The sequence below is a fragment of the Apteryx mantelli genome, chromosome 5 (genome assembly GCF_036417845.1).
Source record: "Apteryx mantelli isolate bAptMan1 chromosome 5, bAptMan1.hap1, whole genome shotgun sequence".
Taxonomy (NCBI): Eukaryota; Metazoa; Chordata; class Aves; order Apterygiformes; family Apterygidae; genus Apteryx; species Apteryx mantelli.
Genome location: NC_089982.1, coordinates 71,350,885 through 71,422,973, shown reverse-complemented (window position 1 = coordinate 71,422,973; position 72,089 = coordinate 71,350,885).

Here is a 72,089-nt window from a genome sequence, read left to right as displayed (position 1 = left end):
CACAGCCCACACGCTGACGCAGAATCTCCTCCTGTTCTGATCCTCAACCTGTTAGAGCCTGAGCCCAAATACCTCTCTAATGCTGAATGAGCAAACACCAAGTCAATGTGAAAGCCAACCAGGTATAACTTGCTTCAGAGTACTTCTGTGCGTATTTTCCCTTTGCATCTCAAATATAATATAGCCTAACATTATGGCCTGAAGAATGTTGGAATTCAATAGCTGCTGACACATAGATACTTTCTAAAAGCAAATACTTTTGCTGTTTATTAAAATATCCATGTTTAAACTGCTGCACTGATTTATCAACAATGTAAATGAAATTTTGAGTTTAGATGCTTAGAAGAAGGAATCAGAAGCAGGTGTCAGAATGTGTGTTTTTCCTTTCAGGGGTGCTGACACCTGCATCTTCCATGCTGCAATCCACCAATACTATTGAAAATTAACTATTTTATTGAACTGTTGAACTGTAAGGTTAGGGTTGCTGAGATCTGAGTTAGGGGCTGGCATACCCACTTACGCCAAGACTGGGGCGATTCTACGTGTGCACTGCAAACGCAGCTTTAGGCACCTGGAGAATTTAGGATAAAAAGGTAAAGTATCTCTGGACCTTAGGTATCTCTAGAGTTGGAATATAGCTGAGTAGGAACATTTTGCACCTGTTTGGCAGCAGTTTTGTATTCAGGTACCTGAATTCCATCTAAGGTCCACTTTGGGTACCTCATCACTTGTTTAGATATGGCCTTCCTGCTTAATTTTAGGCCTCCAAGAATTTTGGCTTAATGCCAGTATTTCAAAGCAACAGAGGAATTTATGCACCTAAGCCAGAAGATAAGGTTGCTCTGCATGCCCGTGGAATTTACAGAGACGTGCCCAGTGCAAGTGTGAGGCAGCTGTGCAGCTTTCTGGGAAGACACATATCTTCCAGGCACTGTGGGAATGAGCATGAGGCTAGACACCTTTCTGGGACTTAGAAACTGTGTGGGAGTTAGTGTAACAGGAGATCAGTAAAAATCATTTTGGTACGCATCTGTGCAAAACTGAAGCAATGCAGAGGGAAATCAGGCTGTTGTGTTTACCGCACGTGTACTTTAAACTCGTCTGAACAAGCTGCATCCTATTGTCTTGCTACAGAATGTGTTATTTCTCCTGGAAAAGGGTAACTACTGTATTTCCACACAGGGAAGCAATAGTTTGCTGGATTGGAAGGGACAGCTGGCATGTGTCTGTTGTGGCACTTTCCCTCTGTGCAGTTGTCAGAATGCAGCACAATGCTGGCTGCTAGAGTAAAACAGAATTTTAATGAACAAGCTGCAGGGAGAGAAATAAAACAAATTTGTCTCTATCCAAGTGATCACCCACCAAACATGCACATAAAATTCAGATATGGCAGAATAGCAAGTGAGTGTCTATGATCAGGTTGGATTTTTCTTTTCATTGACTTTCTCATATAAAATCTATCCCTGTGCATCTATGTGAATACAAATTTACCTTGAAACTATGCCTAAATCCCAGTCCATTAGTAGCTAGCTTGTTATTGCTGCTGGTACTGTCTGTTGCTGTTGCACACCTTACATTTTTAGCTGTTACCTTAAAAACCCTGCTCTATGTAAATAATGAATCTGGTATGATGCATTTTTGCCTCAAACTCAGGATGTTTTTATAGATAGTGTAATACAATGCAGTCCCTACCTCTCTCCTGGAAAACCGGCCCATAGAGTTTCCTCAGAGAAAGTGGTGCAGCCTAAGGTCATATTGCCTTTTCTATACCTTCCATCTGTGTCAAGGAACAATTCCTTCAGAGGGCTTTTGGGGAAAGCTGCATCCAGCAGCGTGTCAGTGGGAGGTGGGGATCCCCAGATCCAAAGTTGAGGCAGAATTTTGCTGCTATACAGATCATTTCCACTTTTGAATCCCCTGACATTAAATCAAACAATGAAAATTTCAAAGAAATGAAGCCTTGCATACAGGTTTTTAAAAAATATTTTTGCAATATGCAACAAGGAGTGTCAGAGTAGGGGTTACCGTACATGGTATGTTGCTATCAGCACTGCCTTATTCCCACTGCAGCTGTAGGACTGTAGAGACAATGTCTTGTGTACAGCTTATGGCCACACTGATGAGAGGACAAGTTTGGACATAGAAAAGCTCAAACAGTGCATTTCAGTACTTTATTCTGCTGCTTTGGTGTGAATTCAAAATGCTAGGTATCACGCATGCCAAATGAGAACATAGCCTAGTGACAGTAAAAGCATGGGAGTGAAACTCAGACCCACTGAAATTAATGGCAAAGTTTTCACAGACTAAGGGCAGTCAGGATTTTACCACAGATATATCTGTTTTCCTAGGTGATAACCGTGATAATCGGCCATGAAAAGGGGAAACCTGTGTAGGAAATTTGTAAATTTTCCCTCGATAGGGACAGTAGAACTCACTAAACTAAGCTTAGCTTAGAAGCCAAAATGCAGGACTGTGGAAGTGAAAATCTCCTGCCATTTTCAGTATAGATAACAGGACTTTAGTTAGTTTTCCTAACTTCAATAGATTTCATAACACTCAATGGGAACTGGGCACCAAACTTGTATTCTGACTTTCAAAATCACAACAGCCGCCATACAAAAATAAGTAAATAGCAGTTGTTTGTCCTTTTGCTCAGGTTCCTGCCTTTACCTCAGGACTTTTCCTATGAGCACCTATCTCAGCACTTTGGATCTCATGACTTTCATTTCCTGCACTCAGTATGTACTTTCCTAGGAACACTCAAAGGCAATGAGAAAGTATTGACATTTTGATAAGAAAAGAACAGAGATATAACATGCCCTACAGAGCAATATGCTTTCAGCAGACCACCTGGCATAAGGGGCCAAACTGCCTCCTACAGGAGTGACTCATTTTTCCTTTCACTACTTCTTGCTCATATAGAGTGAACAAGGAGGCCTGATCCAAAGTTTATTGATGAAACACAGAATCTCCCTGCCGGATTTGGCTTCATCATAGATTTTGGCAGCAGTTCAGCCTTTAATGTATTCTACCCTTGGAGATTCACTAGCTGCCATTAGCCCTGGTGACAGATTTTTCTTTTTTCTCTTTAACCTGTAATTCTTTTTCAGTTGGAGTTGTCTGTAGGGCAACTAAGCTAAAACTCAGCTCCGGGCTGACATTTTCATTTTCAATGTAGAATCTTGTAATGAAAGTATCTTACAGCAACTTCACCCTCCCATGTCTCTGACTTTGATGGAGACTCTATAACTTCTCGGTAATATCTTGTGGGCCTGGACTCTACCTCAGGATTTCCATGCTCTTCTCTTGCTTTCCAGTCTCTTCTCAAATCTTCTTTGTTTTGTTATTTATTGTGTGTGTATAGATAGGTAGATAGATAGGAACACTTCAAAGCCTCAGTCAGGAATGAACCCCATTGCTCCTAGCAGATACAGTTTCTGCTTTGATGGGAGCTCTGATAGAGAGGCCTCTAAAAACAACCACGACTGTATCTTGTGATGCAGGTTACACCAGCTGGTGTTAGCATGGGGGGATCAAGACCTCTTCGCATGGCTTTACTTCTTCCTGTAAACTTGCATCTGGGGAGAATAGTCCTAGCTAAGACAAGATCTAAGAGATGGTAACAAAACAGAGAGAAAAAAGGGAAACAGTTTTCATGGCTGTATAGGCTAATTAACAGACCTAGTCCAAAGCCTAGTAGGAATCTCTCTTCTAATTTCAATGGCCTTTGTATCAGGATCTAATTAACTCCCTCTGCTGATCAGGTGATGACACTTATACCTCATATGCCAGTTCTGCCTTGGAATGCGACATCCTTTGGATCCAAGGAGATACACTGATTCTCTGTACAGCTGTCCACAAGAGGGCAAGTGAGTAATTATAAGCTTTATGGACAAGATATTCTGGTTTGCTTTCAAGAGGTGTCACTTTTTCAGGGACAGTGTTACTCAAACAGCCAACTGGCTGACATTTGCAAAGACAGCTGTGTTCCTTGCACCATCCACCCTCCACCCACCCGGATTTTCTATATGCCTTGGCCTAAACTTCAGCCAAGTGGATTTCACTCAGTGTTTAGAGAATGCAAAAGCTGTACACGCAATGGGAGTTAAGGCTCTGGGAAAGCAACAAGAAAATAAATAGGAAGAAAAGAACAAGGTAAAGAAAAGCCATTGCTTTATATCTCTATGAAAGGCATTGAATTCCAGTGTTTCCTCTCTGTTGTTCACGTCTTGCTGTGCTATCTCTAACGTCGATTATAAACTCCTCAGTGCAGACACATGCTTTCTTTAATTGTACACATAAGATGTTCTTTGAATAAATTACTAACAACTACAACAATAATAATATTGTGCAACAGTGGCATTTATTGTTGTTAAAACAGACAATAGGGAGTTTCTAACCCAGAGCAAACAAGTAGGAAGGCACTTACAAGTACAGCACAATTAAAAGGTGTTAATAACATTAATTATTATTAACACTTGTATTTCTGTAGCAGAAGGAGCCACAAGCAGATTCAGATCCCAGTGCTTCATAGTGCTGTTCAAAATCATAAGAAGACCATTCCTGCCCTGAAAAAGAATATGTTTGAAGGCTTTGCTCTTGCAAAGTGTTTGCAGATGAGGGACTATAGCACCTCTGAAGAGCAGCTTACAAGACTCTTAGGCAATGTAGATGGGAAAATAGCTATTCCCATTTTACAGATGGAGAACATGGAGATGTGCATGAGCTTGCAAAGAAAACCTGCAGTAGAGCAGTGAATCCAGATCTCTTGAAGCTTAGTTCTGTACCTTAGCTATAAGGCTGTCCTGAAGTTACTGTTTAATGATATCAATCATTTCTAAAAATTTCTTTAGTAATGAATCTTTTAGCCATTCAAAACCGAGCAATCTAAATTTAATTCTCTTGAACTGATGCTAGATTCAATTTCCTAAAAGTTTAAGATATAAAACATAATACTATGTCTATAGGGAGAATAAAAGAAGACTCTTAAAGATAAAATTAACGAGACACAGATAGAAAATGATAGTATGAACTTTCTAACTGGTGTCTTAATAAAGAATAATGTTCTGGTACACTGAAAACTGAAAATAATGAAAAATTTTATTACATCAAATACTGTGTGACTGTAGGGCATATCTGACTCTTCAGGTGACAACAGTTCTTGGTTTTTTTTGGAGCTCTTTTCCTGAACTATTTCACCTGTCATATACATTTTTATTTTGTATATGTTTATAACTCTTCAAATGTAAAACTTCATTCTATTTCTTCTTCATTTCTCTAAACCTTAACTTTTGCCTAACATTTATCACAAGTGATATTAAAATAATGCTTTATTCGGATTATAAATCAAGTACTCCAAAGTTAGGAAGTGCTAATATTAATGTAGATTTTTTTTCAGCTGGTGTCAATACCCACAAAAGCATCCGTTATGATAGTTTTTAATTACCTGATCACCAATTATTTTTCTCACAGGACCTTTGTGCACACAGTGCTTAGAGCTATGTTTTCTGCACTACTTTCTAAGTAACAACACAAAAGCTGAAGCATGTAAAGCTAAACTGTCTCTTTCTGGAGTGAATAATTTCTCTATGAAGGAATGCAACTAGGGTTCTAGATACCTGCACATAAATGGACTTCTGCATGCTTCCACCAATTATTTTTCTTCTGTCATTTATTCTCCTCCCTCAAACTCTATCAGGTTGCTACCTGTTTCCTTAAAATATATTTATTTTTATTTAGTGTTTTGTATATGCATTTAATGATGAACTGTTGAAGCTGGAGCACACACAACCTCTGTTGGAGTATGTCTTTACCATTAGGTCACTACAAGTAGGAAGCCTCTCAGACTTTCAAGCTGTCTAATCCAATCTCCTGTTCCTGTTTGAGTTTTTGCCATTGGTTCCTCCTAATTGCTGACTTCATTCTGAGACATGGAGTTTTGTTGGTCCTCTGTATTATTGATGAGGTTTTTTTCTTCCAATTCTATGTCAGACCAGATGATAGATGAGATCATAAGTCATGCCATGGCCTCTATCTGGAGGTGGCAACTGTCTGCTGCTCTTTTGCAGTTGTCCAATTTCCTGTCACTGCTATTCTGACTCTGTAGTGACTCTGTATGATCTATGTTTCTCGGCAGTATGTACATTGTCTTTCCTCTTGCTTTTCATGCTTCGGCCAATAGGAATGGGAAATCTGCTTAACTTTATGATCTCTTGACTTCCGTTCTGTCCTCTCAGGGGCTGCAGCTAACTGCACCTTGCAGGGTACAGAGTCGTGTCCTCTGATCTGTGAGAGGAAACTCTTCCTACCCTTTGGCAGGCTGCGTTGCAGGGAACCCACACATGCAATTAGGGATACCTTCTTGAATCCTTAAGGTGTGCCATGTGTCTTGGTTCTCTTTAGTGTTGCCTCTGCCTGTTACCTTGTCTGAACCTTGAGGGGAGATATTTTGCGCTCACATCCCCATTTGGTGTCAAAGCATTTGAGTTCTACTTCAGCACACTGTGGCTCATTATCTGAACATGATGTAGTAGGTATGCTCTACTTCTACATGATGGACCTGCAGTTTCTTTGTGATGCTTTCTAATGACTTGTGATTATCCCACACTTTGTCTGACTCCAAAGTTAAATGGATTAATCCATTTTTCTTTAAAGAATACAGCCAATAACTTCTTTTCTAAGATAACAAAGCTTATTTCTGTTTCTGTGGAATCTACCAGCAAATGGTACAGTGTTTTGGCTACCGTATAGCCTCAGCTGGGACCATCCCTTCTTCTGAAGCTGAGTTCTCTTTGCAGAAGAAATGCAAGATTTCTGTGGCCAGAGTGATAATAAGCAGTTAGATGGTGGTAGTTACACTGAAATATCACCACTTTTTCATTAAAAGGAATCATTTCTGCCCTTAACTTGCTGAGTCATACTCTCACCTATGGAGGGTCAAAGGCTTGCTTGATCCTTATAATTGTAAAGGTGAAATTCCCAAGTTCTGGGTCTGCCTTTAAGGTCCTGAGCAGGTGAACAGTCCTTAAGTACTGCAGCAGGACTTAAATGGTGCACAGGCCTTGGATTAATCTTTTGTACTCATGTATCTTCCTCTTTACAGACATCGGATCGATCAATTTTTTTCTTCTTTGAGGTTGGGAAGAAAATTGTTTAGCGCCCACTTCTCTTTCCTCTTCTGACTTTCAGCAATGCAATACCTCAGACCTCCAAATGTCTTTGAAATATCCTCTGCTAATCCTGACATTTTTTTCAGTTTACAGCTATCTGACTGATTTATAACAGTTTCAAAGGGAAGTGAGCACCCCATCTATTATCAATCAAACCTCACCTCTTTCTAAACTGTGGAAAGACTATTCCAGCTGTAAGGCTGTGAATCACCAGGCACCACGTACCAACAGAGAGATCAGAGGTCTTGAACTTTATGGAGTACGTTCTCATCAGCGCTTACTGAGTTATGTGCTGTGGTCGCAAATTCCCATGCATCACAATGAGAACATGCTGCATTTAGGCAGGACAGTGGGTACTAGTACTATTTTTCAATCAAATTTGTGGAGGGCAGGGATCTGATGATATATTTTCATGCTGGTCTGCTACTCGCAACACCAAGTGTATTAAGCAGCTGGAGGAAGCTTGGGAAACTCGGGACTTCCAGACTAGTTGGATTCAGTTGGATCACTGAGGGTGGGATTCATCTTATCTGGCTTTAATCTAAAAATCAGACCTCCAGATAGCTGAAATCAGGTGAGGTGAATCCCATCCTCATCATTTGGTGTGGAAGTAAAGAAATGGCAGTGTAAACTGCTGTTATTCTCTAGGGTAAATGAGTGGTTTAGCAAGCCCATATTTCTATCTTTGACAGTGACCAGTATCACACCAATTTACAGTCTTCAAAAAAATGCAGTATCATTTTTAGTTTTGTAAGGCCAGTTTGCTTTCTGCCTTGATTGTGCTAAACAAATCTATAAGGAAGAATTTCTTCCAAGCACAAGGGAAGTAATGTAACATAGCATAAAATCCATGATGGGTGTAGCTTCAATAGATAGTGCCCAATTGCCCTATTTTCACACCAGCTGATGTGATACAGATGCCACAATTCAGCCTTTTTTCTAGTACATTTAATTGATCTGGTATCAGTCAATGTTAGAAAGCTGCAGAGAATTTGCAGTGCTGCACAACAGCTGGGAAGCAGAAGATGGCAAATAATGCTTTCTTAGTCCCTCCCTTGCAAACCCATATGTGATAAACGTCACAGAGCACAGTGCTGAAATGATACCATGGCTGCGGCAGAATTATGCATCTCCTGTAAGTGAGCCTCTTCGACCTTTCTGAAACAAAGCATCTGACTGTACTGAAACAAAAAAGTGTGATTAGGTCATTCTGATATTTGCAAATCCACTTTTTTTTTTCCATAGAAAGTGTTATTTCATCAGAAAAGACAGAAGCTTAACCTGACATTCCAGTTTAGAGAAAATAAATTTATTTTAAAATGTTAGAATTTTTTGTGAAATAAAAATTCTAACTTCAAGCAGTCTTGATCCAGATATTTCATCCTGAAATCTTGTAGGATGAGAAAGTACTGAAGTGACTCATTTCAAACACAAATTGTATGGGAATAATTGTTCACCATTTTATTCATATGCTTAACCTTGAGCCTCTGCATCAGCCTATGCAGAATCAAGGCTCCACAGCAGTGAATTAAGGATACAGACTCACAGTCCTGTTTCTAAGAGCTCACAAGTTACTGCACAGTGGCGGAGCTCCTGCTCAGGTTTTCTGCATGCCTTTCACCTGTGACAGATGGAATTTATCCTAAATTTGTTACGTTTAAACATAATGTGGAAACTTCTTTTTGCTATGGGCCAAATTCCGCTCACTTACTTCCGTGGTGAATTTCACTGACTTTGATAGGACTTGTCATCTGGAAAATGCCACAGTAGAAAGATAGCAATACTGGCCAGAGTGCAAACTGTTACCCTCTTCTCACCACTAGAAGACTAGGTTTTGCAAGAGATCAAAACAGATTTCTATGACATTTGACTCTAAATCTTGTTTGGCAAAACAAACCTATAAAACTCCACTTGTCCCCCCTTCTTCCCTTTTGATTTACAAAGGTGGAAACTTTCAGGATGCCTTAGCTGGAGACAATAAAACATTTTTCAAAAACACATTAAGAATGTCTAAAACCACCTTTGAGATGAGTAACATCTTTTAAAGTAATGGGCTAAATCAAACCAAAACCTTTGCTGACATTTTGATTGCATTTGTGTTAGTAGGTATAATGAAAAATTAACTTTACACATAAAAAATTTATTGTAGATTCTTTTATTGCCTGGGAAGGAAAGTTTAGTGTAGCCAACTGAACCATGCTTCTTCATGGGTTGTCACTTTATTATTGTAACTTATGGGGATGTTTGTAAGCAAAGGAGTGTTATTTATTCTGCAGTACTCTCATTTGCTCACTCGTTACACTCATCATGGCTCTATGTAATAAACTTCATAATACCACACATTAATGGGGTTATTTAAACTATAACTACTGTAAGTTAATGTGCAAATGCCTTACAGTTTTCCCATGTTTACTTGCAATCTTGAAGTTATGTTCAGGACGTGCCCTGAGTCTGGGAAGGATCATGCACTTTAGTGCAATAATGTATGGGGAAAAGTACAATTATTTAATAAATATAGAAAATGTGACATTAGTGTTTGTGTATCAGTGGGTGTGTCTATTCCTTAAAATGATTGCTTGCTACTTATTTGTGCAGATAAAACATACTTAGTGCCATTCCATATACATTGATCTGACAAATACTTGCCCAAATCTGTGCAAACTTTGGAAATAGTTATAATGTTGTTAAAATCTCCCTTGTTTTCCCCCAAATTAACAGAAATGGGAAGCAGATAAGCTTCACTTAGATAAAAGCTACAACTCTGGTGATTAACTTTAGTATTGATTATTATGTATTGTCTTTTGCATGCCAATCAGATCTATAGATCTATAATTATCCTGCATGCTCTCTGCCTGAAGGGTCCTTTGAAACAAAGACCTGAGAACCTAGAAAATAATTCCTAGAAAGGTAATTTTTATAAAATACAAGGTTTTTCTGGTCAACATGGAAGTACATGGAATATTTTTTCTTTCTTGAGACCTGAATTTGTATGTGTGATTAGTAACGTAGGAAGTATCTGAGTATTGAAAATACGCAGATAGACTTTTTATTGTTAAAAGAAATAATCAAACTTCCCAGTATGCCATGACAGCATTTTGTGCTGAGTTTAATAAACTTTAACCTGAACTTTCAGTTGATGGTTATTTTAATTCGTGAGTTTCACATATTTGAACTGTTCTTGTAATACATTTTTAGACATTTAACAGAGTACAAACAGTGTGTATTAAAAACTTGATGTAATGAAATTACATCACTTTCAATAGCAGATATTCCCGTTATTCAAAAGAAACCATTGATTTTTTTTTTCCCGAAGTACTTCCGGATCCTCCTGAGAATAACAACTAGTGATGAGGAAACCTCTTGGTAAAAGTCAGCAGTGTAAATTTAAAACACCATTTTACATGACAGATGATACCTATTAATTTGCAGAGATGTGTGGGCTTTAGTGGATATGCCTATAAGTGAAAAGTCAAACATCGGAACAGCTTGAGCTTAAGTAAAGAAATGAATGGGTGGGGGGGTATACAGCATGTCTTGAAGGTCAATTCCTCTAAATTTTTAAGCGAGCTATCCCTGGCTTGCCTGGTACTGCACTGCTTCAGATTTGATTCCCCCCTTTCTTTATAATAGATAAAAGGACAGGCTCTTCTGTTTCAAAATGACCCTGAAAATTTCAGACCAAAGCCCTTTTAAATTCCATTATCTGAAATGCAGAAATCCTCTATGAAATGCTGCCAAACATTACCATGGTAACGTTATGTCACTGAGTGACAGAACAAGTACTGTAGCATTTAACTGAAATGGTGTTGCTTCCTCCATAAGCAAAAAGGTTATTGGAAAAGCTGGGGCCCAGGTGGGTGGGGGAACATCTGTAATCTAAACACTTCATCTCACCTCCAGAGGGGGCGGAAATCGCCCTCATTGCTTCTCCTCTCCGGAGGCTGGGCTGGTTTATGTTACACAGGCAAGAGACATTCAGCATCAGGAAGGGAGAATGCTCTGAGGATAAATCCTCATCAGCCAGGATGGGTGTTAAAGGCAGCTAAGGAGCAGGGTACCTGGCAGTCTTACTTTGCAGATAGCCCGGCTGCGTGATTCGGAGATAAGGTGCTCAGCAGCTGTCCCGGCCTCAGCTCAGGGAATGTGAGCAGGACTGAGCTGTCACACTGCAGACCGCAGATGATATTTCACTATATTCAGTTATTCATATACAATTCCAGCATTCTTTAAATGCCAGCTTGTGCTTTTCGTTTGGGTGTCCAGTGGATTGTAGACTGTTCTTTAAACTTCTGGGGATGGATCCCCAGTATGTAAGTGCACTGCTTTGCTACTGTGGGCATCAGGTGAGAAAAATCTCCCAGTCAACATGCTTTCCCTCCAAGCTGTTAATAATCTTCAGAGCGAGGGAAAAAGTACAGAAATTACCTACACAATCTGCTACAGGATGAGCAGGAATAAGATATTTTGGGGTGGAATGGAGTTGAAGGAAATGTGGAAGGAGCTGCTGGAAGGATTTGTAAGCAGAAGTCCCACATATGGGCAATTGCAGCATTCTCTAGAGAAGTTTGACTGCAGTGCACATACATATACTTTTTTTCTTTTTTTGAACATGCTTCCGGTTTCTTTAATGTCTCCAAATGCTAGAACCTAAAGTGGTTGCTAAGAAGTGCATGTCAGAATCAAAGCTGTGAGATGCTTCACTGAGGATATTTTGCAAATGTGCATGTCAAAGTTCTCACTAGTTTTAATCTGAGTGCACAGTCCTTGAGGAATCAATGAAACTAACACCTCCTAATGAAAACCGGACAAAACTGCAAGGCAAATGTGATTTCAATATTTACAGCAAATTTCAAGCACATTTAAAAACTGTGAGCCAGTCCAGCTTTGCTGGATTTTTTGAGGGATTTACACTGAGGACACTTGGAAAAGTTTTAACTGGAATATTCATTTTTTCCATTCTCTTAAAAAAAAAATAGGCTAAATTGCTTCTTGTCATTTGTAGTATAAATGAGAAAAAATGTTTGAATGGAAGGGAACTGTAAAATCATATTTAGGAACATTTGAAATCATGCAAGATTTTAAAGTACTCTTGTGCTGATATCCTTAAGGCTTTATAGAGAGACTGTAAAAGATTAAATTAAAATTCTGACCTTTGATCGACCTTGCAGATATGATATAGATGGTCCAATCTCTTTACCTCTCCCATTGCTCTTCTCTTGTTGATTTAAAAATAATACAATTTATTGTACATCTCTCTTTTCCTCAAACTGGATGAAAAGTGCATCCTAGGTCCTGAGTCTGATTCCTCACCATGTCGTTCCACAGCATGTCATTTGTTTTTTAGACCTACTGAGCTCCATTTTAGTGTCTATTACACTGATTAGGAGACCTTCCCAGAATATGATTTTTCTTGCAATTAGGAATCTCCTCCTAATTTCCAGTCTATGTGCATTCATGCTTTTCCTAGATAAGTCCCATTGAGTTTTTTCATGAAGGAGGATGGAAGTCAAAACCTGCTCTACACCACTATTTACTATTTTTTTGTTATTATTCTATTTTATGTTTTTACTTTATTTTATGTTTATGTATTTACTATGTTATTAATCTATTTTGCCTATCTGTATGATTATCTTTTGATATGTAAATTTGCTGCTCTGTGTTTTAATGAGGACATCACCCTTAGGTGGCTAATTCTGTCAGTACCTCAGTGGCAATTCATTTTTGCAGTAAAACTGAGCTATTTTCCAGAGCATGCCATAATTCCACACCACAACCATCTGGACTGAAGTCAATGAACAGTAACTTGGGTTATCTCAGTTTTTTGCTTTGGAGGACACTTGTTTTCCATGAAAACAGTGATGATTACTCTTTATATTGTCTGGATTTTGTTGAGATCAACTGCTGTGCAGCAGCTCTCAAGTGCAGATTTTCTGTGAAGATACAGAAACTTAGATCCAGGTACCCATATTTGTGGGGTGGCTTCCACCCTCATGTGGAAACGCTTGTGATGGGAGTCTGGTCCTGCAGAAGTACCTCAGATGGTATATGGAGTACCAACTGCAGCAACAGTGGAAAATGTGGAAGAATCAGTCAGCCATGGTAAGGGGTTCTTGCCCTGTCCGGTTTGTGCTAATGGTCCATTGCAAGTCCTTGTTCACTGGGCATGTGTTAACTGTTTAACTGAAGTAATATTTCACGAGACTGTTGAGTTAACATTACATGAATTATACACGGTTTATAAAATGATTATTTAATCAGTGGAAAATTAAGTTCATAGATGTTTTCCAAATCTGAACTAGGACATTCATCAGCAGAACTGCTAAATTTTTAATCAGCTCTGCTGTGCTTGATGTAGCTATCATTCTAAATTGCCCTCTCTCTGCCGGTCCTCTTGTTGCAATATATATCTTAGAGTTATCCGTTCTCATTCCTAATTGATTTTTTTTCAGCTCAGATTTAAGGCAGAATGACATGTCATTTGGTATTTTCATCAAAGGACAGTCTTACTTTTAACAGAGGAAGTGCTTTAAATATTAGGATGAATGATTTCAAAAATTCCGCACAATACTCTTCAGTTCCTTCAAACTGCCAAATACTTAGGGACATCTTTTAAAGGCAAACTTGCAGCAGAGGCATAAAGAGGAAGCGACCCAAGGATTTCTGCTTGTCTTGAAGATGAGGAACAGTTTGAAGCACTGTGGCCTGGATTTGTTTTATACTTTGGTTGTCTAAGTTGTTTCTGGAAAAGATATAGATGAGAAGCAACAAGCAATACAGTCTCTCCAGGCATTTTCCATCTCCTACCCAGTGTTTGAATTCAGTTGCAAAACCAACTCTTCTCAGTTCTGTAAAAAACCTTTGGGACCTCTCCTTCACAGTGCTGATTCAATCATGCAAAAAATGCATTTCCAAAGACGAGGAAAAACTCCACGGAATTTTCACTGGGAATTCCTTGAAGATCTAGATGCTGTGGCTTGTTAGAGCCATGTCAGGTAAGGGACAGTCAGTAACAGGCACTGCCCTTACGGCCCTCAGTGTTTTTTCATCTCCGGTTGAACAAGCTTTCCAGGAGGGCTGAATTTCTTAGCAGAAAATAGGAACTCTCTTCTGGTAGGCAGAGAATCATTTTTTCCCCTCAGTTGTGTGTGTTTCCTAGTCTGTTCCTAAAGGAATTTGGGATGCAAGTACAGATCCAAGAATTCTCATCTTTACTTATCTGAACAAGCTCTTGGTTAGATTTCCTGGGACTCCTGTTGTAAGGACTTGTTCCTGGCAGTGACTATTTGGCTGCGCAAGAGCATTATAAAGCTCTCCAGCTCACTATTCATTTTTAAGCATCCTAAATTTGCCCATCGTCAGAACAGGGCATGCTGCTGCTCAGCATTTGAGCCTGTTACTTATTACTTCTGAATGGACTACATTTTCTTAAAGAAGACCAGAGCTTGACACTGGCAGTCAAGTTTAATGCAAACTAGAGATTTTTACATATGGTCACAATGTAAATTAAAGAGTAAAACTGTCCATGTGGCAAAATTTTTTTGAAGGTTAGGCTGCAAAATATATTAAAGGTTATTTACAAGCTTGAGCACATCCAGAGCCCCGAATGGTGGGAGAGGTTGGATCTAAACTGCAGTATAAGGTTAACAGACCTAATCTCATTATCTTGTATGCCTCCAGTCATCTCCTGCATTGAGATGAAAAGATCACTATAAATATATGCATACTTACAGATATATAGTATATATATATCTAAGACTTTTATGGTTTCTTAATATTCACTATTACAAAAGAGACATTCAGAGAGACCTGGACAGGCTGGAGAGGTGGGCGGAGAGGAACCTCATGAAGTTCAACAAAGGCAAGTGCAGGGTCCTGCACCTGGGGAGGAATAACGCCATGCACCAGTACAGGCTGGGGGCTGACCTTCTGGAAAGCAGCTCTGCCGAGAAGGACCTGGGAGTCCTGGTGGACAAGCTGACCATGGGCCAGCAATGTGCCCCTGTGGCCAAGAAGGCCTGCATTAGTATTGCATTAGGCAGAGCATGGCCAGCAGGTCGAGGGAGGTGATTCTCCCCCTCTACTCAGCCCTGGTGAGGCCCCATCTGGAGTACTGTGTCCAGTTCTGGGTTCCCCAATACAAGAGAGACATGGAGCTACTGGAGCAAGTCCAGTGGAGGGCTACAAAGATGATTAGGGGACTGGAGCATCTCTCTTATGAGGAAAGACTGAGAGAGCTGGGCCTGTTTAGCTTGGAGAAGAGAAGGCTGAGAGGAGATCTTATCAACGTGTACAAGTATCTGAAGGGAGGATGTCAAGAGGATGGAGCCAGACTCTTTTCAGTGGTGCCCAGCGACAGGACGAGAGGCAATGGGCACAAACTGAAACACAGGAAGTTTTGTTTGAACATGAGGAAAAACTTCTTTACTGTGAGGGTAACTGAGCACTGGAACAGGTTGCCCAGAGAGGTTGTGGAGTCTCCTTCTCTGGAGATATTCAAAAGCTGCCTGGACACAATCCTGGGCAACATGCTGTAGGTGGTCCTGCTTGAGCAGGAGGGTTGGACTAGATGATCTCTAGAGGTCCCTTCCAACCTCAACCATTCTGTGATTCTGTGATTCAAGAGCTGTGTGTGTATTCAGTCTCGTGTTCTGCAAAATCACAGGAAACAATTAATGACCATACTGATGAATGTATTTATACACTTTGTTGATCCATTCCTGCCAGACCTTTACAGTCCAAGTGCTTGTGACTTTCTCTAATAGCAATGTTGTTAGGGGTGTGGGTGCTCTCCAGCACACCCTGAAGGCCCAGGTGCAGATGCAAGCTCAGGCACATCTCCACTGGAGAGAAGGTATGTCCTGGAGATGTCACTGGAGCATGTTGTGGCTCTGTCTCTGCCCACAAACATAGTTTCCTTCAGAGGGAAACCTGGATGCCTGGGGGAATGGTGAGTGACAGGGAGAGAGCAGGGGCATGACCAGGGTGCACACACAAACCAGGACTTCAGAGCTCCTCGAGGAGCAAACTGAATTCACACAGACTTTGTGGATCACACTTAAGATCAGATCTGAATAGAATGTAGATGATTCAGATAAGATTTATGTGCAATTTAATCATCTCATTCCTGAATTATAATCCCTTAAAACGTTCCTAAAATCCATCGTAAACTGGATGCCTTTTCACAGGCACCTTCAGCCCTCAGGACACTTCCTCCCATACCCAGAACCTCCCTAATCTTGAGAGAAACAAGCAGAGGGGCTGTGCCTAGTCTGCAGATAACAACAGCTGAGGTACAAGAAGTCTCTGTATTCCCTAGAGGTTATTAAGCAGGTCCTGTGTTTTATCCAGTGGGTCATCCTTGTGCCTTCCCGGAGCAGAGTGACCCCAGAGCAGCCTTATGGCAGGCATTTTGCCTTTTGAAGGGGTGCTGCAGATTTTGAATGAACAGAGGCAGTTCCCTGCCACCCAGTGTGAGCTGCCTGGTGAGCAGGGTCCCGCCTTCCTGTCCACAAGGGGCTGCACAGGGCTCAGTAAGCTGCCTCTTTTGAGTAACATCTCTCCTTATGCTGAGTTGTACTTCAGGAGCCAGGCATATAAGAGATGCCTGAGTCCTCTGTTGCATCTGGCCCTTAGCAATCTGGGCTGCTTTTCATCTAAATGTTGACAGTGCAAGCTCAATTATGTGTCTCATTCTAACACTGTGTGAAGTTGTCGCTCTGATGATGCAGTGTGTGTACATGTGCACTTAGAGAGACCCTGGGTAAAAATATATCATGATTTAGATTTCCCAGAAACAGCTGCTGCCACTTCAGTGTCATGGTAAAAAAAAAAAAAGAAAAAGAAAAAAAAGCACTAACTGCTTACAAAGACAGGTACATTCATCTCCACCACTTCTTTGGTTCTGCATTTCAGATGTCTTCACCCTATGCCAAGGTACATTATATTGTGAAGTTAGCTTTTTAGCCAAATGTTTTGCAGCTCTTTGATAGCTTGTTTCTCAAGTTTAAGCATGGTTCACCTGCCATTACCCTGTACCCTAGAAATGTATAGTAATAAAAAAAAGCACAGACCAAAAGTCAGTCTTTCTGTAATATAACATCTCATGCTTCTTCAGTTTGGACCATAACACACATGGAAAGCGTTGCGTCCCGTTTGTTCTGTGTATGGTTAACATGAGGAGGCAACAGAAAGTACACCAGTATTTTAAGAGTTTCTGAGCTGCACAACATACTTGAGTAGAAACGAGTGATATTCTGGAGGATAGAGTTGATGTGATGCATGTAAATTTATTCTCTGTTTCCATCCAGATGATTTGTACCCCTTGAGTTCTTACTTCTTCTCTTAAATTGAGTTTTGAGTTTGTCCCTCTTTTAAATTTTTGAGTTTCTCTCTCTTCTCTTACATTTTTGTGTGTCTAATGTAGCAGTATGAAGAAGAGATTCAATAGGACAAGTGGTACCCTCCCATATGTATAATCCAGCATCTGCTTTGAAACAATTCTTCTTGTGCAATATATTTGAATACCGTGTTCATTTTATGAACATATTTCTTCACAGTTTTATATTCATTCAGCTAATATAAAACCAGTGAAAATAAGGACCAGATGCTCAGCTGGACTAAAATTTATGCCAGCTGAAGATCTATCCAAAGTTACAAAAACCTCCTATGGTGAAACACAGATGAAAGTGTCAAGCCACAAAATGTTATTTCATATCGCTCTGAAACCATGCAGAAGAATAAAGATCTGCATGGGTTCAGTGGAGGGTTATAAATAAACCTTCATTTATTCAAGACATTTCATGAACCATTTTGCATCTCCTGACAAATCTGAGCTGAGTTTTAAGTCTGTAACAAAATCATAATGGTTTGAGGTTTTGTAACAAAAGTTTTGCATTGGATTTTTTTGCAATAATGGTCTGAGATTAATTTCACTGATTCTCATCCACTTCCCTACACTTGGAGTTTATTCTGCATGCAGACACAAAATATATATATATATATGACAAATACTGGTTATTCACACTGCACATCTAAGATCAGATGGGCCTAAAGTATGAAAAGGTTCTTAAATGAAATAGCTTAATCACTGCCATATTCTGCAGGTCTATTTTTGGCAATAATACTAGCCTCTGGTTTGCACATGTATTTATTTAATGACAGTCTCTGTTCCTTAAATTGCCAATTGTATTGCTGATTTTCTTTTCATGGTAATAACCCAGTTCCTTCAGACTCTTTGTATTAGCTTGTCTTCAGGGTTGTTTTGTGTGTCGGGGGGCGGGGGGGGGGATGTTCTTCCTTTTTTCCAGAAGGTTGCATTCATCAAGCTGGAGAGCAGGCAGATATTATAGAGATTTGGAATTTTTATGATTAAGCCCCACTCCTGCAAAGACTTATCTACCTTGCTAACTTTAAACACGTGAGCCATCCCACTGGGCCCAGAGCATTAGCATTAAGCATGTGTGCAAGTCTTGGCAGTTTCAGGATCTAAACAGCATTTGTTCTTTATGTTTCTGAATCTAACGGAGTTGATTTGGTGATAATTAGACAGTAAACAGTTAGTTTCAGAATGTACTTTAGATTAAAGGCAGATTCATCCTCATGCAAAGTTCTGAGTTGGGACTTACAAAATCTAGCTTAAAGACCTAGCTCTGCCAGTCTCATGGAATAGCTTTGAATAAATCACAGAGGTCTGAATCCTCAAAGTCTTTCTGCTTCCTAAATTCCATGATTTGAAATTTCTTGACTTAGGTGCCTAAATCTTCTTGTTCACAGAGACAAAAGTCTTGCATCTGATAGCAGTGAGTCAAAATTTTGCTCCCATAAAGAATGGAAGTGTAAATGCACCAGTCTATCCATGGTGCTAGCAACTGTATTTCCCCATGCCTCACTTCCTTAGCTGTCAAAAATAATCATATTTCCTTTCTCTCTCCCTTTTCCTCCTATTATTTCTAAATTCTTAGTGGCACCAACTCTTCAGTTCTTACCTGCCAACTCCAGGACTGGACTATAGGTTACAGCATTTGGTGGTCATCTACTGTGCTGCCACATTTAGTGGTGATCTAAAGAATTTTCAGATCCTAAGTCTATCACAGTGAGGCTTGCTGCCCTTGTATTTAAAGATTTTTGCAGTCATGGTCTTTTTATGGATAGTCCTAATTACAGTTTAATACGGCTACTAGGTGCTCCAGTTATGCAAATTAATTATAAAAATGTGGATGAATAATGGCGAAATCAGTATTAAGCTATGCTTTAAACATGCACTTGTAAGTACATGGAAGCTGTACCATGTATATGACTACATTCATATACATTCAGCAGTACTAATTATATCATTTGTATTCCGGAGAATTATTGTAGGCTAAAGCAAAATTTCCTGAGTTCTCTCCACATACTGCTGTTGCACTGCTTATTACAATATTATTAGCATAAGTTGTTTTAGTAAACTAGTAAATAATTCATAAGGAAATCTGCAAAAGCAAATATGTTTGTCTTTTCCTCCACTTTCATTGGGTTTGAAGGGAATTGTTCACTTTCTTCAAATATTTGGTTTAAAAATGCGGTAACAGGTCATTGTTTTTCACTCCAGCTGGCCCATGCTTTTTTCATTTCTGAGTGAAACGTTTGAAAATTCTGTGCAATAGTGAAAGTAAGGAACACATACAGAAAACTGAGGTTCTTTATCTGTTCTTAAAAGACAGCAAGACACTGAAAATAATGGGTCTCAGCTTGCAAGTGCTTGGGTACTGGGATCTGCAAGATGTTTAAACAGCTAATTCCCACTGAAGTTTCATCATATGTTTGCACGCTGGTTTAAATAGAAACAGCACTATGACACTTACATGGCAGTCACACAAAGCAATGAAAGTCAAAGAGCAAAACCCCTTTGTAGTGGATACTATACAAATTAAAGGGAGACACTGTTCACCTTGGGACATTTACAGTCTTAATCTGTTTTTTTAAAATCTAATTTATGTCAGTAGCTAGCATTCCAGGCAGGTACGCAGTTATGGAATAAAGCCCAAAATGTCAATTCAGATGAGACCGAGATCCTCTAATGGAAGAATAGCTGTTCTCGCTGTTATAGAGTTTCAAAAGGTTATAGTATTTCCAAAGAGCAGGGGTGCCTCCAGACCACCGAGTTTGACAACCTAACATATGTCCGAATCAACTGCAAGCCTCACGCAGCATGTCATTATTCTGGGAAGGAAGATGCAAGAGGCAGAAGTAAACCTTGAGCAAGCACAGTGTGAGCAGATGGCCTTAATTCCAAAGTCAACTCATGCACCTAAATTCAGTTTCATGTCAGGAGGGACAAACACAAGATGGTTGTGTGAGTGTGAACTGTCATTTCCTAGAGCTGGTTCATCCAAACATGGATGGACCTTTCACTTTTTGTCTGAAATGTAAGGTTCAACTAAACCAGGGCTAAAGTCTGCCACAGCTGAATTCAGGTCGCAACTGGAAGATGAATTTGTTCTGCCAATGATACACTCAGCTTCAGATTGACTTTTATGTACCAAATTCTTACAGACAAGAGAAACATCAAGAATTTGGGAGGAGAAGGAAAAAGTAGTTAGTGTCTTAAAAGCCTCGTGTTTAAGTTCCACCTGAGAGGAGAAAGAGCTTTTAAATGGTACTAAAGAAAAAATATTTCATGGGAGAGCATTTCTTAAGCAATGTATATAAATACACACACACACACACACACACACACACACACACACACACACACACACACGTTTATATATTTTGGGGGTTTAAAAGTAGTCAGGGAGGATAGTAGTCAAGGGAGGACTCACCTCATCTGATTTTAGTAGTTCAGAAGGTAAGCCTCCAATCTAGGATGGGTGTCCAAACTCCCATGATAATTAACGGAGAAAAGAAAGCACCTCCAGAGGCAATTCAGCTCACCTGAGACACGTCTTTGTATGGAACTACTCTTCTTCATAAACTTTCTGTCTTTCTACTGATGATGGGAGGGGACCAGAGAATTGTCTTGCTCTAGAACTTAGTTTTTAGATGGCTAAAACCAAAGTAAAGTATATATTTGAGCCTCAGTGGAAACTTTATATTAGAATTAATAAACCTGGCTTTTTAAAGTACAATTTTCCTTTAGCTGTACTCTCAGCCTGAGCCTCATGTGTGTCTGAGCAGAACTGCACAGCTTGAAATCTTTGACAGCTTCTCTTCCATTGTAACTTTGTACAGCACCAAGCACACTGCCATCAGACAAATAAAAAGAATAATGAAACTCAATCATGCTTGTATATATAGAAGGCCAATCAATGTAAACACAGGGTTTCTCTAAACAGGAGAATAGCAGAAGCCAGATGGCATGAAATCATTGATAGCTGTTTCATAAACTTTTCCTGCAATCAAATCTAATTGAAATAACATTAGATTGTAGGCTTTAGCAGGTGGGCAGCACACACAGCTGTTTCTGCTAGATGATTTCCAAAGAATACATACATAAAACATTTCACAGGGACTGACATATGGGAAAAAAGGTTAGCCCAGATGGAATGCTCTCTTTCAGGCTTTATTTTACCAGCAGATTTCTGAAGCCTGCCTCTTTAAAAATATGGGCAGAAGTGTTTTTCTGATAATGTTGAACCAATTACAGTCATATACAATGTGGATGGGAGCTATGGTTTGTTCATGCAGTATCTTCAGTTCTAATTCGTATTTCTAGGAAAGGTAGAACAGAGAGGGACCTCCTAGTGTCCAGTTTATTGCTTTGCACTGAGATAGGATAAATATAACTGAATCATCTCTGAGAGATGCATGTGCATAGAAAATCTCCATGGAAAGTTTCCACCAATTTTCAAGGTAGCTTATTCCAGTCTTTCCCTGCACTAATAGTTCAGAGTTTTTTCCTAACCTCTAATCCAGTTTTCAATACAATTAGGCCAATGTCCACATGTGGTCAAGGAGAGGAAACAATTTATGTCCTTTTTGTTATAATCTTTTACATGTTGAAGGATTTATCAGGCCCTCTTTCTTCCTTCTGTTCTTTGCTGCAGACAGATATCCCATGGCAAAATTCCTGAACACTCACAGATGAGCCAGGAGAACGAGGTGGGTCTTCCCAGAGAGGTCCAGCATCCAGGATGTACTTGGCAGGGTTTCACAAGGCTGATCAGAAAGCTGGCTGTTTGGGCTGAATTTTACTTTGTACTTTTGTTTGTGCTGGAAATTGAGACTCAAAAGAAAACACGGAGAAAGCAGGGAGAGATACCAAAGACCAACTTATGTGGATCAAATGAGAGCTTCTGTGAAGGACAGTGACCTGAAACACACTATATAGGTCCACTAACTAGTACAGTCTAGCTAGATTACAGAGCAAGACTCCTACTCTTCATAGATTATTATTCATGCAACTCATGATCTTTATATAAATATACACATAAAGCTCTACAGCACCTTTTCCATTACTATTTGCATCAGAAATGGTATTTTTAACACTTCAGTCTAAAGACTCAGAAGCTGCCACTGACTCAGTAAGAGCAACTGAGAGAGAGAGCGAGCATGAGGGGACAAAAAAATTACATGCAGACTATGCTATTTAATAACTCTGATCTCTTGGATTGCAGGAGTCTTTGTGGATTCTCCTTTGACAATGTTAGTTCTGGGGTTAATGGCAGTCAAAAATGCCAGTATATTAGAAATTGTCAGGCCAGGAATAGAGAGGGGAAAAGAAAACATCATTATATCACTAGACAAAATCATAGTTTTAAATGCTAAGCATGACTGTGGTCACCCCAACTCAGAAAGGAAAAGTACAATGAAGGGCAGCAAGGAAGATCAGAGGTTTGAAATGGGTTCTGTCGAAGAGATATTAAACAGAATAGCACTCTTCAGCAGAGAAAAAAAGAGCTTGTGGTTTATAAAATGATGAAAGGCAAGGAGAGAAGAAGGGAATGTTTGGTTATTATATCTCATAAGACAAGAACACGGAGGTACCAAATGAAGCGATCAGATGTAGGTTTAACACAAGTACTTCTTCACATAATGCATAATTAACCTGCAACCCCATTGCCACAGGATGCTTTAGAAGCCAAAATTATAAATGAGTTCAAGAAACAGTTAGAGAAACTCATGAAATAAATGCCTATTAAGGGTTGGTAAATACAATAATGTGGATGCATCCTCCAGCTCTGCAAGTCCTGAATTGCAGAAGCATCCCAGTGGAGGTACCACCCCATGCTCACCCCGCTCTCAGGCTCTTTACTGCCTGCTGCTGTCAGGGACAGGGTATGGTGCCACAGGAGCCCTTGCTCCTTCCTGTGCTGTTATAAATACTGCCTTCGGATTACTTCAGAAAGTATCATTCCCAAAGAAAAAAATATTCTCTGCAGAGAGCAGAGTAGAAGTAAATGACAGTAGCACCATGTAGTGGGAGCAACTGTTTGAAAAAGGCAGGAGAATCAGCCCTGGGGTGATATGACTTTGCAAGAAATAAATGAGCATGAAGCTAATGCTTTCAAAAGCACCCATCTCAGCTTTGTGACAGAGAAATCAGGAACACTTAGAAAGAATCAGTGACAAAAGATCCAAAACAGGCAGTTGATTCCCTGAGGGGGAGAAAACAAAGTGTTTACAAAGATGCAGAACAGTAAATCATCAAAGTGTTCTTTTGAAGATATTTCAAATGTAATGTTCATTCCTACATTTATATGGGAGGCACAATAAAGAAAAGAAAAAGATACAGACCTTGCCTTTAAAAGCATTTGGACTAAAGTAGATACAGCATGTCACATAAGAACAATAGCAAAACAACAAGGAGGGAAAGAGGAAGGACTGCAGGAGGACCAGGGGCACAAGGATTGTATGTAAGTTTGTATGATCATTTTGGATAACTAGGCAAAATTTTCATCAGATTGCTTATTGACTTATTCTCTATCTCTTTACTTGCATTAAACTGAAGTAGTTATTTCAGGCTACTGGAGGGGTTTATTTTGAGTGCAGTCTCATGAAGGTTGATTTTGGGAGTGGGTTTGTGGGAGGCAAAGGAGTGAAGACAAAAGGAGAGCTGAAGATAAAGAACAATAGATGCAGAAACAGGGGGGACCTAGTACAGATTGTAACACCACATTTAATAATAGCTGGCTCTCATATAGAGCTTTTCAAGCATAGATTTTGAAGTGTTTTAAATTGAAGTCTGAATCATTTTCCTCATATTATAGCTGGAGAAATGATTTGCTCAAGGTCACTCAGCAGAAAAAAATGCACTACAGTCAGGCAGCGCATTCAAAGCCCCTGAATCCTAGTGCCATGCTACCCACGAGGCACACTGCCCCTCTGGTCAGCGGTGGCTGGAGGTAGGGTGTTAGAAATGCACTTATCAACTGTTCTCGCTAAAAATGACATGCTGAAATACCATACCAGCTGGCTTATAGGGAGAACTGAGGGCATTTTCATGAGACAGGGATTTACTAGGGGAATTAAGAGGATTTAAGCTCTCTTCTCCTCCTCATTATGAGTAGCTGATGTAAAATGGGTACCCGTGCCAGGTAACTTGGTTTCAGCTACACCATAACACAGAACTCCCCAGACATATTAGGACATGCATGCATCTGATTTACACTGCCTCTTCATATGCACTGTCTGTTTAGACGATGATTTGGCAATATAGCCCTGGAGGACAGAGGATCTCCGAAGTCCAGAGGCTTAGTAGATTATCAGCTTGCTTGAACAGGACACCTAGATGTAAGGGAGAAGAGAAAGTGCCATGCTCTCAGTCTGTCTGCAAAGTGCCCTTTCAGGGTGTCACAGATGTAGTAAATGTACCAGCCGGTTGATATGCAGGAATATTTTTGGCATTTGAAATGCACACATTCTGATGACTCCAAAACCATGCAGAATGGCTCCAGACCTACAACTGTTGTCTGAATTAGATGAAAATCTTTAGCCACTAACAACAGTATGGACTTCAGCTTCCAAGTGTTAGTGTTATAATTATATGTTATCTTGTATAACGAATGGTGAAGCAGTTAAATATCAGTTAGCGTTAGTTAGTTAAGTGCACACAATACAGAGTAGTTTTTTTTTTCCTTTCACAATACAGGTTAAGTTTAAGAGGCCTTTTCAGACAATGGTACCAAAGCCGTAATGACAATGTTTAATTGTCATCACAAACAAAATTGTTATTTATTTCACCAGCTAGCTAATATTACTGTTCTTTTATTTGTCCTCCCTTACATCTAACACAATTCTATTTCATCTTAAAATGTAATCCTCAGGGCAGAAAGCATGGCTTTATCTGGCTGGACCATGCACATTTATGGTAATAATATTACCTTAATTCATTGCCATACTGCAGTGGAATTTCTACTTGCCTGGTTCATTACAAACTCTACCCAACAGCTGTGCTGCAGATGTGGTCACACATGCACCTACAGCTGCTGTTTTGCAGCACTGGCTGGCCTTCCAGACCATAGAAGATGTCCCTGTTTGTTTTTCAGAATGAATCTTGCCTATATTACATCCATACCAATTCAAAATGAGCTCAACATCATTCACATTAATAGATCTAAAACTAGTAGCAAGAATTATCAAGGTATATTGTTTATATGAAAAAAAAGATTTAATGGCCTAAGGGCTACAGTAAGAATTTTAACGTTTTTAATATCTTTTTGGCAGCTGTTGTTAGCCTTATTCATGTGGCAGTTTACAGCGGATCTTTCTATAAAGGTGAAATTTTTATGGCTTGAAAGACTTTGGATTACATTTGCTTTAACAACTTGAACTAGCAGCAGGAACTTCCTTCACTGAGCTGAGTATCACATAAAATTGTTTTGATCAACTATGTATCATCACCATCACAATGATTCACTGCTAATCAGAAAAAAAGTGGCTACAGCACCATACTGCAGAAGTGAGATGCACAGGCTCTAGAACACCTCTTGTATGGAGCAACAATGATTTTTCCTCTTTGTGCTTATCGAAAGGTAATTCTGATGTGTTATCTAATGAATTCCACACTAGCTATATATGATCTTATAATTACATGGTTCAGACTCCACATCAGCTACTCAAACAGTTTCCTTGGTTCAATTTTATAATGATTCAGACCCCAACTCACCAAAGTATTTGCCTAACATCAGGCGTATTGGGTAGCCAATGGAACCATCTTCATTTGTTTAAATGGATGGCTGAATATATCCGATCATTCACATACTTACATTTAGGCAGATTCTTCGCTACTTTGATGAGTCAGGAACCTATTGTGGAAACCGACTGACATATCTGGAGTCAATGTATTGACTTCTGTTAGAAACAATTGTCTAACACAGAGTGTCAGTAGCACAAGACCATATTTTAACACAAGCAATATATAGTCGAAGAGGAAAGAAATCAAAAGAATCAAGCCCCTAGAACTAATAGTCAGTAAACTAACATACAAAAATATTTTCAGTCAGTAACCATTTTTTGTTTAAAAGCTATGGGTTATCATATCCTTCTAGTTTTTTGTTTTAATGTTTTGTTTCCAGCAAAAGTTCTCTCTCTGCAAGAAAACACAGGAATAATACATATCCACGCATCAGCCATTTAGCTGTTAACAAACAGAGATAATGACCATTGGGAATGTGAAAGCTAGACTACTTGGCTGCTTTGACAAATGAAATCCAGGAGTAATGAGTCACACTAGATGCGATCCTTTAAAAAGAAACATTGGCAAACTCTCAGATTTTAAAATAACTTTGCTGAGATCAAGTGGAACTGTCTTCAGCCATGATGAAAAAGCTAAAAATGAGTATCTGACTGTGCAGATAATTCCAGCAGCCTGGCAGCATTCGTTTGTGAAGCAGCCTAGACTGATAAGATTCTCATACTGATGCTAATATGAACTGGACTGTGTGGATACATATTACATAATCACTGCATACATAGCACCTTCATTTGTACACTACAGTATGCAATTATCAGCTTAGAGAGATGATAAGGTGAATGCCTGTGAGAGAGAATCTGCACTGATTTTTGTTTTGCTTTACGTTGTTGAGCAGACTGCAGAATGGTGTGCAGAATACCCTCCTGAGCAAGGAAGGCCAAACAGCTCTTCCCCTGCAACCTTAGCTACACCTGTGTCGGAGTGGGAGACGGACCCGGAGTAACGATGAGTCTCAATGTGAGTATGATCGTTCTCCCTTTATTAGAGCTTACACAGAGTATATATAGACAGGCGATAGAGCATGTGCTAGCAATAGCTGTATGATTGGTTTACAGTCTCTGTTCACGCGCCTAAAGCGAATACATGATTGGTGCAAAGTTGCTGTTCATGTGGAGGGGCTTGTCGGCCCCCTCCTTGACTTGTTTACCACTACTTGCCTTCCCCTTTTGTAATGGTCTAGGAATGTTCAAGGACAGTTCACATAGCCGTGGGATCCTCCCTCCATCGTGAAGACAGGATTGCTCACTTCTAAGAGATCATGCCCCTTTTCACTTAACCATTCTTCCACAATTCCCCCTTCTTGTTTTTGAGCAATCCAGGCTTGGTTCACTACTTTCAGCAGAGCTTTCTTAATACAGCTTAATACTACACATAAACACAAACCTATAACTACAAGGATCATTAAGATGCGTGAGCCTTCAGTAAGCAACCCTATTAGCCACTGTGGTAGATTTCCAAACAGGTTAGTTAGCCATCCGTCTAAGCATTAATAAGCGCGGCACTACAATTACTAGCAGGCATACTGCTGTTGCACCTCCCCCTGCTATATTCAGAAAATTCGCTTTTATCATAGCCGGGGATTCCTACTAGGCAGGTTCTAAAGGGTTGCGTAGCAGAAGCTAGCGACAGACAAAAGGCTTGTGGCCCTGTTTTGTTCGCCCAGGTAACCCACATATTTCGTCTGTGCTCAATCTTGTGGAGAGTCATTACCACTGGGAACAGTATTCCCAGAATCAGGATCTCTGTCTTCTTGTTCGCTAGATGAGTCATGGTGAGTCAAGACAGGCTTCACATTCTTGCTGGGTACCCACACTGGACCACGATCTGTGGAGACACACATATAACCTCGACCATTAAAGACAACAGGGGCGGGCCCAATCCATATTCCGGAGACTGGGTCCCTATACATTACTTTAAACTGTGGTAATGTTGTTGTATTATTAAACTTAAGATTTTGGTGGTGAATGATCACCGGGGGTTCCTCACAGTCGCCCATGAGACAGAGATAATTCAGGGTGAAGAGCGCACGGTGCAGCCTCTGCTGTGCATCCATCTCCTCACCCTTTTGCTTCCTTAGGTAGTCTTTTAACACTTGATGGGTGCGCTCCACTAGGCCCTGTCCAGTGGGTGAGTGTGGGATTCCTGCAACATGATCAACTCCCCATCGGGACAGAAACGCCCTGAATTTGTGGCTGATATAGGCAGGTCCATTATCCGTTTTTATCCGCTCCGGTACGCCCAATATGGCGAAACAAGCCAACAGGTGTTTGCACGCATGTTGTGCCTTTTCTCCGGGTAATGCAGTTGCCCATATCATTTTTGAAAAGGTATCAATGGTCACATGTACATACTTTATCCAACCGAATTCTGGAACATGAGTGACATCCATTTGCCATAATTCTAGAGCTTTCAGCCCTTTTGGATTTACCCCAAGCCCAATGCCTGGGCCATGGTTCCCCCATCTTGGGCAGGCCTGTACAATGCCTCGGGCCTCACTCTCTGTTAAACCGAATTGTCTTCTTAGCCCTTTTGTGTTCTGGTGGAATGTGTCGTGACTCTGTCTAGCTTGCTGGAATTTGTCCATAGGGGGTAAATGACACATGGAGCTAACCAGGCTGTCAGCGAGCTGATTGCCTTGTCCTAGCCCTACATCTAACTGGTGGCTACGAATGTGGATAACGCAGCAAGCTGCTGTTCGTTGACCCAGCACAGAGTGCAAGGTGATGAACAGACTTCCCAACCTCGGGTTAGATGTTTCCCTTATTAAGGCGTCCTCCAGTCGTGGTACTATCCCTGCTACATACATTGAGTCAGTCACTACGTTTAAAGGAGTATTCAGCCAATTGGTTAGAGCCCAAACTACCGCAGTTAATTCTAAAGTCTGAAGGGAATCCCGAGGCTGTCCCTCCATGACGTGTTGTTTCCATTGCTCACCTTCTTTCCACACGCACGCAGCACGTCGCAAGCGCTTACCCGCATCCGTGTAGACAGTAACGCCATCTGAAAGGGGTTCCCTACTTACTTTGGACTTTTCTATCCATTGATTTCGCTGTAGCACCTGCCATAACTTTCCCTGAGGCTGACACGAATATACCTTACCACAGAAACCTAACAGAGCATTTTGTATGGCCACAGCGTTTTGGAGCCACCACTCTAGGTCAGCCATGTTAACGGGTATACTGATATTGTTCGGCTCTTGACCACTGATCTCTAAGATTCTTGATCGCCCTTTGCATATCAATTCACCTACTGCTTCGGTTCGGGTCTGGATACTCGTTTTTGGTTGTACACTCAGGAATGCCCATTCCAAGATATGAAATACATCTTTTTGATTTTTGTATTTGGCAGTGGCATTGATCAGAATAGGGGAGAGAGATTCCCCGCTTCTGTTTTGCCACTGACAAACGACTGCATATGGTGAGTCTTTCCCATTACATATGATTAGGGATATGGGAAGGTTTAGGAGGCGTCGAGAGGACCGTGCCAAATGTAATTTTTGTGTGACACGCTGTAACACAGCATGTTGTTCAGGTGTCAGGGTAATTTTGTTAGCGGGATTAGTGCCTCGCAACAGCGCTGCCAGGGGCGCAATATCGGTATTGAAGATACCAACACAATGTCGCACCCACTGTACGTCCCCAAGCAGGGTCTGTACATCATGTAGGGTGCTTAACCGCGTTGTGAGTTCTGTCTTTTGGGGCCGAATTTTAGACTCTGCAATGGACCATCCAAGGTACTTCCATGGAGCCGTGCGCTGAATCTTTTCTGGTGCAATGATAAGTCCCTTTGAGGACAGAGTGTCCGTTAGCTGTTCTAATGCTTCTTTCACAAAAGGCTTCTCCTGGCAACAGAGAATATTGTCCATGTAGTGATAAATTATGGTGTCTGGCCATTTGTCCCGGAGTGGCTGCAATGCCCATGCAACGTAAAGTTGACACAGGGTTGGTGAGTTTTTCATTCCTTGCGGCAAAACAACCCATTCATAGCGCTCCGCAGGTGCAGCCTTGTTTATTGCTGGCACAGAAAAGGCAAAGCGCTGGGTGTCTTGAGGGTGTAACGGAATGGTGAAAAAACAGTCCTTCAAATCAACAATCAGTAGGTGCCACCCTTCTGGCAGCATACTAGGTGACGGCATTCTGGGCTGCAAGGCTCCCATAGGTTGCATCTGTTCATTGACTTTGCGGAGGTCATGCAAGAGTCGCCACTTCCCGTTCTTCTTCGGGATGACAAAGATAGGCGTGTTCCATGGGCTGACAGAAGGCTTCATGTGCCTGGAGGCAAGCTGTTCAGCGACCAGCTGTTCGGTGATTTGCAGTCGCTCTTTGGACATGGGCCACTGGTCAACCCACACGGGTTCGCTGGTATTCCAGGTTAACAGTGGGTTGGGCGACTGCTCCCCAGTGCCCAGAGCTAAAAAGGTTTAGTAGTTAGTACTGCTCCAATCTGACTCAGGACATCTCGGCCAATTAAGGCCTCTAAGGTTCCTGGTAGAAGTAACACATACACCTTAAGGCAGGCTTGCTGACCCTCTGGAAATCGTAGATGGACTGGCTGCCTGCTAACATAAGGGGCAGACACTCCCCCAACACCTGCAATGGTTGATGTTGGCAATTCTACTCGCCAGTTCACAGGCCATATGGTTCGGCTGATGATTGTGACATCGGCTCCCGTGTCCAGCATGGCTTCGATTCGCTTTGATATGCCATGTTGGGAGATGACAATCTTCATCATGGGGCGTTGGTCCATTTTTGCAGAGAAGCAGACGGCAGGACCTGTAGACCCGAAGCCACGATCACCTCGATAGAGATGGGGTTGTGGCAAGCGGCACGATGGGTTGCTGAAAGCGATCAATTGCGCGATCTTGCTTCCCTTAGGAATGAATACAGGCGGACAGACGGTGTAGACCATGATGTGGATGCGACCCGTATAGTCAGCATCGATCACTCCAGGCAATACAATAAGTCCCTGAATACCGGCGGAAGACCGGCCTAACAACAGTCCTCCAACAAGACTGTTCTGATTGATGAGAGGTCCTACTGCATTGCTGGGGATCTTTTGGACGGTGGAATCAACAAGAGTGACGTCTACTGTGGTCTCCACGTCGACTCCCAAGCTCCCTCGGGTTGCGGGTTGGTGTTGCTGCAAAAAACCTGCATCACTTCTCGGGGCTTCACTTGTGTCTGCGCGCGGCCTCCTTCCGCGCTCGGCTTCCAGTTTCCCGTACAGGCCCTCGTGGCGTGTGTGTTCTTCTGACAACGATCGCACCATACTGTGGAACGACAGGCTGATTTGACGTGCCCTGGCTCCCCACAGCGAAAACAATTTCTGGGGGTGGGCCGTTTCGATGGTCGGGCAGGTTTCCTGTGCCCGCTGGTGTGCCGACACTGTTCCATCATTCCTCGAACTGCCCCCTGGACCGCAGCGGCAACTTTGGTTCCTTGTCGCTGTGCTTCAGCTCTCTCCACCCTCAGCAGCATCTCCTCCACTCCAGCCCCCTTTGGCAGGCTGGCGAGGATCTGTTTAGTAACCTTGTTGGCATTGTCAAAGGCCAAAACTTTGAACATCTGGCCCTTCCCTTCTTCAGAGAGGTCGGGATGCTGCATGATTGCTTCCCACAGGCGGTCCACAAAGGTGCTGTATTTTTCTGTTGCTCCCTGGGTTAGGTTGCCGAATGAGGGTGCGCCTGACCCTGGCAGTGACAGGAAAGCATGCAGAGCCAGCTGAGAGGACAGCTGTAGCATGTCAACTGGGTAGACGAGCTGCAAGATCATGGTGCTGTACTGTCCTTCGCCTGTAAGCATGTCTGTTGTTACCCCACGGAGGGGATCTCCCAACTCCTGCCTGCGAGCTGCTTCGTTGGCGGCCCGCTGGTGCCACGACGAGGCCCACAGGAGATATTGCGTCGGGGTAAGCAGCAGCCTCATTAAGTTTTTGCAGTCATAGGGGCACATGAGATCAGCTGAAAAGATCCAACTCACTATTTGCCGTGTTGCCTCAGATTTTACCCCGTAGGTGGAGACGGTGGTATGGGCTTGCTGCAAATTTTTCCAATCATGTGGTTCCCATTTTGCGGCACCGTTCTGCTGTACCACAGGGAACGTTAATGCTGCGGGACCCTCGGCCCCACCAACAGGTTTCCATTGTCCTTCTATAATGGCATCTTTAATAATGCCGCTCCATCGCGTTGGTGCTGCTCGACCTGGCGGTCTTTGTAGACAGGGCGGTAACTCCTTCTCGCCGCTGCTCGACCTGAGCTCTATCTTTTCCAGGCGCTCCAGTACTGCTTGCAACATTTTTGCAGTGGCTCTCTGGGGTGACGGTGTTGTTTTTGCGGCATCAGGCGTGTGACATCCAGATGACTCTCCAGATGCAGGCAGTGGTGGGTACTCCATGGGCGGAGGGCATGATGGTAGTGCGGGTGGTGGCGTTGATGGTAGCGGCAGATACAAGGGAGCTGCCGGCAGCGGCGGTGGCGGGCAGCGCGGTGGATTCAGGGGAGGTGCGGTAGGCGGCGGCAAGGGAGGAGCAGTAGGGGAAGGTCGACACCTCTCTCCACCCAAGTCTATGAGGTCGGCAAGAGGCGCGGCCTCCGCCCCTTTCGGGACTTCCTCCAGGCACACTTCCGCTTTTGCCTCAGAGCTCGCGCCAGCCTTCGGCGCGGCAACTTCCTCTTTTCTCTGGCTCGGACCGGGGCTCGGGACGTCCTCCGATGTACTGGGGCTCCGACCCTCTACTTTCTCCCGCACCTCAGTAGCGTTCTGGCAAACCGTCCCGGACATGCCTCTGACCGCAGGCAAGCCAAAAAAATCGCGCAACGGGCCCTGGCTTGTTCTGGGGCTTGGAAGCAGGGACTCCCGGACCCAGCATCTGCGCTGCCGCGCATGCTACTTCCCTTTCGGCTTTTAAAGCCTTCAGAGTCTCTAACACAGTTCTCCAAAGTGCGCGAACGGCCTTTATCTCCTTCTCCTCCTTTTCACCCCCATCAATTGATTTTTGCCACATGGTTTCCCCAAAGTCTCGCCATTCAGATACCGAAAACAACAAGTGGGTGTCAGAAAAGTGACCCCAACGTCATCCCAGTTTAATCAAGTTGTGTAGCAGTTTCGCCGGTGCGTCTATCCCCCTCTTAGAAAGGATTCCAGCGAGTAGCGTTGCTGCAGCATCAATTTCCATAGCTGCGCCTCTGAGAGGTGGGGCGCGACCCCACTAAAATATTTGCCCGGTGCCTGCTTCAGGCAGTGGCCTCTCAGCCGTGGTTTCCCACTCCCCTCCTCTAGCTGCTTACCGCAGTCTCGGAGATCTTAGTCGAGCATAACCATCCTCTGCTGCCAGATGTCGGAGTGGGAGACGGACCCAGAGAACGATCATACTCACGTTGAGACTCATCGTTACTCCGGGTCCGTCTCCCACTCCGACACACCTGTACTATCTCGGCAGGCTAAGTGAAGGAGTGCAAGTATCTCCCACACCACTAATGGTTGTAGGTGATTCCTCTTCAGAATACTCAAAGGACACAGGTCTTGAGCTGGGTTTACAAACTGTTACTATGGACAGTAACTTGTAAATCAGCTATATAGTTTGGCTTCTTGTGGTAATGTGCTGTTTGCATCCCTCAGACAGAAGTAAAGAACCAGATTTTCTTTAAGTTTTGCATGTTTGCTCCATCTGAAAGTGAAACGAAACTAACCACTGCTCTGCTGTTTTGAAAACAATTTTTGTCTGGTGGTGTTGCTGAAAGAAATGCTATATTTATCTTCTGTGTACCTCATGACAGCTCATCTTCAAGCTGCTTGTGATTCAGGTACATCTAAAAAAATTATTAGAATAATATAATATTTCTCATCTGTCTGCAAAAAAAGTGCCTGCAAAAGTTCACTGCCAGAGAAAGGCCTGCTTAACTTACTGGTTCAGCAAGAAAATCTCAAAGAACAAAGTTCAGGGCTATAGGAAAAATGTCTACCTGTCACACCATATATCTTTTAGGTTTTGAGGAACCACACATTAATCAGTAGAAGCAATGCACTGAGCAGAAACAAACAAGGTGAAAATTCCCAGACGCGTTCCAGTTTTGTTACATTGGATTTCTTATAGAGATCTCTTCAGGAAGACTTTCTTTTGACTCCTAACTAAATGATCATTTCTAGATGAAGTCAAAGTTTACACTTCAGTGCTTTGCTTTACCAGTGTACAATGTAAACCACTCACACCAACAACTGATATATTTATATTTATATTAGGCAGCAGATAATTTTTAAATGTTCAAATTAAAATTGCAGCCATTCATACTTTTTCAGTATTATTTATTATCAGTGATATTTATTGTAGCAGTGAAGAAATTCTAGGCACACTGTAGCGGGGGGCAGTGTTCTGTAAAATATTGGTATTTTACAGATATGTCACACTACAGAAACTGATTTGGGAAACATAGAAAGGAGTGATGTAAAAAATGCAAAGCAGAAATGTCACTGATCACTGATATGACTATTAGATTCAGGAGCAGGCAAAGATTCAGTTTTACTCTTTGGCAAGTTTGCAACGCTTCCTTTTTATCTAGACTACTCGTGCTTTCTCAGCAGAAAATTCACATTAAATAACATTAAGCAGAGAAGAGGAGACTACACAATAGTGGAGTTCTGTGGAATTGCCTGAGGTATTCATTAGTTGGTATATGACAGATATTTCATAGGGAAACAAAAGATGGCATAAATAGTGTTTTTAAAATGTTCTTGCAGTGTTTCCTCACACTTATTTCTCTAGATTCCTTTGTTACTATGAGAGCAAATGCACAGATCACAAAGACAGACAGACTTCATACCCACTGCATTAACCTCTGGATGTTGCCTGTAAAGGATTTGAATCAACCCTGCTGAAATCAATTGGACACTTTCCTTTGATTTCATAGGTTTTTAGATTTAGCCCTAATTAATTAAGAATGCTTTTAAAATCTACAGTGGGACAATTTTGGGACATTACATGACTAGAAAGAGTTCTCTGCATCCTTTTATAAAGCCAGGAATGAGCCCATTGCATGAATATAAAGATACCAGTATGATCACCAGATATCAGAGTGAACGTTTTAGCAGTGGATCGGAAATGAATGCTTATCTCCTGTATCTCTGCTTGAGATGCTACCTGTTTCCCTTGGAGGGAGAGGAAAGAGAAGACACATTTCCATAGTGAGCATTCTTTTTTTCCGTAGGGCCTTGCTGGATACAGATACCTTGTTGGCATCTGTTTGCAGTTGCTCGGCTGGTTGGAAAGTGAGAAACATCCCCAGGGGAACAGATCAGCACACAGAGGGCAGAGTGCAAGTGAAATGGGCAAAGGTGCACATTTATCAAAGGTACATGCAGCTTTTCACATGGCTTTAGAGTTTATCAGGAAAAAATGGATATCACCATCCTGTGATACGTCAGGCATGTGTCAAATTAAGTAGTTCTTTTGATTTGGCTAAAAGTTTGGTAGAAATGTTGAAATATCACCTTATCTTAAATACAGTTGAATTAAAAGTCAAATGTAAGGTTATTTCAGCTAACAGAATACAAACATGGTCAAATATTAATGCAATCCTGGAATCACAGAAAATAAGAATGGAAAGTAACTCAAGGAGTCATCTAGTCATTCCTCTACCCTAAGACTGGATGAGCCATTCCTGATAGACATGTGCCCAAACTGCTCTTTAAAATCTCTCAAGATGGAGTTTACAATACTGTCCAGGACACTCTGTTCCAGTGTTTCATTGTCCTTGCTGTTGGAAAGATTTTCCTGATGTCCAGCCTATATCTCCCTTGCTGTGTTTTAAGAGATTTGTTCTTATCCTACAGGCAGACACAAGGAAGAGTTCATTCCCTTCCTCATCTTAGTTGTCCCTTATTTAAACTTTCAGTCTTCTCAGTTGGACCAAAAATATCAAACACCTTCATTTTTCCCCAGATGATTCTTTTTTAAAATCGTTCTCATTCTCATTGCTGTCCTTCGGTCTCCCTCCAGCTTATCTATTTCTTTCTTGTGCTCCAATGCCCATGCTAGTCACAGGAAACATGCTAAAGACTTAACCTTACTCAGAAGTCTTACTGTTGCAGAAGAAGAGTCACTTCAAGAGTAAACCCATATATGTTTGCCTGTTTTGCAACCATTGGATCACTGTATTTTGTTGGTGACCTACTTTAAATGTCCTTTCTGCAGATTTGCTGCCTTACCCTCCTGCTTTTGTGCAGTTCACTATTCTGCTATTCCTGCCAAAGGGCAGAGCTTTGCATTTTTTTCCTTATTAAATTTCACCCTATTTTTCCAAACTATTTCTCCAATTTATCAACACTGTAGAATTCTAATCTTGTCTTCTCATATACATATTGCCCAGCTGGTGCTCTCTGTAAACTTAATATGTGTATTCTCCAGCCTGTCTTTCAAATCACAAATGGAAGCATTGCACGGTGTTCAGGACGATTTCTGTAAATACCCACTCAATCCATCCCTCTAATTTCGTCAGGAACTAGTGATACCTGCTCTTGTAATATACTTTTTCCTAGGAGTAATGCACTCAGCTGATGATTTTTTTCATCTAGTCCATGTTTTCTAAGCTTGCATATGAGGGTCCAGAGGTGCACTGAAGTCAAGATATATGACATCTGCTAATTTTCTCCCTATTTACAAGGCCTGTTACCATGTCACTGCACAATCATTCCTTTCATTATCAAAGTTCATGTTTCATATCAGAAATTGCATATGACTAAAAATCAGTTCTGCTATAGCCTCCAGAATGACAATCAAGGAGAGAGACGTAGTGGACCAAGGGTCTCTGTTATTTAAGTCCATGGTTCACTCCACTGTACACATGCTTTCAGAATAATTGTAGACACTGAGTTATATTGTCTTTCCTCATCATCAGACACACTTTTTACTTGTCAAACCAGAGGAATTGCCCTCTTTGCATCTCTAGGGATGTCAGACTCCTGGAAGACTACACACTGTACCTAGAAACAGAGATGAGCCAACTGCTTATTTTAATACAATGCACACATGATACAGCTTAGCTTCACAGAATGGCTGATAGCTCCACAAAGCATGCATGTGAAGAATTCCCTGGAAAATACTCTCTTGATTCAATATGGTTCAGTGCTTAATGTCCAGAGTAGTCAAAGTTCACCTAAATGCTAGGCACAGGACTGTGCTCTACCACTGTCATTGCCCAGGTGTCTACAGCTCACCTTTAGGTCAGGAAGTTTTTACTGGTGTCCTTCCACAAGTTCTTGGCCATGTCGGCTTGAGTCATCACAGCTCCGCAGCTGTTACCTCAGCTCCCCTCTGCATCTGCAGGGGCTCTGATCTACTCCTAATCTCAGCAAGATCTCTCCAGTGTCTCCTGCCTTTAACCCAGCAATGAGCATCAAGCCTGTGCAAAAGGGCAATCCTCACAGCTGGATGAGATCCCCTCTCCCACCTGCCCCTTCTCACAAACACTGGCTAGCACAATCCCCAAGGTAACCCCTTCCGCTGAGGTACATTTGGTATTCTTCTCTTTTATTATCAGAGGGACAATAGCATTTAATGAAGTCCAATTTTCAGGTCACAAAGCATAAGGAAAAGGAAAAAGTGTCCCTGGACCTCCAGATTTATGACTAGTTTGAGCTAGCAGTGAGAATCATTAATATAGAAAGATTTGAAGGCACATGCAGTCACCTGTAACATTGCATCCACATAGCAGGTAATGGCCAGCCTGGGTTTTGGAAAAGCACACTATTTTCTCTTATTCTCAACTCCTTGCACTTGCTCAGCACTTCAGATTAAAGTTTTTTTTCCTCAGTGCTTTCCCAAATTATTTCTCACTATCCTGAACTGAAAATGATGCCAAGAATCATAAGATTTGGAGTTTGTCCATCATATTTCATCAACACATTTTTGGATGAAATTTCAATTGATTTACCCCTTTTTCATAAGCAGATTAAGCTTTCAGCTAAGCAAACTTTTTTTTTCATGGGAAGTGTCTGTTGCCCAGACAAAGTGCCAATATTTCACAGAAAAACAGAAAGCCTGGAAGCGAAGATATTTTGATTTTGGGGCACTACTGTGTTTTCACAGACTTTCCTCATACCTTCCCTTCTCCTCTAGAAGCCTGACTGTTTAACTGAACACAACATCCCCTATGAAGCAGTTTTCTCCTTTGTCTGGTGGTAAGGGTATCCTTGTTTCTTTTTTTTTTTAATGTTACCCCTATAAGAGAGAATACAGGGAAGTAAGTCAATAATAGTACTGTTATTGCAAGTTATTTTACCACCAACATGGCATCTCTGAATAGATATATTAAATATCCTTGGTTTTATTCCCAATATAGCTGAAAAGAACTTGTTATATATCAGCTGTTGACTCTTGTGGGAAGGTGGCAAGCGCTGGTGTTTCTTAGTGGGTCAAGCTGAGGAGTGAGTTTATGATGGTGAATTTATACTGTGAAGGTTCAAAGAAGAGATTACTCATTCTCAGTTTGGCCCAGTAATATTAGACTATTATTCAAAAAGGTGAAAAAAAGATGTCTAAGCTGGTGTATCTTGACAAAATAGAAGGCAGGGAGTATGTTTGAGCGTGCTTATTATTTTTGCTTGTAGCCAGTTTCAAAGTCCTTGTACTTCTAAGATTCTAAGAATCACAATCAAACTTTACTTCTCTCAATTCTTTCCCAAATGATTCTTTACTACATAAATACAAGATAAATTTTTCAGTTTTGTTTTAGGTTGACAAGTTCCTTTTGCTCTTGATGACTTATGGCACATACAATAACAACAACAAATCTCTAAAAGAATTCTCCCACACTCGCTCTTCTGCTGACTGATCCTGGAGGGATTTGAGAAAAGAATCAAGAAGTGGCTTAACCATATAGCAGCAAGCCTGGATCCATTTGCTTTTGAGCCTGTTTTCAATGTTCTTCTTGTGGTGGTTACAACAGGCCCTGGAATGCCAGGAAAGACTCTCTCCAAACCTAATACTTAATTTACACAGGGTGTCTGACCTGCACAGACTGTGGAAGATGGGCCATTATGGAGAGACACTGATGATAGGGAAGAGGGAATAAAAGAAACATGAGGAATTCCACCTATTGTGGAGAATGCTACTAGGAGGAAATAGTGAAATATAATAATTAAGTACTTTTGTGCCCAGAGTTCCTTTTCATAAATATTAAAAAGTGTTATTTATGGCTCCCTCCTCCTCTCCGACTGCTGTATTTATTTGCACTGGTCTTTCAGTTGGCACTGTTTGCTATCTTGCTTGAGGTTATATTAACAGTCTGAAAGAGGAATGCATGCCGGTAAATGTCAGTGCCCTGTCTCAGCAACATATTCAGGTTTCCTTAGGATCAAGTCAATCCACAAACTTTAGCTGCTATTACTTCGAGCACAGTTTAAGGAGATCTGCCATTGTACTAAAAATGGTCCTAACATCCAACTAAATAACACAGCCAAAAATGTTGCTGAAAGCAGAAAATGAAATATTCTGCTCTGTGGTAAAACTTCCTCATTAAAGATGGACAACATCTGAAATGAGAATTTTTATTTTTGTGAAGAAAGACTGTACAATTTTCTCTTAAAAATTCATCACACTGTAGTTTCTCAATCAGCAGAATGTTAAGAATTCTGAGTATTGTAGTCTAAGAGACATTTTCTGGACCCACTTTAGAACTCCTTATAAAGATCACTGAACGCATTAATGACAAAAAGCTAGCATGTGAAGAGTGTAAAAGAGAGGGTGCATCTTGTATAACAGCTGTTGGGTATCACAGAATACTCTGCTGACTTGCTCTGACAAAGGTGTTACAAGACCCTGTGTAGAATACAACATGTATAAAAACCCATTCAATTTGGTTTATGATGGGTAACCCAGGATGTAAAAAAAGAGTTTGCAATCACTTTCAGAAAATCATTGATGTAGATAAATAATAGTAAGTGACATTTTAAAGAAAACTAGAGCTATTTAATCAAAAAAGTATTTCCCTGACATCTGTTGCTTCCCATATTAAAGACCTTTTTAAAGACCTGAATGGTTTTCATGATGCCTTTTAATCAGAGCCAAGGCAAACATTATTATGTAATCTCAATTAAAATCCTTTGCTTCCCAGGTAACTTCAGATTGCTCATGATCATAAATTGTGAAGGTCTGGGTCAAAGATACCATTAAATGTTACTATAAGTTTTGTTTCATGGTGGGTCAGTGACCTCAGATTTTTTTTAAAGTGCCAAAGAAATAAAGAACGGTGGCACTGTCATTTTATATTAAATATCTGCAACAGGTTTAGCAGCTGAAACTCATGGGATTATCCAGCTTTACAACCCCTGCTGAGTAAGCTGAACTAGAAGAGAGCTTTGTTTTTCTGATGGAAAAGGTGCCACTGTGGCCCGCCAAATCAAACACATTAGGATTTACGTTCTTGCCTCAAAGCTAAATGGTCACTTGCTGCACTACATAAACAGCAAGGAAAACACTCCTCTGGCAGATGCCCTGACCTGCATGAGTGGAAGGCTACATAAAAGCTTCTGAGAAAGGCCCGACTAAAGCTGATCACAGAGAAATTTTCCCTTGGAGACTGTGGTGTCAGCAGTTTTGGATAATCTCTGTCATATTAGTGGCATTTGCATTGTAGTAGTGATTTACATAGTCTAATATAACATAAAAAAATGCTAGCACAATGTGAGTGGCTACCATTCTACATTTGACATCTCTATCTTGCAACAGGCTTTAAAAAAACACTAATAGAAATGGTTAATATTAGAAAATTTATTATGATAAATATAGCAGTGATAAAAACCTTGAAGTTTTAAGAAGAGCACCAAAGCCAAAGAAGCCTCAGATATATTTAGGTAAAATCAAAGAAAACTTTTTTCTGTGGTTTTCTGTAGTTGAGGAGCACAGGCTTTTGTCAAATTGTCTGCTGATTTCTTTCACTCTTCCCAGGGCTCATAAAAGTCTATGCAATATGACTTGAGTTATGGAATAGAACATAGACTTATTAAATTTGCAGATGACATGAAGCTAGGAAAGACTGCGAGTAAATTGGAAGGCAGGATTAGAATTCAAAAATCATCTTGGCAGGTTGGAGGAACGTCCTGGAAAGAACAAGGTGAAACTCAAAAGAGACAAATGCAAGTCTCAGACAGGAATTATCAACAGTGGGAATTCAAGATAATGAACAACTGGTGAGGTAGCAGTTCTACAGCTAAACAGAAGGGTTTATTGTGAAGTACAGGTAGTGGTCAGGTATCCTCCAGATATGCCCAGATTTCAGGTGGTTACCTTCGAGAACATTGTAGACGAGCTGGAGAGTATTCCAGAGAAATGAGAACAGTCAGAAATCAAGGAAACAACCCCAAGATCAAACAGGCCTAAAGAAGAGGAGGCTGAGGGTCATGCGAACAGTTTTCAAGTATGTAAAAGGTTGTTTTGAAGGGAAGAGGAACATCTGGTGGTCTTGGCCACAGTGCATAAGACAAGAAGCAACAGAAATAAACTACACCAAGAAAAATACAGGTCAGCCTTTATAGAAAGTACTGCAAAGATAGGGATAGAAAATCAATGGAAAGGTTTTACAGACAGAGGCTAGGGAATCTCTAACATTAGAGGTCTTTAAGGACAACATACTGTTGCAAAACAGCATGTCCTAACAAATACCTCTCAGGAATGACTAATCCAGGGAAACGGACTAAACGTCCTCTTGATGTCCTTCACAGTCATATCATTCTATGTGTCTATGAATTGCAAGAGACCATACAACTATTAATGAGTGGATAATGCCACATCACTTTCAGGGAAGGGCAGCATGGCTCGGGATTTGGGAAGACAAATATTTATTAGTGATTTTTTCAATGATGCACAATAACTTAGAAGTGCATGATACCAGGATTTATGGCATCTTTTCATCACTGGTTCTGCAGTGATTCCCTTTGTGAAAATAACCCAGTTGCTTAGCCTCTTGGTGCCAATCCTCTATTTGCAAAATAGCTATAACTCAGTGCTATCATAAGGCTTCAGTTAATGAATGCTTATACAGCATACAGAAAATCCTGGATGAAAGGGGTTATAAAATGAAAGTAATGATCCATTATTTATTATACCTGTGGTTCAATAAACACTAGCTGGTTCCAGTTTGGTTAGGTGGCACTGGTTCCTTTACATTAAGAATGTTTGAATTTTGGACTAAGTTGCAAACCAGATCCAGCCATTTCTGACCTTTAGAAGAAAAAAGTCATCAGCATTATGATTTCCAGGCTGCTGCATGAAACATTTTGTTTGCTGGTTAGCAGCATGTAGACTGGAGAGTTGGAGATCTCTGCCCTCTGCAAGGATGGAGCCATAACTCCTTACTTGTCAGCCACCTCCTCTCCTGTAACAGCCTTCTACCTACAGCAAACACATGCCACATTGCACATTCAAGCAGCTGCGAGGCTGTTCTGACCTGTGCTGGAGGTCGGCTGCATTCCCAGGAGCATGAGAATTAAAAGGTAGGGTGGTCTGTGTCCCCACAATTCCATAGTGTGCTGTTGTGACCCCAACATCACAAGAGACAGTTTAGCATAGCTACTGGTCAAAATCTTCATTTTAAGCAAGTTCTACTATCCAGCAGAGCTCTGCATGGCACATCTATGCTTGATGCTAGTGCTTTGTCACCTACAAGAGTAGTATTCACTCCACAGATCAAGTGCTGTCATGACCATGACACAGATAAATTTGCTGTTTATTTTCTTAAGCTGACACTCTCAAGGCTTTAAAAGTATTTATAATTTGTATTATATTCAATGCACTGCTCTTAGTTACTTTTGTGATATTTATAGGAAGAAAGCCTTAATCTTTAAAGGAAGCTAAAGCATATAAGAATCAAAGACAGGCTCCAAGCTGGCACCCATATGCTTTGACAGAGAATACAGTGTTGCCTTGGCCTTTCCAAGGCTTTGCCCTTACTGATGCTAAACTCCAGATCACTGAGGTAGGTTCTTCAACTCCTTACACAGTCTATGGGAAGAAAAGGATACACCACAGTGGTCTTGAAAAGAATCTGCACCTTCTGCAGGGGAAGTGCCTAAGGCCAACACACTGAATAGGGAACTATAACTACTCAATAGGAAAACTCCGGGAATAGAGTCATCTCCTAAATACAGCCCTTCTCAAGGGTTTAGGTGCTTTCATCTATTCAGAATTCAATAAAGCAAAGGACCAATAACCTTTTCTAAAAGAAGCTGAATTTTTTTTGTGAATGTGGGCAGTGACAATACTCCCCTCTTATTCTGTTGCCTCAGGGGCAGTCCAGTACTGATGCTGAAGAAAGGATGGTGTTAACCTGTGCTCAGAAGACCCTGCCAGAGTTACCAAAGCAACAAAGTGTGGCCTCCTCCCTCCTCACATGGCATAGAGCATGACTACACCTAGCCCTTCTTTAGCCCAAACTCATGTCTCTCTGTTGCTCTGGTAAGCTTAGAGGAGCCTCTGGGCCGGGAGCCTGCCTACAGCTGGCTTTGAATCGATCATGCTTCCAGGTTGCTAATGCAAACAATAAGCAATATGGTCAAATGGCTAAAAAGCAGTATGATTGCTTTCTAATCAAGGGTAGAGGTACTGAGGCCACTGTTCCCTTAGCCAACTTCTTCCATATTAGTCTTGCTGATAATGTAGCACTTGAACCTGCTGATAATAGTACTCAGTCAGAGGGTAAGTAGCCCAGATCCAGTCTGTATATTCACCACCTCCCTAAGTATCAGATTTAAAAATTCTCTAATGTAGAGACATGTTCTGCATTTTTTGTGTGTACAAAAATATTCAGAACTTAGTCAAAATATAAGGTATATTTTGTGTGGAATCCAATATGATATGCCTATAGCCAGAGCCCCAGGGGACAAATACCTAAATCTGTTTTTTAGACCATGATGAATTTAGTTATGATGGGAGTGCCATTTTACAGAACTGTCAGACCTGAGGTGCTTCTGGGCATAGTGTCAAGGAGAGCTCTGTATGCCTGGCAGACTTTGAGTGGGTGTCCAGGGTATCCAATTGCCTTCAGGAATAAGTAGCAACTGAAGGGAGGATTCGAGGTCACAGTTTTATAACACAGATACTTGTGTTAGACCTCAACTGCTTTATGCATCCAGATACTGAATCTGCCCCTAGTAGCTTACATCTCATTGAAAATTATAGTTCCGGGTATATTTGCCAAAGGAGAAAACATTTAATTATCTTTATTTGACAGACTGGGAAATCAAGGCAAAGGTGGGTAAGCAGCTTTTCCAAAGCCAATGTTTTTAGACATCCAGCTCCCCAAGTGAGTGAGAGCTAGGCAATGCTCATTGGATTTAGGTTTCTCATTTAAGGATTTAGACCTAAGGAACTTGATGAACAAAGCTGAGAATAAACGAGAACCCCTGACCCCTGGCTCAGCATCCTGTTACCCTGCTGGGTGCCACTGTTTGCGTTTGTACAAGGGAGAAACAAGATCACTCAAGTGAAGCATTTGCGGGAATTTGGGCTATTAGAGTGCCTTCACTGCTTAATTTCCAGGAGCAGAGGCTGAAATTAAAACAGAAACAAAAACTTACCCTTACTCATGTGATCCTCATGAGAAAGCAATTGGTTCCCCATGGTCTTCCTTACATAGATTGCACATGACAACACCAACACACACAATTTAAGTAGATGCTTGCTAGTTCCTCTTTCAGGAAATTAATTTTTCATAAGTTATTATAAAGTATTTTATTGAGTCAACTCTTGAATACCTTCCCTAGTGCCTCAGCCCTTGTCACTTTCTTTCGCCTAAGCACTTTGCTCTTAGCCCATGAATAATGAAATCGAGCAATTATGTACAAGTAATGCCTCCTGCTGCAAAGCCCAGAAACTAATCTGATGGGGCTTTTCTCTTTTACTTTTGAAAGTCTGAGCACCCCTGAGTGGGGGAAGGTGATACTTGCCCTTAGTAATCTAGGTAAAAGGCATGGTGGGCAAATCAGAGGGAATTTCACAGTGCTCCAGTTGCTCACTTTGCTTAACCTCGTAAATATTTTATAGTAGCCTAAGTGAAGAAAAAACCCTGAAATTTCAAATATTTTATCCATGCCATTGTAGTTAATAATGAGGAAATGTCAGCATTTATATATGGTGCTATGTTGCTATATGGTTCCTTCAAGAGCTGTATAATTTTGATACTTTTCACTTCATTTAAAAACTTGTTCAAAGAGAGCTTGGATAAATTCTGCAGCTCTGCAGTTGTGAACAGGGAGGTGAATCTACTGACACAGCTTCAGCAGATGCTTTTACTACTGTTCATTAACTTTAGCTCTGCTGCCATCAGGATTATATATGGAACATAAAGGAAATTAAAAAAAAAAATGACTCATGCAATTTGATTTCTGCTGTGTCATTTCCCACTGTTTTGCTCTTTGTACCTCAACAGGCTGGCAATCACACAGACTATTGAGGTCACAGTACAGAAATGAATGGCAAGGGTTCAAAGTTGAAAATGCAATTATCTTTCCCGCTGCCAAATAGAATTACAAGAGTAACATCACTAAGGCTATAACAGAAAACTCCTTCTTGTTTTTATTCTGGTTTGATTTGGCAAAGATGTTCTTTCCTACTCCTTCCTCCTTTTTTCTTTCCCTTTCCCCTTACCTTTTTCCTTTCCTTTATCCTTCCTTTTCCCTCTTTCTTCCTCTTCCTTTTTCCTTCCCTTTTCCCTTTCCCCTTTCCTTCCCTCTCCTCCTTTTCCACTTTGTGGTGAGGTTTAGCCACATTCATTTCAGAAAAGGGGTATATTTGAAACCAGTTAATCCCTCACTTTATGTCCATCTCACATACTGTGTTTGGATATAGATCTTCAGATATTTCTTTTCTGTGGTTTTAGGAATATTAACTTCATCCAAAACCACAGTTAAACTTTCCGATCTTCTACAGGGTATAAGATCAAACATGGTAAAATCAGAAATTAAGACAATTTTTTTTCCTTTTCTGGAGAGGGCAAGAAGTGGTGAAATGTGGGAATGACAGTACAGACCCTTCTTCACCCAATATTCATCTATATGCAATAGAGCTATCCAGAAAGTGCTTGGTTTTGTCTGGATAAAAAAGTAGACATTTGTCCATACACCTATTGGGCTGTCATCAAAAAAATATAAACTGAAGCTTGCAGGTGCTTCAGTGAGATCTGAGTACAGGAAGCTTGTAATTGTTCAGCGCTATCTAAATAAGCAGATGTTACAGGAGATAAGAGGAAACTTTTTTGGAATTTACCAGAAAATATATTTCAGGAAAATGATATTGTTCTTAAATTTAACATGCACTTCTTCATTACTGTCTTTCCTCTAATAAATTTTTAATCCTTTTTCCCCCTTAATTTATATTTTCTGATTTGTTTTTAAGTGAATCTATTTTCAGTGCATTTACATTTCTGCATCAAGTCTCTCTCAAATATTCATTGGTTATTAAATTGCTTTTCCTAGGTCAATCAGGTGCTAATTGCACTTATTTTGAAAGGCTTGATCCAACTCTATCAACAACGCTATCCTACCACCTTAATTCCACTGAATTTAGTGGAATAATTTCTAGTTTATTCCAGTGAATACGCAAAGCCAAGCAACCATATGATCTCTTTTTGACCAGATTCTTTAAAGAATATAGGTGCCCACAGATTAGATGTTACAAAATATAAATTTTAGACATAATATTCAGTTGGAATCCAAGTGTTAGGACATAACCTCTCTCCATAATCACATTGAAACCTGCCTGGTCTTTGAACAATCAAAAAAAAATTTACTAGAATGGGAGCTTTTTAATGGGAAACAACAAGCACAGAAGTACCTAAACCCTCACCTTTTCTTTGAAGCTTAAGCTCTTCAGTTAAAGTAGGATGCAGAACTTGGAGTCCTCTCTTGGGAAAAATCACTTTGAAATAATCTCAAACATCTTTATAATGCAGCTATTAGAGTAGGATTTTTTTACATACTAGCCTCTCTTTTCACAACAGCCCAGTAGTTAGAGCAGGTGCCTCATGAAAACCTTGCTTCAGTTCCTTTCTCCACTAGAAAATTCAAACCAAAATGCACATGCCAGAAGATGTGTGAACCCAAAACCAATGTTTTTGTTTTTTATTTTTCAGTAAAGAATATTCAGGATGTTAGAGAAATCATAAATGCATATTTTAACATATCCTTTAAACATAACATAACATTTAGAACGATGATCTTTAGTGATATTAACAACAGGAAAAATTATTCAGGAACTTTGAATACCAAAAGATATGGATCACCTCTTAGGCACACCTCACTTTGGCACAGCTTTATAAGATTAACAGTACTCATTTAAAATATTAGTGCATATTAAAATATTAGTGCATATAGTATTGCTATCAGCTGCAAACTCAGTGCTACCGAATTTCAAACTTTATTTTCAGTTAAGTCATTAGCAATCACCTTGGTTTTAACTGTACTGCTACCTGTGTGGCAGAATAGAGACATATCAAATAAATCAACATATCTTGCCTTTCAATCATTGCTCTCAGGTTCTCAGGGACACACAGATAGAAAATGAACAAGTAAAGGGAAAGAAGGAGAAATAAAAAATTCAGGTCTGTTAACACTCATAAATCCCCAGGCTTTTCTACAGATTAAAGGCTCAAGCTAAGGGGATAAAGTTAATCTTAAATTTAAGACAAGTCACTTTTCTTTTCCACATCACAGTGTTTTTGTACCAATACATAAACATTCTCCCATTTGTTCTTCTAAAAATTTTTTATATGTTGAATGATCTCTGCAGAGCATTTGTGAAAAATATTTAAAGCTATACTTTATATTCTCAGACTCCTAGTAGAAGCTCATGCTCCGGAATATTCAGAAACACACAGCATGATATGATAAGTAGAAAGACAGACATATAAATAAATTAATTATTTAAAAAGAACAAGCATTTAGTATTGCTGCTCAAACTTGAATAAAGCCAAATGTGAAATAGCTTTAATATAGATTGCATGGATCATCAAAAATTTGATGGCTGAGCAAAACTTAATAAACAGACATAGCTAGTTATAAACTTGAAAGTGGCATAAAATCTTCAGTAAATCAAAATATGAATAATTGAGTTAATTTGTGAACATTGAAGATACTTATGGAAACATTTTATTTCTTGGTACAGCTTTTCATCTTTTTCATTTGTGTGGCTTTTAAAGTTATCCTACCTGTAAAGCAATGCACTTTACTCATTATATTTAAGTTTACCTCCCTAGAATGGTTTTAAATTGGATATTAGTTCAGACAGAAAAATGTATATCTAACCATCTAACCATTATAAAGATGTTTTTTAGGTTTGAATTGTGTATACCCAAAGTCTAGGAGTGTTAAGTTCTGAGACGTTACTGTTAGCATATCTACAGCCTGTTCACACTGGGGAATTTCATGAAAAAATTCCCAGCTGTGTTAGCATTGGGTCAGCTGTGTGAGTGGGAGCTTGATGATTTGATTGTCTTTGCACTTTTAATATAGTGAACTATATGAATCCTCACCCATTAACATGTTTTTCCCTCCAAAGATTAAATAACCTGATGGTTAGCAGATATTCAGATGCCCTCTTTAAAATTGACTAAAACCCCCAAATATTTGGTCAGATAACCCAAACACCTTCATAAGGAAATGATGCTATTTTGACTGATAAGGCTGTTGCATTTATGACTTTGCATCACATTTTGCTGTACTGTTCCATCTGCCTCTGTGATGCATCATGGATTCTTTTCCAAAGAAGTGGTTCATCATAGGAGGTCTTGGCAATAGAGAATTATCAGAGATAATACAGATAATGGAAAATGAAGACATGTCTATAATTTCCCAAGACCTCCAGACCATATATGAGGCACAACTATTCGGAAGAGGGGACATTTGACTTTCTGACACACCTTTCCCCCATAAAAATCAGAAAACACAAAAATATTCTTATTGGAAATAGCTTTGATGGCTAATTTTCAGCCACCCCTAACGTCTATACTTGAACAGCTGAAATGCTGATACTGTGGGTGGAATCTTTTTCCTATAATTCCTTCATGTACCCAAAGCCAGTGATATAAGCTGTATCTGAAAACACTTCACAGAGTTAAAAAATGCAGGCTCACAGATGCTTTCTTTTCTACCCAGTCTCACTGTGTAGCTTTACAGCAAGAAAACAAGAAAGAACAGCCATGTTCTGAAATATTATTTCCCAAACTACATTGAATGGATCAAGTGGAGGAATCGGGAAAGGTGATCAGAGAGCTCAGGCACTGCAAGGGGCAAGGCTCTGCTCTTGCGCTGTTCAGTAATCACTCAGAGTCAAGAAGTCTTGACACTGGGCTGTTTTGTTCACTGCCTGAATTCTCTCTGTTCAGCACTGCATAATGTGAACCTCTGCAAAATGATTGCCTCTTGCCAGAGCCTTGCAAAGATGCCGTTTTCCACAACAGTATCAGAGCCCAGAGCCTGTGAGGCTAATACTAGAAAACCAGCTCCCAACATCCATGTGTCCTGTTTCACCCTCGATGTGATGGTCTGTCCCCTCACAGTGAATGCATGCAGAGGCCTGAATTAACAAAATAAAATCAAAATAACCTAAATACCAAGTAAACAAACTGTGTCACAGTTCAGGGAGGCATTTTCTTTCAGAACAGCCCTTCTTCAGATCCGTAATTCCCAGAACACACTCATTGCCTTTGACGACAATGAAACATCACAATAAAAACAGACAGTCCTAAATAAGGTAGTGGATGCAGGTTAATCAAAATAACACACTTTCATGCTGAGTCCCTGGCTATTCTCTTGCACTGAGATTCTCCATAAAGGATGCCTGAGGATTAATCTTTCCCTCTCCTCCATGCTTGTCTTTATGTAGGGAATCATGTATCCAGACTGAACCCCATCAGCTTGGGGAGACAGCCTGATCAAAGGGCAGTACATTAACAGGACCCTGAGGTGAAACCTGGTGCCTCTTGCTTTTGCTGGTAGCCTTCTCTGCAGCTTTGAGAAAGATGCCGCTCGAGTTGTTTGTTCCTTTGTCCAATCTCCAAACACTTGCCCAAAGAAATGTTTTCTCTAAGTGTGAGCAGTTCCCTAAAAGGCAACCAAACAACTTGAAGTTAAACATGTGTTTGCTGGAGGGAGAGGGATCTTGGGGTCAGTCTGATTGCAAGATGCTTGTATTGTTGTTTGTTTCTTCATGCAGTTAGTACACTCTACTGTACCCCAAATAAGGCAACAAATAACACATTAATAAAAGAAATCCATGCCTAAGATTCAACAAAGTTGCAAATTCTTACTTTTATGACCCTCCCATTTCATGCCAGCAGAATGACACTGGTAGGTTTTTTTAGGTCTAATGGGCATATTCAGACTCCTGCCAAACATGCTCCATGCCAGATGAGCGGCTGCCAGATCATAAACTTTGAAGGACTTGTTATCCAGAGGAATAAAAGAGTTTGCTCTCAGTCTACATTTTACAATTTTATTAACAACTTAATTGCTACCTTACGGAGTAGTTGCATCAGTCAAAGAGCACTCAGTGCTGTCCAAATGGCAGAGATGGATCCAAAGGTCCCTGATACGTAAAGTTTCCATTTTGTTTTCAAACAGTCTGAGGATTCTTTTTGGTTTCAACAAAATACCAGGGTTTTACTAGGAAGATGCCACATTCATGAGCACAGGGAACAAGCCATGATATAGTTTGACAAAGCAAAAGAGAAGAAACACAATTTTCTGCAAGTCTGTGAATTAGAAATTATTCAGAGACATATAATGCAAAAAGACAATACCTTGTTTGGACTTGGACCAGCTCAGGAAAGCTTTTAAGAACATTCACCTTGCTCCAAGCATATACTTAAATTCTCTCCTAACTAGAGATGTCTTTATGAACCAAGACAGTAAATTCTTCAGTTGGCCATTAACAGCCATCTGTAAGTCTGAATGTGAGACCACCCTGAGACTCAAAGAGTCTGCCTGAGAATGTGAAGTGTAACTGCAACAAATATCCTATAAAATACATCTAGTTCAAAATGAACTAGAATTTGGGTCTGCCTCAAATTATTTTCAGGATAACAAAAACTTGAAAAAATATTCTATATTGAAAAAAATATTTCATTTAACTCCATGCTTCATTCAACTTCAAACAAAATATTCTATGACCATTTTGAGCCATTCTTAAACAAAATGCTGTTTAAAACCATTGTTTTGAATGACAAATTGAGAATTTTCATTTACAAACAGCTCTGGCAAAATATATTGACCATTTAGGATTTTTTCTGAGTGTGTTTTCTGGTATATTCCTTTTGTCAAAACAAACATGAATTTTCAAAACAGTTTGGTTTCATAAAATCTCAAATTTTCAGTTAAAAATGTTTTGACCAAATAATATCATCCTACTTCATTCAGAAGCATCACTATATATAACTGGTACACTGGTATATACCCAGAAACTGCATTATAAGTTTCACCTAAAATCAGATTTTTATGGAATAGGCATTTTGAAGAAACATATTTAGAAGGTATTTACTGATATTTTATACATATCTGCTTTAAGTGATGTTTTTATCTATGTCTGTCCTCTGGACAACTGATCTCTTATCTTGTTAATCTTCTCAGGGCTATCATAAATACTCTTTCATAAAGTATATACCACTCAATATACATAAAGGTTGTATCAACTGTGTATTCTAGCAGTCACAAAATTAGGTGAAAGATACTGCTTTGCTACTATTCCCCTGTGTGAGCTGAGGCAAATCACCCTGCAATGCTGCTTTTCTGTTTACAATGTCAGGTCTTTGGAGAAGAAATTGTCTTTCACATTGTATTTGTATATTGCCTCTCAGCTGAGACCTCCAGATGCTAGCATAATACAAAGATTAAATAGCAGTACTCTCTGTTAAATAATGAATCCTGAAAGCATGATGATGAGACATCCATTTGGGATGAGGAGGCTAAGCAGAGAGATTAAATAACTTTCCCAAGGTCATATGATTCATTATTGCCAGAGAAAGGATCACAAGTGCAAGAGCCTTGTGTTCAGATAGGGTCCCATATCAAGATTCCCCAATGCCTTGCAAGCTTTTTTGTTGAAGCAACAGGCTTGCTGTGTTTGACCAGACACCAGGCAAAGCAGTTCTAAAGATAGCAGCACTGCTCAGCACAAGGAGAAATTAGTGGGATCTAACTGTCATCTTAAATGGACACATTTGGACTTGGGTCTCCACCACTCTACAAATGAAAAACTGGATTAGAAATGAGTTAACTGACTGGATTAGAGGAATTATTGCAAGCTACCTCTATACTAGTAAATCAGCGTGGGAGAACATTGCTGGGCACTGGAAGTCAACCGTGCGCACCGCTGACTTGTCAGGACAGCCCAGCCGTGCTTCTGGCCGGGGCCAGCCAACCCTCTCCAAAGGGCTCCCAGGCAAGGTTCAGGAGTCAGCAAGGGCCACCACCATTCCCAGGAGGCAGTTTGCCTACAACAAATACCCAGTTTTGGAAGGTAGGAGAGGCACATGTAAGGATATAGGACGCCTCATGCCTGTTGGCCTCAATGACCAAGAATGGTTCTAGACATGCTTGATCTTCCAGCTTAGCCAGTAAGCACTAGCAAACCAGCCACTGGCACTAACAAAACCACTGAGGTCAGTCCTGGATTTATGACACTTTGAAGGTCAGGACATACTTGAATGAATGAAGTTTTCTTTTTAAATTCATTGTGCTGGTCAGTGGATTGCTATTGTATCTCTGTCCGGTTTATGTTCATTGATTCTTGAAGATATCTCATGACAGAAGGGGAGATGCTTACATCTCCAGTGCAAAACTAGCTGGCCTGCTAATTATGCGTCATAGTGCACAATGGTAAATCAAGCTGACCTTGGCTGTAAGATACTCCTCTAACAGAATACTCATATGCGCTCTGACCATTATCAACCTAAGGCCGTTGCTTGGCAACGGTAGCAACTTCTATATTCACTCACCAGGCATTAGGTAATAAACTAACCAATGAAACCACAGCTAGCTAATTTCCTTTACCATTTGCAGCAGAGGATACAGCGACTCTGTAGTATCTTAGTGATATTTCTAAGCAATTGCCTGAAGACATTTTTTTTTGTTGTTGTTGTTACAAATTGAATTTCTCTGTTTCAGCTGACAGGTCTTTACCCCTAGTGAGCTATTTCATGTTTGGGAATAAACAGAGAGATATAGCATTTGAAGAGCTGTTGTTTCTATTTGCACATCAGTATACCAAATAGTGTATTATTTGGAAATTGTTGACTGCGTGCCTGACATTGTACAAGATTCAAACTATAGCAAGCATTTGCTGGACAAACACAAACAGAACAAACTGAACTGTTCATGAGAATAAATAAGCATCATATTTCCTGAGTGAATATTTACTGACTGGGATGATCATATTGTTGGAAAAAGTGAGACTGAGATTTGCAAGACTTCTCCATCCAATGAACTGAGGATAGAGACTGGGATGACATACTCTCCCTCCTTCCATTCTCATGGAAAATGAGATGTTTTTACTGGAAAAAGACAGCGATAGAATCAATACCCCTGCACCCATTTGTTCTTTGCTAGTTCTGGTGACCTAGTAAAAAGGACTAATTGATCATACTCTATTTGCCAAGAAACAGATTAAACCTTGCAGAGTGTTCTGTGACCTCTCGTGGTAGGTTTGGACATAGAACCTTCCTAGCTCAAGACTGGCATTTTGTGCCTGATGCTAATATGTTTAGTGAATTTCTCAGCCCTCTTAAGACACACACACACACACACACACACACACACACAAAGGTGCAAAGTAAACTCTTACTTTACCATGAAGCAAACAAAATGAATGAACAGTAAATAGAGTGGATGAAATTTATGTATCCTAATATTAGTCATTGAAAAATAAGGCATCTATCCTATGTTAATCTCTGGGCTCCCTTATTAGTCAGCAGAGTGAGACAGATTGGTTAGGATGGCATTAACTGCCTGGCAGAGGAGCCCATCTGTCCTTACTGACTACAGAGGGAGCGTAAACGAGTGCTTGAGACTAGACACCTAACTTTAGATAGCTAACATTAGTCGAGTTGAATTCAATTTCTGTAGGCAATGTAAAATCATTTGGTTGTGCCAAACTAGCTTTTTCTGGGAAAGGGCAGAGGAGAAGGACAGAGTAAAGATTAGTTAGATAACTGCTATACTCCCAGGCCTTCAATTAGTCAGATGAGCAATCCGGTTACCTGTCTCTGAAAATGATTTTATGACTTCAGGATAAACAGATATCTGGAGTTTTGGGGGAGGATGCGTTTAAGTTGGGTCAGATGGCTCAGTATTAGCTCCAGAAGAGTTGGACGGGAACTTCATGCTCATGCAAAGGATCCCCAGAGACCTGTGGGCAAGACAGATCTGTTCAAACCCTGGGGACTTAAGTCCATACCAAATAATTCATAAAAACATAAGGACTGGTGTACAGGGTCAAAATAAAAGTCCATTTATCCTTGTTTCCTGTCTCCAGCAATAGCCAAGAGCTGATTCTTAGGAAAAAGATGTAGCACTACAAAATAGTTATATTGCTCTTCATAGCCAGAAATTTGAGGTCTTGTTTGGTCAGAGATTGTAACAACATGTTTTTGTTTAGGAACCCTTGATGGTCTTTTCTTCCAGAGCACATTTTCTTTATATTAAAACCATCTTGGTTCGTCAAAAAAAAACATTTTGGAGTCTCCTTTTTTTGAACATTACCCAGACAAATGAGACAAAGAGTGGTTAAGGATTCCTGCAGAAAAGGTTATGAATTACTGCTAACTGTGTCAATCCTGCAGGATGGAGCCAAGGTGAGCTCTGCTCTACTGTGTCTGTCAGTCTTAGTGTGGCAAGTTTCAGATACAGACTGAGTTCGTAAGAGGTGCCCATTCCTGTCCATTATTTAATTCTAAGAAAATGTTTGAAGGTGCAAGTTGCTGTGTAAATGTCAGGTGTTATTATTACTAACATCAACATATCATTGTGACAGCTATTTGATATTCAAACTAATCACAAGGAAAATGTACTGCCCAGGGTTTCGCTAAGTGTTCTTTGCAGTGATTCCCTGCAGCATAAATGAGAGTATGAGCACAGGCATGAAAAGCTGAGGTGATGAAAAGAAAGCTAACACCTTCAAATACTGATTCTGGGACATGTGTTGCCAACACAGCATTTCTCTCCTTGTGTTCAAGGACCATATTCCAAGTCCTGAGAGTTGCTGAGCTTGAAAGGTGAAATAATTTCCAAATGAAATTGGTAATTCAGAGCTCTGAAGTCTTTGATGCTCTCTCATTGTGACCCAGAACAGGAAGAAAGTCTGTTCTTCCCAATGCAGTGTATATCTAGGGAAATTTGTAAAAGAAACAGGTTTCACAGACAGCCCCAGTGGTGGATGACTGAACATCATAGATTGCAGCAGATGAATATTCAAATATTCCACCACTTTTGGAAACCAAGAACGAGCTTTGACGTTGGATTTATAATCATTGTTTATAATTGCTTGCCAAGCACCCACAGTTGTGCTCATATTTATCTCACAAAGTGCCTACCCTGGAGAGTCTACAGATTCAATTAGGTGTAGTGAGTTTTGCTGGTATGGCAAGAGGAATTTATAAGTTTTTAAATTTATTAGACTCAATTAATTTCTGCCAGCCATTTAGCAAAAGATTTCTCTTTAGGCAGGACTTGAATCTAGAGGGGCAGGAAATGGAAAGTACTCCTTAGAGAAGCAAAAGCAAGGCAGAAGGAAGAGGGGCAGGAGCTGAACAGGAAATTTAGGATGTGTTTGTTGGCGGAACAATGCCATCATAAGGGACAGATGGCTTGAGGCCAGACTGGAAATTGTGGCAAGGACAGAGTCATTCAAAATATCAAAGATGGGGACAAAAATATTAAACTAGAGTATAAAAGGCAGTGGCAGTTAAGGAATTTTATGACTTGATTGATGAGGAAGAGAGAGGTTTGTACTATTTGCAGTTCGAATAGAAAGGAGCGGCTGAAACTGCTCTCCACAGAGTTGTTTTCTATCACTGTTTCTGCAATTGCCACTCTTTTCTTTCACTTCAAATTGACTCTGCACTTTTTCACAGTGACATCATGAATTAAAATTGTGTCTCCAGTGAGATCAATAATAAAAAAACACTAAGAGACACAAGCTGTAACAATGCTTAGAAATCTACAAACAAATGAAAATCTAATTTAAATTACATTACACACTTTGATAATTCATATACTAGTTTGCGCGTGCGTGTACACACACACACACACACACACACACACATTAAGCTCACACAGTTTAGACCATAGTAAAAAATGGGACAAGTCCCTAATCCCCAACTGCTCATCCCCTGAGAGAGTGAGTTAATTTAAGAGTTCACATAGAAGTTTGACTCTCAGAAACTTCTAATCACATATCCCCTGGAAATCAGACTCTCCAGAAGTTTTCCCCTGGGACAACCAAAAGTCACACAGTCTAGCACTTCTACTAACCTCTGCAAACATCAGTCTGGAGTGGTCTATTCAGTTTTTGATGTCATACAAGGAAGCAAATATCATGGTTCCTCTGTAGTGACTCTGTGATCCCTTAGTTATGACTTCCCTGAATTAATAATTAAATTAACAAGGGGCAGAGAGTACTGACTAACACAGTAGTACTCTTCATTAGAAGTACACTTCTAATGGGTGGGAGTGGGAATGTGTGCTATGATGTCCTTTGACTATCTTGTGGTTGTTTGTCAGTGGGTTTCATTATTCCAGGAGCTGCTGCCTCCCATGCCTTACACTCAGCCTAACAGTTTGCAATCCAAGAGCTGAAATTATGACCCAAGGCTGGTACCACCAAATAATTGATATTCTCATGCTGTCTCAGGGTTTCTGTAGCCTTCATAATGAACAAGGTGCCCACAATCCTTATGTACTATCTCAAATATATCTTAAAAATGTACTTATCATGCAGAAAATCACCAATACATGAGTTCAAGCACAGTGTTAAACATGATACTATGATGATTAGATAATTGCTCCATTATCAGTATAAGTGCAATACTTCTAAAGTAGTTCATCATAAGATAATATATCTGAAATCTACAGCTGAGATTTTTAAAGCTGTCTAGGGGACTGAGGTACATATCTGCCATTAATGTTAATGTGTCTATGTCCCCCACATTGCCTTAAAAATTTCAACCTATGTTTCCAGTGAAAATAATAAGCTAAGTACAAGATAATTTCAAGTCTGAAGGTCACAGATATCACAAAGGATTCGTGCTGGCCTTTACCACAGTAAAATATCAAACAAAGGTGCCTTTCATGGGAAACTTGTTCTAATTCAAATGCAAAATTAAGTCAGTATCTTCAAAATTCTTTATGAAAGGAAGTCCAGGAAAAATTGTTTTCAAAAAGTTTTATTGCAGAATTTTTACTTATTTTTCCAAGTTTTATTTTATGGGAGATCTCTTTTTACATTATTTTTGGTGTAATAGTCTTACAAAACAGTAATACTATCTTTGATGTGTTACAAAAAGTTGCAATAGCTGAAGTATTTTCTTTTTAAAAAGTTTTACATTAATTAGCTAGTATTGATAAAAAGTTATTTTTCTGAATCAAAATATCACCTATTTCCACTACAATGAAATAATTTAATCATTTTGAAGATCAAAAATAATCTAAAAGTGCAAAAAAGATGAAAAAAATGGAACTAAGATATTTCTTATGAGAACGTTTCATGAAATAGAATCGAAACATACATAATTTTTCTCCAAGTGGTTCTTTTCCTCAATAAAATGTTTTTTTAAAACATTTAGGCTGGCAACTTTTCTGAAGAAAAAAACTATTCTAAGCTGTTTTAGAACTGGCAATATTAAATAGTATTAAATTAAAATATGACATAATTAATGCAACATTTATAGAACTGAAAGTGGATCATTAATTTCATTTGTACAGAATCAAGATCATGTACATTGACATGTACATTGTTGTTTAAAAAAAAAGTAAAATCCAGCATATCTTTCAGAGATCAAGTGGGAGTTGATTTAAACATGTGCTATTTTATTCAAATGCCAGTTATGCATTCTGCTCTACTGCCCTCTATTAGAGTCAAAGACTTGTAAATACAGATGTAAAATGATTTTGTGTCCCTCACTGCAAAAGGAATCTCTCCATATTCTTGTAAAGGGAAAAAACTTTTACTATGGGCATATTCCAGGTGAGCATACCATTGAGTAATGGGAAATGCAAACACTAACAGAAAGAAAACAGATGTCTTTCTGGGTATGCTGAGTTGACAGTTTTTGAACAATGTCAAACTATGCAAAGTCACTGCCCCTTAATCTTCATGCCTAGAAAGACTATCATAACTTCATGACTCCTGCTTCTATTATTTAGTTTGTTAGTTGAATGACTTGGTAAATTCAAGTAAATTAAATATCTGATGAAGGATGGGTCATAGACTGCACTCATCTACCTTCAAAAGAATGATATCGACAGCTGCTGATGAAGATTAAGTTGATAGGTGCCAAAATAAAAAAAAAACACAAGTGTTTGTCAGCCGTATAGTAAAGTACTTCGGAGACCTGGAATGCACTCGTATGCATGAACAATAAAATGTTTCTTGATGATAGTCTGCCTCACAGTTCATTTGCCTGAAAATCTCTTGGCAGCCATCTGGATCAGGTTTAAATAAAATGTAATACTAAGCCCCTAATCTGACAGTGATAAGCTGGTGACAATGATTATTCATGAGTTTAGAGAGGAGTAGACCTTAAGAGGCAGATGTGAGTCCTTTCTTTCAGGTCCAGTTTCAGTGCTCTGAATGTATGGGAACCACTTCAGAACATAAGGTTTGTTTTATATAAGAAAAAAAATGCTACTTTAATTAGCTTGACATCTAATTGCTTCCTAATTGTCAGAAATTACCCTTAAGAAAAAGAAAAAAAGAACTAACTTCTTCATGCTTACTGCACATGCACCCTCATATAAAAAATATGTTGGTTTTGTTAAACTGACAACCCAAAATTTTTCAAATGGCTTGGCCTTTTTTCAGATATTGCTCTGAAGTAGAGGGATACTATTTTACTTTTTTATTGCAATAAAAAACTTTTGGAGGATGTTTCAAAAACATTTAACTTTGAACTTTGCTCTCATGAAATAATCTCCAAGTCTTGGCCAACCTAAAAAGCCCTTTATTCCTCATGGGCCTAATTCGAAATCTTTTCAAGTCAACAGGCACTTTTCCATAGACTTCCCTGCATTTTGGATCACTTTATAGTTAGTCAGTTTAGGATGGGAATTTAAGAATAGGTTTTATGGGAAGCACTCTGCTTTCATTTTATCTATGCTATAGACCCTTCCCAAGTCAAGTTTTATATTTGTTAGTCTATGACTTTCTCTCTTTGTGTTTAATAAATGTTGAAATAAACAAATAAATAAATTGTTTAATTAAAAATGTGGTATAGATAGTAAGAACTGTCTAATGTCAGCACTATTATAAGAGAAAAGAGCTCATTCACCCTTGCAAATTCATCATCTACGTCTAAAGGTTCTCACCTGAATTTCAGTGCTGTTTCCCATTTCTGCTGGAAGCACAGCACAGCCTCAGAGGCTGAGCCATACTGTGAATGTCTTTTAGAAGCCTGTGTTTGATGCAAGTAAAGTGCTCTCTTTTCTGCCTGCTCCCAAAGGAGAACATTCAATCGCTTCTGAAAATGGAGGTACACAGAAAGTTCCAGTCCAAAAACAGTTGTAGCATTTGCAGACTCTCCTGTTTGACCTCAATGCATTCTAATGTGCAAACTTTATTCCCCGTGGCACAAACTACATGACAAACAGTCAGGACCCTCATGGATAATTCAAATGCCGGCAGTTCATGGGAGCAATTTCGACTAAACTAGAAGATGGAACATTCATACTGGTTAGAGAAATCTCCCCACAGAGAAAACTATTCTCACAGAATAAACGCCATGTACACTGTTATCTAACTCGGAGTGTTTGCAGTGTTTACCATTATTTATTTACTTGTAGTATGGTGAAATCTAGATGTTCCGGTTAAGGCTGGGAACCCACCGTTTCAGGCAGTGTACTAATACACATAAAGAGAAACTCCTTGCCCAAAGATTTTATAGCCTAAACCAATGACACAACTGTAAGGTAACGCAATCTGCTTATGGTCTTTCAGCTGGGATAGGACAGTCTCCAGTAGAAACAAAAACATACCAGTTTCCATCTACTGCCCCACCCACAGTCCTACGCTGCTTTTCAGCTGTGCCGACCTTTTCTTCAGTTTCTTAAGCTTCCTTGCTCCTCTCCTTCTGCTTGTTTTTCTTTTGGACCCAGGGGTAATGGGCAAGAGCTAAGCTAAAAGTTCAGATTTATCGAACATGCTTCCAAGGATATTTTCTCAACTGTTTACAGATGTGAGGATAAGGGGTTACAGAATCCCAGGCATGAAATGCTTTCCTGAGCTCCTGGAAAATATGCGAACCAGGCTGGATTAAGGTTGGATATTTTGCTCTGGCAGAGGAAATTATTGTCATACAATGTGGCCAGAAGTAAGTACTCTACCCATTGGTCCTAAGGAGGGACAATAGCCCTTTCGGCCTCCCTAGTAAGTTCTTAAGTAATAGAGAATTTCTTCTTCCCCTCTATCACCACAGGATGTGACTTGAACTATTGAGTTTTAAACTTGCTCTGATGCATGAGGCTGGTACAAGTTCTGCCCTTAGCCCTCTCTGAGTATTAGCAACAACTAATGAAATTATACCATGGCTGTCATTTTTTATCTTAGTATTTCCCCTGACCATCTTCCTGTGTTGCTGATCTGCACTGCAGCAATTTCCTTTGCTCCCAAGGACTGAGACTGTGGTTTTGTAGTTAAGGCTATCCATGAAGGGCCTGAAGTCTCAGTCAAACCAGAATCAATGGGGGACTGATCTTTAACACCCTGAGAAAGGGAAAAGTCAAAATTAATCTTCAAACCAAGTTTCCTTCTATAACACAGAGAGCCGGTGGGGAGATTATACATGGTTGCTAAGGGAGCTTAGCTAAGTTCTACCCGAGCTTTCCTTTGAGCACATCGTCTCTGCAGTTAGCCAGTCTCCACGAACTTGGAAGACTTTCAGACTTGGACTGAAAGAAGTTCAGCTAAAATCAGTGCTTGCAGAAAGCTGTTTTCAAGACAACTGCTGACACATACAAAATCATAGTGTTCAGTTCAACCAGTGTAGAAACACATCTTAGAGAAGTGAAACTGTTAGTCTACATGGGTCATGCAGATCTTCCTAATCCTACATTCCACCTTCCACTTTCAGACTTCCTATTTCCCTGTCACCTGCACAGGGAAACAGTAGCTGCCTTCCTCGGTGAGCAGTCCAGTCCTGTAGGAGGAGTTAGGTATACCCATATCAAACCTCTTGGGAAACAGGCAAGAGAACAACTGGTTTTTGAATGCCAGAATGAGGTGTGAAATACAGAAGCACTTATGGGCATGCGGGAAAGCAGATCTTTCTGGCATCTTATGGGATCTCTAAAGTGAAGACTGCAGAAATTGAAGATTAGATTATTATTTGATTATTTAGGCTGTAGTTCAGCATAAGCTTTAAAGAATGCAACTTTGGATTTCAGTGTCATTTCAGTCATGTAAGCCCTTTTTTGGATCTACTCCTTAGGATTCTTCAAGGAGCCATGCCGCAGGGAGCCCTAGGAAAGTTAGTGGCTGAAAGAGAAATTGCCTTGGATTTCAAAATTACTGTGGTGTCTTTTTTGGAAGCAGAAAGTAAACTGCGGAATCAAAAATAAATGATGAACATGCTCAGGTATGGGATGACAGTGAGAACAGAATGTAGTGTAGTATGAAAAGGAAAAGACTACTATCATCAGAGCCTGAGAAAAAAAAAAAATTAAATCCATGACAAGAGATGATATGCTTGCACATTTCAGCTTTCCTAGAATTTTTATATAAAGAGAAGAGAAATAGACAGAGAAATTTCCGAAAGCAGAAATAGAGAATCTCCTCAGTAGAGATGCTTTCTGTTAAATGTTGTACGTGCCAGTGCATACATGGTACTCCCATTATTTATCTCTAAGCTCATTGTGCACCTTGGTGCTTAATGACAGAGCAAAACTACTTGCCTTAATTTTCTGGATGAAGAAAACTCTCCCCTACAGCTACTCATCCACTTCTTGCCACCAACATACTCTGCCTTGATTGAATCATGAACCCTCTAGAAACAAGTCTTTGATTCTGCCCAGGCACCTGCCACCAGCCCCTCCAGCTCAGAAACACACTCCAGAAGCCTGAATTAGCTGCAGTGGTGTTCTGAGCACATCCTGACGTACCCATGGACAAGAGACAGTGGAAATCATATAGTGTCCAAGGAGAACTTACTGCAGGTGACTAGAGAAATCTGGAACCGTCTTTTCAGATGGACCCACAGTTAGAAATAAGTGTTTTGGAACTGGTTTTACAGGATGGAAACTGCTAAACTAGTTGTGAATTCCAGAGTTGGAAGGATGAGCAAGAGTAGACTATGATCCCTCTTCAGGGAATGGAGAAAAAGGCAGCCCTTGTAGGCCACATTTCTATAAATTACTGTTAAAAAATTTCTCCAGTCTCTGCTCTGCTTTCATTAGAATTCATTCCAATTTTGATTCTGTGAAAATTAGATTGACACACTATCACACTCATGAAAGGTAATAGTCACTGTAGAAGCTAGGCCTCAGATTAAGCCGCTCTATCCATATCATTAATTGTCTCTTATTTAGGAGTAAGATCCAGATTTAAGATGGGAAAAGTGTTCTGGGCTACCGATCTGTGACACGATCTCTGCCCAGGCAATGCACTGTTTTGTGCTCCTTTCCAAAAATGCTGCAAGTCCCATGTTTTTGCAGGGCTGAACCAGCCTGGACCTGCGGCAGTGGTATAGCTGGCTTCCTCTTGTAACGAGCGCAATAAGAGCAGTGGCACAAGGAAACACCAGGTCAGCTAGTTATTGCAAACTGGATGCAGCAGAACTATGTGGGTTGGTGTAGCTTTTACGGGCCTAATAGAACTGGTTATTTCTTCAGGCTTTCCTTAAAAAGGCAGATGGTTACTTATCCTTGCTGTATTAGAACACATACCTAGAATGTATTTGGATGCAGGATTTTGGTTCTAGCCAACTTTTAATCGTTCCAAACAGTCTTATAAAAAAGCATGGAAAATATGGAAAATATCTGCAGTTGTGTGGTACAGTAATGGATCTTTCTGAGAGGGGTCCAATGCACTTAAAAAATTCTTACAACAGAAAAAAAGAAGGTGGTCTAATTGTCTTGTCTGCTGCCTACTTTTACACTGGTGCACCTCCAAATGTCACTTGGAACCAAAAGAGCCAGCTGTGACTGAAGACTCTCCACACACACACACACACACACACACACACACGCACAGATTACACAGTGGAGCAAAGATCATTTGAAATGGATTGCTTACTCAAAAGGAACTACTTCTTGGAAGGCAGATGGCTGTGCTAGTTAATCAGGACTGTTGAAATAGATGTCTCTATCATAGTCTGTTATTTATTTTGCATCAAGGAAGCAACTGTACCTGGTAAAGTTTGGGAAGAAAATACAACATTGAAAATTGCTTTTCTAGAACTGAAGAGACCAGATTTATGGAGGAGATTGCTCCAAAAATGTATTGCAATATAACAGCAGGGGTGAAGGGAGAAAGGAATGTATGTGTAATATCGCTGACTGCACTGCTGACAGGGCAGTTGTTCTGGAAGAAATAACTTTTACAATGCACCTAAAAAAAAAAAAAAAGCATCTCTTGAGACTAGATTGGTTGGATTACAAGATCTTGAACACATAAACACAGAAGAAACTTTCCTCTGGCTAAAAAGACAGGACATGAGGAGAAGACAAAGGGAAGTCTCTGATTAAAAATGAAATAATGGATCTCAGGATTGAGCCTCAGGTAGTCTGTGTGATAGTGCAGTGTTAATGAAAAGCAGTAGGTCCCTCATAGCTACAGGTCTTCCAAAAGAACAGGCTATGGATCACAGGGGTTCACTCCTGTGGCGGAAAACGGTGTTTGAAGTCTCTTCCTGACTGAGTTGGGAAACTCAAAGAAAAGGCAATAGATCAGACCTCAGTTGTGATCAGTAGCTGGCTATGTTGAGACTCCCTCACTTAGGTGCAAGTACTACCGAGCAGAAGTTATTTTTTGAATCTAGAATTTTAAATCATCGCAGGTAAAATAGTATGAATTCAATATATGTAATCTTCTGCTGGGCCATGGCGAGATCTTGAAAATCTATCTTTGGCTTTTTTTTTTTTTTTAACTGAAATAGCTATGTGTTTGTTCAATATACAAAAACAGCTTAGTGTGTCTGATTAACAACGTTTTGAAATTAAATTTTCCATTTTAACTTTTCAAAACTTGAGCTGTCTCAAATATGAGAATTAAATGAAGTATATTTCAAACAAAACTAGAGCTGCTTTTCTAGGAAAAGAAAAAGATAAAGTATTGGAAGGGTTTTCTTCAACACTGAACCACTTGTTAGAATCAGCAATCGAAGTCCTGCACCCTCTGAATGCTGATGGCCGATATGTTGCTGTAAATAATTCAGTAGACCGGGGTGGGGGGGGGGGGAAGTGTTTATCAGGAGAGTTGATGCTTCTATCCTTGGTTGCATTCCAGTGATATTTTTTTCCCATCAGAGGGAAAAACTATGCTACAAAGCTAAGAGATTTTTTGTGAAATATGAGACTCAAGTACAGATCCTGGCATTCAGTCAAGTAGAGTGGAGCATGACAGTGAATCTCTCAAATTCCTGTGGGAGCTACTGTCCTTTGTAGAAAAAAATATGCATGGAAATGGAGCTGTAAGAGAGACCTCGGTCTGCTGAGCCTATGTGAATGCCATAGAGCAATACCTATAAAGGAATAAATACAGCTCTACCTACATCTCCCATGGGTTTGGACAGAAAATCTGTTTTGGTCCTGGAAAACCTAAAATAAAATACCTTTTCATACAAATGTATATAAAGATTAGCCTAATCCTAAGGAAGGACATTTCAACAAACACGTCCAACTCTACATTTTACACAGCAATGGTGTGAAAGTCCTTTGGTTTCTTATGTTTTCTATTAGTTGTTGCTTATAAAATTCTAGAGGACAGTAACTCAGCAGCCAGGTTTTGAACTATTGAAATTATTGAGAAATCTAAACCTGGGCACACATCTTTTTTTCCCCTTAACTGCTTATTGGTATAAACCAAGTCTCAGAATGAAAGAAACTATTACTTAATGGTGTCAAGTCAGGTAAACAGCTATGGATGATTTTGCTGAGGTTTTATATTTTTTCTTTCCTTTTAATGACTAATTTTAACATTTATATTAAAAAAAGTTTCAGTTTCTCACTTATGTTTTTTTTTAATTGTCTATGTAAAATAAAGATGAATTCATCCATAAAAATTTTTTCTAAATCCCACTGAAATTTCAGGTTTGCAAGCACACTTACTTACAGAGTAACTTTCAGCTCATATGTTTCAATGAGAACATGAATTAACCATGTACTGAGAACATCCTTCTTATGCTTCACACAGTGTCCACATTCCTCTTTGTTATATTTTCAAAACTGAAAATTACTCCTGGCTTGATACCAACCAAAATATCCTCTCTCTTCTTATTATAATAAAAAAGAAGTGGAAGAACCTCTTTCAGTATAGCGGTAGTTTCAACAGAATCAAAAGAAGCAAATAATTACCCAGATCTTTTTTGCTCTTCACCTTCCTCTTGCCTTTCAACAAGGACCATGACCTTGAAAATGTGTCACCTACAGATCATGGAGAATAGCTCAAGGAATATGAGTGTAACCTAGAGATCTTCCAGTACTGTGTAGAGAGAAGAAAATCCAAGGTTAAGCACTCAAAGATTAATAGAGGAAGCTGAGAAAAAAAGGAGAGGAAATCATGAAGAAGAGTATTTATGAAATATAAATTGAAAATAGTCTTTAATTCTTCATTTAGAGGTCAGCAACAATCAAGGCCTCAGTCAGAGACATGCCCTAACTCCTGGGATGTCTGAAATTTGATTGGAAATTTGTGTGTCACAAGCAGTTCTTAAATTTGTTATAGATAGATAGAAATAAAAACTACAGTCAGTATACACCCAGACTCAGTGGGGCCCATTCATTGCCATGAACAATTCAGTCACTAGGTTTAACCCTTCTGTTTGTAAATCACACAAGGCTGTGGTATTCTTATGGGTTTGTCTGCTGTTCATACAGCTTGACCAAGAGATCACATGTGCAAAACGCAGATGGCCACCGCGGAAACAGAGGGCGGTGGCAGCGCAGCAACGAAAAGCAGCCTCGGGATGGCTGACTCCATGTTGCCCTCATGTCCGTTGCATTCAATACCTTCCTGTATTTTCGATGGCTGCCAGTGAGAATTCAGCACATGTTTACACCTCAAACAAAGGCACGTACGAAGCTGCAGAGGAATTCAGATGCTTTGGGCAAAGAGGTTTGGGCTGCATGTCATTCTTAAGACAGAGTTGAGAAAAACTGAGATGAACACAAAACTGTCACCTAAGAGAAGCAGACACAGCTTGAACAAGGATCCTATGTTGCTTCCAAGAGAAGATCTTCAGAAAGGAATTTAAAGGGTGCTATTTGAAAGAGGTTTGTGGCTTTTAGCTAGAAAACTGCCTCTGGGTTGCTGGAATCTTTGTATTTTCAGGGCTATAGGACTTTGTGCATGGAACCTACAGCCCTACAAGACCTATGGCCATTGACTCAAGTTAATGGGGATAATCCGAGCTTTTCAGTTCCACCTGCCCATTCTGCAGCAAGAACAATATTACAAGGCAGAACATCTGAAATGAAAGAAAAATAAAAAGTATTGTCACCTAAATGCAGTCTCCTGCTTCTCACACTCACAGATTGTCCCATTTGCTCACTGGTGTAAGCTAGAAGTACCAGTCAAGGCAGTGAAGTTTATCTATATAGGAGGAGGAAGAGGCCTAGTACCAACAAGCAGTGGGAAAAATATTTGGAGTTAACATCTGCTTTTGCTTTTAATGAATCTCCAAATGTTTGTTAACTTGCTACTTTTTGTGGTGAAGCTTTTACCCAGCTCTGCCTTGCCCCTCCATTCACTGAGGTCACAGATAATTCCTTAGATGGCACCTGCTTCTTCCCTCTCACAATCATTTTTTCTACATTTGCAGTTATGACATCACGCCTTTGAAAAAATCTTCCCTTGATGGCAGAAACAATGAGCTGGATTTAATCCAGGATTGAAATCCCTCACTGCTTACCAAACCTAAGAGCATGGCTGAATTAACAAATCATCCTTGGGCAACTTCTTGTCATAGTTTACGACTGCCCACCAAAAGAAAAACGGGTGTTCTTTGCTTGACCATGGAGTAAGGGCAGATCCATGAAACCCAGTAGTACAGAGCAACTTACTCAGTTGTCCTCATCTTCAGTCTGTGTCTAATCATGACACTATTTTGGACAGCTTTGTTAATCCCCATCAATTAGACTCAATGCCTTCTGGCACCCTCTTGGACCCAGAGTGATCCATGGACAGCACAGAGAGCTCCCTGCAGTTTTCTCTCCTGTGTAACACTCTGCTTTTGCAGGTCAGCAATCCTGAGGCCAAAGAAAATGCTATGAAATTATGTTTTATGCTTGACTCCAGTTTTCTTCATGCAATTGTTCCACCCTGGCATTACCAGGGCTGCTTTTGTCCAAAAGGAGGTATGAGCATGCTAATGCTTGTACTCCGCTGACAACTGGTTAAATACTCGTATGCCACCTGAGACTGTTCCATCACAAAATTAACCCTGGATATTAAATCTGTTCCCTTTCTCCTCATCGATGTGGGTACAGTGGTGGTGAGCTCAAAAGGTCAGAGGTTGTCACAACACCAGAATTACATTGGATATAGCATACACTCAGTTCCTAAATGTCTAAACATTTTTGACCATGCAAAATATTATAGGTATCAATCTTTATAGGCATCACTAAGAAGCAGCATTGTGAAAGACCTCATCCTTGTCTAAGAGCAGCAGTCCTCAAACTTTGGTCTCACTGAAGATTATGTTACAAGTCTTCATAGTTTACCCCACTTGGCTGGGAGAGATGTTTATGTGGAGCTTCTCAAGGCACAGGGTGTCCCTGCATGCCCACAAGGTGATCCCTGTGCACCCCACATGTCACCCCACAAGATTGTGAAGGAGCAACAACATCGCAGCTGGTTTACGGGGAGCAGAAGCAGACGAGGTGGCAGACCCTGCACAGCGCAGAGAGCCATGGCCAGCAGGAGCGGCTGGACCAGACAGGCACGTAAGCTCCTCTGCCCCTTCTCTCCTCAGTGCCACTCAACCCTGGCCAGGCCACCCCCCTCCACCGCCTCCCTGTCCTGCACCAGAACCGGTCACCTGGTGTGGCGTCCTCGCTCACCCGCGGAAGTGCACTCTGTCTGCTGCCCTGCCTCGCTGAGGCTGCCAGCTCATCCTCCCCTCCAGCAGTGCAATGGGGTTTGCAACTGAGGTTAAAAAATAGTATCTTTTTTCCAAAAGAGCCAGTCAATGGAGAGATACTAGAGGTTTGCTAGATCCAATAATTTTCTTTTGTTGTGTATCAGTAAACTACTATTTTTTAAAATTTTCTGCAGTTATGAGAGCGTTTGTCTTCCACAGTTGCAAAAAACAATCAAATCAGATTTATAGCCTAACTTTGACTAACGCTTGGTGAAAGTTTTCAGCTAAAATACTTCTTGGAGAAAACTGAGTAATTAACAAAGTATATCAACTATTCCTGTTGAATTTATTGAATTGTTTGTGACACAAAGGCTTCAAATAACCCACCCTCCAAAATGTGCTGACATGTAGAGAAAATTGGGTATTAATATTTTCTCATTCAAAATAGTATTTTATTTAGAGACTAACAAACTTATTTTAAAAATAAAAAATAAAGATACAATTTAAACAAAGCATTTTGCTTTAAGTCAAATGAAACAAGTAATCTGACTCAAGATAATTTCATTTCTTTTAAAAATGTTTCCTTTAGGCTCAACCCAAAATTACTTTTTCTTTACTTTTCAGAATTACCAGGAAAACCAAAAGATTCACTATTTACACAGCTGTTTTTCTGACACATATGCCCCAGTCTCATGGCTACATTTCTTATTCCTGGCTGGGCTTCCAAAGAACATTCCAATAGTTAATAGGAATAACATGGGTCAATTCAGGCTTGAGGTAAATGGGTAGTGGTTAGTGGATTTTTGCTCACTTTTATTAGGTCTGATTTGATTCTATTTTTTTACTTTATCAGTTTCCCATCAAGATAGCATTTTAGTTGGGAATCCATTTGTCTTTGATTTGGCTGGAAGGGAGGTTCAGGATGCTAATAAGGCAAGATAGTAATACAGGTTTTCCTCCTTCAGAAGATTTTGATTACTTCCTTACTACTCTAATTAATTATTTTATTAATATTCTGGTTTCTATTTCCCTGGCAGAGGCTATCTTATTGGCATTTCATGTCCTCATTTTTGGAAATCCACGGAGTAAAGCTGTTGAGCTGCCCTGAGGTTTGCTCACAAAGTTTCTCACTGTGTTTTGGTAAGATACTTCAGTTTACGTTTCTCAGTTTTGGAATTTACTTCTGTTGAAGCCGTGAAGTTGGCTTGCTTTACTAGGATTTAATCTTACATTAAAAAAAATCCTCAAAGTTTGCTTTAACATTTAATCAATTTCACACCAAAAAGCTCTTCCTCTTAGCATCCCACACCTTGTCCAAAATTGACTGCTTTTTCTCTTTTGCATATTCCCATTCTGTGTTCTCCGGACACTAACCTACATTCCAGTAATCACCACCTTTCATTACTCTACTCTCCTTCTCTTCCTTTTTTTCACCATTTTCTCTTCACTCCTCCATTCAACATATTTGTCTGACACCATTTTCCTATCCTCTCTCACTGAGTGCTTTCCCTGGTTTGAATTTCTGAACTAGCTTCCCATGCTTCCCCCTGCTCCCAGCCTCCTTGCTTCCTCTGTAGATCTCTCATGGGCTGTTATTTCTACATTTCTTCTGTTGTCCTCATGCTAACATGCTCTCTAGCACCTTTACTATTTTTACTCTGAATCCTTTATATAGAAGCTGTTCAACATTTCCTTTTCTTCCCTCATCAATATTTTTCTTATGCTTGTAACACTCTCCAGATCCATATATAGTAACATCATCCTCACTTCATACAAAAATTAGTACAATCCCCCTTACATGAGCAATTCTAATAACAACAACCACTAGATCCTAGTCTGCCTTTGTTCACTCTGTTGTGGTTACTTGTCCTCTTAGCCTTTTCTGCCCCTCCAGTTATTTTATTGAGCTTGGAGATCTGATCAGGACAGTTGGTTCCTAAGCACTGAAAAGACATTTATAATAATATTTTCAGTTTAGCTTTAGGATATCCTTCTTGCCTCTCATAAGAAATCTAGTTTTTGCTCTCTGCCTCAAGGGAATGCTTAGCAAAAGGCTCCCCGCTCGCTGTAAGAGTCCATACCCCTGACACTTAGCCAGAATGAACCCTTGATTTCTAGCAAGAGGAATTTTACATATGGGGTGGAACTGGAGCCATAAAGTAATGTTAGAGCCCACGATGAAGGGATGCAAGTAGTGAAGCTTAACAATGGCTTCATCATGGTCAACAGTGTGTAAATTGCTGTTTACAATGTGACCAGACAAAGGAGAAACGCTCTCTATCACATGGAAAAAAGAAGAAAGAAAAAAAGAAGATATCACCATGCTATAGCTTCCATCTGTTCAGTTGTGGAAGGAGATCTTGGTGTGACATTTAGAACAAATATGATATTTGTTTATCCAAAACAGAGACTATCGAATTCTGCAGCCCATTCCTCAGGCACATCTCTCCCTGAGAGCGCCTGAGCGGCAGGATTCCGCTCCGAAGGTGACCTCATTTTGAAAGCTGAATCCAAATGAATACAGAAATATTTGTTTATTGAAATGTGTTGTAGCAGTTTTCAAAAAGTGACCTAGTGAGATTTGCGGCAGAGGAAAAAAAAAATCTATTTTAGTTACTGCTCAGCTTAGAAAATTATGCATCAACCTAGGGCTCCTTCTATTAAGGCTCTCAAACTGTTTTAGGGAATAACAGAATGAATAAAATTTATATTACTCCTACAGAGCAAGTTTTCCCTCTCAGTTATATCAGAATAAACTCAGAGTAAATCTAATGAAGTCAACGGTTTTCTGATAGTGGAAAAGCAAACAAATTGAGCTCTGAAGCTTCTCATGTTTTATTTGCCAAATGTTTTCATACTCTACTGGCAAATGGACAGTGACAGAATGTACAGGTTTTGGGAACCCTTTGGCAGGCACCATGAGGCATTATTAAATCCCATGACAATACAGCCCATTTGCAAATTTTACCAGAACCAGACATCCTAACCAGAAACAGTGGTTCCTCTAACTGGTTTGTTTTTATCATATGCTTATGAGTTTACTTATTAACTTGTAAGGAAACAAGGTATCCTGGATATTTTCTTGAGGAAAATTGGAGCTGAATGAGATTTTTTTTCCCACTAAAACCCAAATAAGGAGGAAGAGCTTTAAATAGAAACTACAAACAAATTGCCTTATACTCTTTTCCCCACTCCTCAAACATGGACTCAAGCTCTCCTCAAACTCCCATAATACCCAGGATCATGGTTCTTTTAGTCAGTCAGAACA